This window comes from Pelecanus crispus, chromosome 6 (genome assembly GCF_030463565.1).
Source record: "Pelecanus crispus isolate bPelCri1 chromosome 6, bPelCri1.pri, whole genome shotgun sequence".
Taxonomy (NCBI): domain Eukaryota; kingdom Metazoa; phylum Chordata; class Aves; order Pelecaniformes; family Pelecanidae; genus Pelecanus; species Pelecanus crispus.
In genome coordinates this window covers 9,969,066-10,031,873 of record NC_134648.1, presented here as the reverse complement: position 1 = coordinate 10,031,873, position 62,808 = coordinate 9,969,066, and the positions used below count along the sequence as shown (strand labels likewise).

The 62,808-nt window shown below is 38.9% G+C and overlaps 1 protein-coding gene across 1 annotated transcript; it reads left to right on the top strand.

Moving 5' to 3' along the window:
* The first annotated feature begins 10,104 nt into the window (after window positions 1–10,104).
* Window positions 10,105–62,408, top strand: CSTF3 (cleavage stimulation factor subunit 3). The gene is made up of 21 exons (XM_075713126.1): window positions 10,105–10,235; window positions 19,886–19,987; window positions 20,117–20,212; window positions 45,323–45,355; window positions 45,743–45,840; window positions 47,155–47,221; window positions 47,316–47,350; window positions 47,457–47,583; window positions 50,244–50,321; window positions 50,525–50,687; window positions 51,214–51,323; window positions 51,918–52,034; window positions 53,211–53,285; window positions 54,603–54,746; window positions 54,839–54,941; window positions 56,801–56,870; window positions 58,169–58,364; window positions 59,932–60,085; window positions 60,469–60,563; window positions 60,686–60,746; window positions 61,756–62,408. Exons 1-21 carry the CDS (start codon window positions 10,206–10,208, stop codon window positions 61,956–61,958), a joined length of 2,157 nt encoding a protein of 718 aa, XP_075569241.1. The 5' UTR covers window positions 10,105–10,205; the 3' UTR covers window positions 61,959–62,408.
* Window positions 62,409–62,808: the final 400 nt, after the last annotated feature.

Genomic DNA, 62,808 nt, shown 5'->3' with positions numbered 1-62,808 from the left:
TAAACATATGAATTCTCAAAGCAAGCCTGAAAAGCAGAGTAGCAGAAGGAAGGAATAGGATTTATTATGAAAACCAGCAGATAATTGTAACAAAAGCGTTATTACAAAAATGAGTCATACAGCAAAGAAGAAACAAAAAACAAAGTGGGAGGACAAAGGTACCACTGAAGAAAGCACATTGAGCTAGGTAACATACACAATGCATTAAGTCTTTTAAGTACTCTAATGCAACCAGCCAAACCTGCTGTCTTTCAGCTTTTCTAAACACAATTACATCCTTTGATGAGCAAATAACTTACGAGACACTATTACATGCCATCCTTCAGTCTATCGCATATGCACACTGTCATCGGTTAGCTTATCATACTCCCTAAACGTTTGTCTTCAGTATGTGAACCAAGAAGTAAGTTAGCACATGCTTTTCAACGAGACTTGAATATCCCTCCATAATACCATGCCATTGTTGATAGTTTCCATGCTGCTGCCATGCCCTCGATCTCACCAGCACCTAGAGAAATAGAGCTGCCTGGCTCTGCATCCGGAGACATACAGGACCACAGCATACATACGTTCTTTCTTGCCAAAAGAAATTAAGGGATAACTTCTCTGTTCATCTCAGGGATCACAGGGTAAAGGAGGCCCCTGACATTAATTTCTTAGTAGTAAGAAAGTTAATGTAGGTCTAGTCTGTTACATGACACAGAAATGGATTCTGTTCTCCCTAGTTGCTAGGATAGAGACCTGTTGCTCTTTGGGCATGCAGCATTTCTGCAAGGAGACAGCAATGGGAGTTTCAGAAGCTGTTTTAGAGCTGAAGTCCACAAAAGCATTAGCAGCAACTTTGTCAGACTGCATTGGCACAGATCTATGGACTGAACTGGTTCTGTTCTGGCAGCAGTGATTCTTACATAGGCCATATTTCACTCAGGAACATGAGCACATACGGCAGAAAGCACATTTTGATGTTTAACCCGCAGTAGGTCCAGAGCTTTTTATATGCATACGGCTTTGTGAGAGGGTCCCCTGGTACTTTTAGCATCCAAACAATAGCCCAAAGGCATGTTTCTACCACTCTGTGAAAACAATTACTGCTAAATTGTTTCAGATCTGCTGGCAGTATGTTTGTAACTGGGAAAGCTACAGTTGTTGCAATGGGCACTTGGATTTACAAGGTAATTGGCACTGACAATATTCCCAAACCTACTGTCATGTCTGCGTGGATGGCATTCCCAAACTGTGCTGGCATACGTACATCCTTCTGCGCTCATAATTTCTAACAAGCTCAGAAATAAAAAGGAAAGTTGTGGGATTCATTCATTTTCAATCAAATTTGCACTGAAATTCGGTTTTTCATTCAGCGGAATGGATGCATACTTCTGATACACAGCAGCTCTTGTTCTGTTGCTTTAAGGAACAAAACCAGGACAAACTACCCCAAGAAGAGTCACAACAGAAAGACTGAATGATGAGAAATAAAGGCAGATCATTTCTGGTCAAGGAGGAAACAAATACAATAAAAATCCATGGCACACTCATTTTTGTGTTAAATCATTTCAGGATCATTACGTTTTGGGTAATTTTACATATACATACACACATATGCAACTAAAATTATAGCAATGTATGATAAGAACTGCTTCATGGCCTGTCTTGTAGCTCACCATTGAGAGTTTTAACTGCTTTGCTGTATAGCAATAGCAACTCACAAACAGCATGTGATAATGTGTACCATAATCAGGGAGGAATTTTCCCCAGGAATTGTCCCCAGACAGTCTTTGGAAAGTTACTACTTGGAACAAGAGCTAATATATAAGCATGACATTCCCTTTTCTGCCTCATTGCCCTCCATATGCTAATAAAATGAAATGACTGTTCCAGAGTAAACACTCGCCTATGTATTATTATTTAAAAACTGTCAAAAGAACACAAGTAAAAAAAATAACAAATGCGTGAATGTAACATGAACTGAACTGTGATACAAGATTTAAGTACAATCAATATGTAATTAGAGCTGCCTAGAAGAGGCAATACTTTTCAGACTGTTGACCTGAAGGATATTTTTTCTTATATTTAGGCTGAGGCATTTCCTTTAACTGAGATTTCAAAGTGCAGCATTATGCTATTTCAGAAATATAAAACCAAAGCAAATTCTAGTATAGCATGTGGTGGTTGAGCTGAGGTTCAAATGCAGTAGCTTCACTGCTAACGACAAGCTTAGCTACAAAAGAGAATGTAAAAGCACCTCCTCAGCTTTGTGTCCCTATTAATTTATGAAAAAATAGCACACACCAACACTTGGAAGCACTGTTTTTACTAGAGAACACAGCTCCGTTAACATGAAGTCGAACTTCTTATGGAAAAGGACCCTAGCATTGTCAGTTAACATTAAGTGCAAATTTAACCGTCTGCTTATCCAATCTGATCACCATGGCACCCAGATGCTTTGTAGATAAATATGAGAACATAATCCTTAGTTCAAAGAGCATGCAATCTGCCAAGGTAAATTTACACACGGATACACTCAAAGAGAGCTGTTATTTCAAGCGCAAGCGTGCAGATCTAAGTCTGGACTAGGTAACATCACCAGTATAGGAGATTTGCACACAGAGCAGAAGCATTAGTTATTTCTTCAAAATAACCTTTGATAATCATAAACTCTGTCAACAGCTGCATTGAAGACAGAAGTGTAGCTTAAGGCGGGACACACAGGACAGTCAAAATAGGTTTTGAAGGTAAACTGAGGCAATGAATATTTTGTGAATCAAGCTGTACACCATGAATGTGGACAGAGAGGGTGATTGCTATTCCAGCACCAGGAGGGTACTGGCATTTCCAAGATTTGTAAGTCAAGCTTGCCAAAATAAGGAGATTAAAACAATCCTAAACTTTGGTTTCTTTCACATTGCTTCTAGGTTTCAGAGAGCTTGTGATGCACTTGGATCACACAAACACGCTTTGTTTCATAATAGAAGGAAACTAACTTAGAAGAAAGAAAGACTGATTGATTCTTATGTAAACCCTTGTTTCCTGGAGCTGAGTTTTCAAGTAAAAACATCAAATGCTACAGTCGCATAGCAACCTCCCCACCCCCATTACAGGTGGACTGGTTGGCCAGTTCCACCTTTCCTGTTTCTCTAGGCTGCACAAACACAGCACTTGAATAGGTAGGATTTATGTCGGCAGGGTTAGCTTCCTAGTTTGTGGACAACTTGCATTTAAGAAAACAAGAGTTCTACCCAAAACAGCCTGAGGTAGAAACCTGTGATGTTCTGTGGTTATGCATTCCAACATATTATGAAAATGAATAGCATCTAATGTCTTACAAACTTACTTTTACACCCTCATCTTATGATGATTGGATTATTCAGCTAAGTAGAAGGCATTTGAGTGCAAGCAACACAATGCTTAGATAGTCAATTCTTATTTGCTGTTAATCATTAACATTTTTGGAAGCACTCCAGTATTATATCAGATAATCAGAATTAATACTAAATTTTGTATCGCTGATCTGAAGTGAGAAATAACTGCAGACAACACTATGTTTTTAAAAGGCTTTGTCTATGTATTTACAACCAGAGTAAGCATACACTACGAAACAACTGAGGCTGAACACTGGTATGCAAAAGTGTGCAAGACCAATTACAAATAAGCATGTTCTGCCCCACCTCACTTTGTTCTCCTTTTTATTTGTTGGATGATGACTGGTATGCTAAATACTGGCCACTCCCTCTTTGATTTCCGATCATCCTTTGATGCCTCTGTTTTCTTTCCATATGCTTCTACTTTCTGCCCTTATTATTACCTTTGAGTATTAACACCCTTAAAACTGGGATGCACGTGACTTTTTCCTAAAATAAGGTAAAGTTAAAATACTTTAAAAATGATTCATCATTGCAAGCTGTGACTCATAGTAGGATTCATAGAAAGCCACTTCTGATGTTGAATAGTAATGTGGCAGGAAAAAGTCCTGTACTCTAGACATAAAAAGACCCGAGGTTACTGCCATGCCATTTTCCCTGCTGGGCGTCTGCCAGGTACATACGTGCTGCTCGTCCCCTCGCTCCGCTTCCAGCCGAGCCGGAGTGGTGTTTGTCTGCCACCTCCCGGGTGAGTCACGGCGCTGGGGACGCAGAGTGGTCACAAGCCAACAGGGACAAGCCGCAAGAAGAGATCTAGCCACCATAGTGGTCATCAAAGACATTCTAACTACTTAAAAAACACTTAGGTTACAAAGTCAAGCACTCAAAAATTTGAGAACACTGCGATTAGTGAACTGTGCTGCTGTATTTGTATACCTTACTTGTCTTTATCCCTCCAGCTGCCAGGCTTGTTTTGGACTCCACTTTAACCCAGGACACAGACGAACAGCATTATTCCATTGGGGATTTTTTGGTTGGTTTAATTTCTCTTTTGTTTGTGCGGTTGTTTTTTGGGTTTGGGGTTTTTTTAAACTTTGTTCTGCAATTTGAGTTTTTCTAGATTTCTTCTATTTTTCTGCCTGGAAATTTTGTCCAGGCAGAACTGGAGGATGTTAGCCTCTCTCCAATTTTCAGCCACTTGGACACTGTTGCAGCCTGGCAGTAGGCACACAGGAATGCCATAGAAATGGCTGCTGGACACGCGAGACTGACTGTGCACATACTGGAGAACTGATCTGCACACATACTATACACCCAAAGCATTCGGGACATGTTGGACTCACTGTATGTAGACTATAAATGGTACATCCACAAATATCTGTCCACAAATCTGAAGAAAAAAAACAATGTAACCCTGCCTCTGAGGATATCCAGCTGTTGGCTTAAAACAACTTTCAGCACTATTTTCACTGCTTAATGTTTCATCATTAAAATAAGTTTTAAACAGAGACAGAGATCCAGCTTCAGATTTCGTTTCATCATGGTAAATTTTCCAAAGACTCCACAAGGTAATAAAAATAAATGTTGATGAATACTAATACTGATCCACAACAGCAAGCAGTGTTAGAGAACAACTACTTATACTGGGAAAGAATGCTGGAGTGAAAACAGAACAAGATTTAGAAAAAGCTTGTTTGGTCTACATGTGGATTATTTATACTTTTCTTGGAAAGCTGAAAAGCTGCTTTCAAAAAAGAAACAAGGCAATAATGTGTGAAATAGCATTAAATGATAGCCAATTCAAGCAAATTAATTGATGTTGAGGAGGCTAGAATTCAATCCATATTTTTAATATCTTATTACACTATTAAAATACATTACTGCAACTATGCAGTCCGCTACAATTATTTTCTATTCACCCTAGTTATTCACTAATCCATTCACCTTTGTTCTCTGCTTATATACTAAATTTCTAAATTAGTTTCACTCCTTAAATAATTTTAAAACCTGACAAATTTCTCTCTGTTCTTTAAAAAAGAAACTTCCTTTCATTGCATTACACCCACATCATTTACAACTGCATGTCATCGATTCCCTTCTTTTTAATTTCATAACAGACTGTGAACATGAAGCCCGATTCACTGGGTAACAGGGGACACAGAATTTCATCCTTTGCTATTGCTGTCATAACTTACGTTTCTGTTCTGTAATCTAGATACCTTTCATGACACATGACCCTCTCTGCACTTTCCATATTGTAAACCTCTACTGGGATGATAATCACCAGCACATCAGATACTGGCAGGTGGAATAACGCCCACACAGTGTATGCCTACCATGCCTTTCTTGCGCAGATTGCCTACAGCAGTCAAATGGGAAAGATGACAACAGAAGGTATGAATTGGAAACAAGGCAGAACTAGAATGAAATAAGACATCTCCTCCCCAACTACTGATGATAAACGAGACCACTACTGGATCCAGCAACACAGAAGTGGCAACAGATCCAGACCCAGGCTGAATAATTTTGACATATTGAAGTCTTCCGTATTCCAAAGCCCAGCACATGTATCAGTCTGAGTCTCACGTAATGCGCAAGCAGCTCGCTGCTCCAATCTCCTACTTCAGCACCTTTAAATCACATATTTAGAGCAAAGAAAGGCTCTCTGTAGTGCTGTGCTGCACGTGACACGGTGATCAGAGTCAGAAAATGCCCAGAAAGAAACCTATTTCAGAGAATATTACCAGGCAACAGATCTGATGCCACAGCTCCTACCAGTCACATACCCATGCAAATATTTCACACACTGACATTTCTGTCAGCTGGAAGGTCCTTACAGGATACCATTTTCAGCTGAGCACTATTGCCTTCTCCTCCTCGCCACCCAAATCCCCCCAGCTGCTTCCTTCACTCTTCACTACAAACTCCAGCAGTACCAGTGCAGAGCCCAAGAAAACAAACTCAGCAAAGCTTGTTAGCTCGGGTTTCGCTTCCTTCCTCATCTTTGCCATTGATGCAACCAATTAGTGAGACACACCTTGCTCTAAACCAGGGGATGTCAAATGGGGAGCAAAACCAGTTTGGCAGAAAGATGAATTTCATTCTCAATCATGGCCTCTGGGAATATAAATTTAGACTACCTTCTTTTTTTTAGTTCACAGAATTCCCATGGTGTTGTCAATTTAGAAATATAGAAGGAGAGTATGGGCTCTACAGTGGTACTCAAGTACTGCAGAACTCTGAACAGAGGAAACAACAGGGCCCACCGTCACCCTGGCCAACAGCAAGACAGGGTCTCTCAGTTTTCGGGTCAATGTGTCTTTACCCTACATATGCTGAAATCCACCTTAGAGGAGGGGTGACACAGCCCACAGACTCAAATAATATTATGATGGAGTGGGGAGGACAATTCCCATCATCCTCTGCATTCAGGTAGCTTGAGATGCACCGTTAACACATAGAAATTAATAGGGCAGTTCAAATCTAAGAGCTGTAAACATTCTCTCTAGCATTGAGCAGACACAATTATATCTATGAGTGAATCCTTTTGAAAGTTTCTGAACTAGTATTAAAAAATAATCTGCTGTGGCAGCTAAAATCACTTGGAAGACAGGTATGTCAGCTCTATTTGATAACCACTGCCCCAACTCTGTGAAAGCAGTTTCCTTTCAAGTTTGCTCCACTTTATGGTTTGCCAAGATCTTGGCCTGGCAGCCTTGAAGGTTCAACATCTATTTGTTTTAAGATCTCATTTTCTTCCAGTTGTTTTTCTAAGTGACACATAACTTTCATCTGTTTTTTCCAAGCAGAAATATTTCAGTTTGTTCAGGTTTATTTTTCATATATGAAGTATTCATATTTCATATATTTCAATATGAAATAATTTTCATATATTTAATAACATCCAGTTCCAGATTTGTTTGCAATTTCTGCAACACTCACTTACAGAGCAGTATAATCCACAATAGCTTACTTGTTAACTCATAGCTTGACATTGAGTTTCATGTCAATTACTGAACTAAGCATGAATCACTACAGCATAGTACATATTAGCAATGTCCTGTTGCTTTGATATCACAAAGCAGCTGAAAATTAAAGTGCAGCCTTCCCAAGCAGACAGGCCCGTAATCATGTCTTCACTGCTCCAGTTACCTCAGGCTAGAAGCCTTGAGCTACTCCGCTCAAGATGACACAGCTTCAGAAGGAAGGGAAGGAATAGCCACATTCTAAAACAACATTTGAGCTATGCAGAAGGAATTAGCAACTAAGTAGCTGTTGTAAGCTTAGCTGCTGCATCCCCATTATTTGCTCCCATACCATCAACAAGAAAGCTCCAAATCAGCCTGTCAAATGGGTCAGCTAAGATGAACTTACAACACTACTGAACCCAAGCCAGCAGACTTTTGCATGAGGCCCAAATTTGAGTTACAGCGAGGCAAAACTTAAATTAAGCTAACACTGTTGTATCTAAACTCTAAATTTAAGACAAGGAAACATTTTCAAAGTTACTTTGAAACATAACCTGTCATTTACACACAGGTTTTGTAAGTAATACTGCCCCTTGTGAGATTCACACCAAAACACGAACATCTTCATTATCACACAGGTGTGAAAAAGTTGACATTTAACTGCAAAACAAGGCAAGCTATTAGGGCTGAAGTGGTAAGGTGCAACGTATCAATAAGAATTTAAAATATAATTTTCTTTCTGTACATTAGTGTTCCTTTCAATCTTCTCCAAGTAACACATTAGAGTTAAAGCCATGTATTAGAGCTGCAATTCATTCAAGCTATCACAGCAACACTTGACAGAAGGGGAATAGGCCCTAGTTGTATTTACAGCAACTAGGGTTTTGCCTGAGGTCTGTTCTGTGCATGGAATTACAGAAATAAAGAACACCACCAGTGTAAGAGATAGCACATTATTTTATTATGGGGGGTGAGGGGCTATAGGGGGTAAGGAGCAAAAGTCTTAATGACATTATGCATCACTTATTTTGCTCTTCACTAACTCATTCTATTGGACAAGCCAGATGTCGTTGGTGCTGTCATCATTCAAAAACACCTTTATCATTTTATGAAACTGAAGGCAGCAATCCCAAAACCAGAAGCAGCTAAAATTAGACTAGAAATATACTTGAACAAAAAACCAAAGAACTAGAACAACATTTCAACCAGGCCACTAAGACAGCTGACACTGTAGACCTAGAATAACACACGTATTATCTAATTAGAAGTTTCACCAGCATTGTTTTAAGATATTACTTATAAGGAGTTGGTTCCTAGATGGGAAACTGAAAAGATCATTACACTGATGAATTAGAAATGTGGGGTTTTGGAAACAAATTGTATTTATGTATCAAATATTTTCAAAACAGAGTCTGTTGTGACATGGAAGAAATAGCCCATAAGAAACAACAAATTAGCCTCGTATCACTATTCTCTAAGAAATCAGAGAACAGGACAGCTTACCTATCAAGACAGATTGATAGGCACATTCGTATTTCACTTCTGAAGAATAACAGAATCAAAATTCTTCAATACTGAGAAGAAAAATGTTACTCCAGATTGGTCAACTACGTCTTTACTATCTGCTCCCATTTTTTTGGGTCAAGCTTCAGAAGAAAAGGTTACATACTATGTTTTTCTCATGTCCTCTTTCCACACATTACTGTGGTTTAAGAAGGTGACTTTTGGAAGATGAAGCAGAAAGGAACCCAAAGAGTGTTAATATCAAGTTACTTCAAGCATTTCTGCAAAACTATGACTGTATTACACAATTTCAAGAACACTTACACTGCTGTTGTGAAGGCAGCTAAGTCAGCTTTCACCTTGGTATCTGCCAAGCCTCCTTCAATGAATTTGTTTCATATAGCGGACAGTTTCTCTGCAGTGGCCGATTCAAAGCCCTTCTCTCATGGACAGACTGGCGATTACTTTGTAAATAAAGTTAAGTAGCTTTAGGGGGAGCTGTCTCCTGTGTCCTTGAGGTCTTTTGAACTTGCCTCCTTGATTAACAAGAGCTCGTGTGAGGTGGAAGGGATGGGGCTACTGCTAGCAGCCATTGCTGACGTTCCCTCACCGAGGCCAGAGCGCCGGCTTGCTGCAAAGAAGCGACCGTTCAAGAGGCAACGCTTCGTTAACGAAACAGCCCATGACAAGCGCGCAGGGCCAGGACTAGAGGCGACCAAAACCTCCTAGTTTCTGCCCACTGTCCCTCAGTTTCGACAATAAGCGATCCGCCAGGAAATGGGGACAGAGCGACGGGAGAAAACGCCAACACTGCGACCCTTACGAGCGCCATCAGTACGACGACCGCGGCCCCCAGGGCCCTACTTGGCCGCCCTTCAGGCGGGCGGGCCCCGGTGCTTCGCCCTGCCCCTACGCGGCGGGAGACAAGCGGGGCGGCCCGCGGGAGACAGGCCTGCCCCCCAGAAGGCCGGGGAGGAAGGCCGGGCCCCTCCGCGGCTGCCGGGCCGACGCGCCCCCCTCGCCATCGGAGCCTCCCTCAGGCGCCTCCGCGGAGACGCACTCACTGACCACTTCCGCCCCGCCGACCGCGCGCTGCCGTGACGCACTTCCTCCCGCGCACCACCCTCTCGCAGCCTTTCCCAGCGTCCCCCGCGCGGCGCGGCGCGGCGCCGCCGCTCCTCCCCCCGCCCCCGCTGAAAGCCGGGCCGGAGGCGCCGCGCCGCCATTTTGTTGCTAACGCTGCTGGAACTGCGGGCCGCAGCGGTTGGCGCGACCGGTGGAGCTGCCCGCGGCGGCGGCAGCGGCGCCGGGCGCTTTTTAAAGGGGTTTTTAATCTGTTGGGGGCCCTTGTGCCCCAGCTCTATTTTAACACGCCATGTCCGGAGAGGGAGCTGTCGGCGACCAGGTGAGCAGGAGGACGGTGAGGTCGCAGGCCGCTCCCTGAGGGGAATAGTGGGGGCTAGGGCCGCCGTGGCGGTGGGGCGGCCCGGCCCGGGGTGGCCCGGGGGTGGCCGCGCCGCGCAGGCCTCGGCGGGGCGGCGGGGCTGAGCGTATGGCGCAGCGTGTGGGGCCGGCCGCCGCCCCGAGCTGCCGTTGCGCTGGCGGCCGCGCCGCGGGCGGCCCCGGGGGCTGAGGGGAGCACGGCCCGTGCCGCTCCCCTGCGCCCGTAAGGCCCGCCGGTCTCCTCAGCGGCGCGGTCGGCCAGCGGCTCCCCTCCCCCGCCGCACACACCCATTTTGAGGAACTCGACTTTATTCCGTCAGCGAAACGTTGTGCTGGGGGAAGGGGGTGCGCGGAGCCGCTCCCAGCGTCCGCCCTCGGTAAAACCGGTAATGCTCCGAAAACTATGTCTCTTTCAGCCTTCGCGTTTCTGGTAAGCAAACTTTAATTCAGGTCGAGCTGGACCTAGGCACTCCAGTGAGCTTCGTTTTCCCGATCTCATTTATTCGTGGTTATTGAGTACACGCACTCCGGAAGAAAATTGAAACCCGGCTAAGCTGTTCACACTGATATGTTTGCAGTGTTTTGTAAAGTGAGCATTTGCTGAACATCTGCACTTAACATGTAAAGCTGTGTGCCTCTTTAAGCAATACCGTTTTTCTCCAGAATAAGGCATTATTAAAACACCTTTTAGGTTAGAAACAATAAAAATATGCTTACTTAATAAAGAATCTTCTTTGTGGTACAGCATTCTTGCTCTTGGTGGGAGGGAAATAACTACTCTTTCAATTGGTTTTGGCTTTTTTTTTAATATACTAAAATACGTATTTATAATAACTTCTTATTTTCTAGGCAGGTGCCATTGGAGTGTTGTATGTAATGTTTTTAAATCCGGTATTACTGTGAACTATCTCCTGCTTACTGGCAGAATTTCTCTAAACAGGTGTTTTTAATAGTTAGGGCTATGTTTAAAATCAGTATTAATTGGAGGGGTGGGGATGAAAATTCCTGACAGAGGGAGGAATGATTGGTAACACTGTGGCATGCCTTAGTGGCCAATGTAGCCTACAAAAATACTTAAAATTAAGCTGATGGCTTAGTGCTCCCTTAAGAAGCGTTTCTTTGCAGAATGTCAGTCTCTTTACAAAACAGGTTATGTTTCTGTGTGTCTGGGCCTGTACTCTGAAAGGGTGGCGTGTAAACTCTTTGTAAAATCACCAGTTCTGAGGGGGTAGGAAAGACAAGTGCTCAGAATGTAAAATACCCAGGTTCTGTCTCATTAGGGAAATTTCCTGTGAATTTGAGCTTGTATGCTCAAATAGGTTAATAAGTATACTTGTAGTATGTTTAAGCAAGAGATTCTTCAGAATGGTTTACTTCATCACGAGGTAGATGACTACAAAGAAGTAAGAATATGCAATACGATAAAATTTTGATAATCCTGATGTGCAATATGTTTCACATTTAAGTTTACCCACTCCAGTATATTTTTTAAAAATTACATTGATGTTTTAATTGCATAATTAAACTGCTGGTTAAAGTGTGTTTCTGTAGCTTGTAATACATTACTATTTAACTTAAAGAAAAACACTGCTGACTTAAAGTTTTATTTTCTTTTGCAAGGGAGAATTTAATATGGAAAAGGTTGAATTATTGTCTGCATACTGAAGTGAAAGCTATTCTGGAGAGTAACAGCTTTAATATTGTGATACCATATCACAGAGGGTTTTAGCATTCAGAAATTGCAAATCATTATTTGCAGCCTACGTAAAGCATGTAGATTAACACATGGCTTGGATTTTGGTTTTTTGATCCATATTAAGGTTCATCCTTTTTACCCATTGTGATTACTGTTTTCACATTGGGTGCACTTTAAATAAAAATTTAAGAAAAAAAAAAAGCAACTCATAGGTTGGGTTAAATTAGTTGTTTTTCCTACCCCATCCTCATTATGAAGGCCTCTGGATTCTGGTTTTCTAGAAGTCTCTAATTTTGTTATGGTCAGTTACCTCCCTTCCATCAGTTTTCTTCAGTTTCACTAAGTTGTCCTCTACATTTTTTTCCTTACCCTGGCAGACTTTAATGTTAAGATAGGTCATACTTTGCTATCAGTGTCTTTAGCAATACTACCGTGAAGCTTTATGCACCATAGGCTACCACTCATCCGTTGTGTAGGGAGGCAGATGTATGTTAAGTAAGCGTTGATGCCAGTCTAACTGTGGTCTTCCTAAATTCACTGTGTCTCTCTGGAAGGCGGAACAACAAAGCATTGTGATTGGGGCAGTTGTGCCTTGCTCCCTTCCCCACACTGCAGCTGCTATATTGCATCCTAGTGCTATGTGAAGGGCTCTTTGACTTTACATGCACAACGTTCTTATGGTTTTAAATGTTCCTTTCTGTAGGAAGCTGAAGCTAGGCAGAGGTTGGGCTGCATCTGGGTTTCCTGTTTCAGGTTTCATCTGGTGCATTCATGACCAGCTTCTGAGTTTTTGGGTGCCACTTTCATTAAGTCACATAGTTAGATCAGTATGAGGGGGTGACTGTACAGTTAATTTGCATCTGCGTACATAAGATGTACGCACAGTAGTGTATGATGCAGATGTTAAAGATATTTGACAAATCAGAATTGTTAGTCTGACTCACTGACATGCAGAGGTGTCTGCATCTTGCTTTCCAGATCTTAGGGTTTGGAGGGGACTTCCAAAAGCAGCCAGGTGAAAAACAAATTGCCATGCTCCCTCCAGCAAGTACAGAGTAGTGTGGGAAGGAAGAGGAGAGTGGAATGTTGGATAGGGAGGGTGGGAGAGTAGAGGTATTGTAAGGTTAAAGGCCCAGCTGGGGTTTAGGAGGCGTTATTGTACCAGGTGCAATGCAACTGAAATGTGGCTTTACTGCCTTTTAGGCTGAGCTTATCTCCATGCATTGTTAGGCTGCTTTACTGTGTAGGTCAGGAGCCTAACCTATGTTATGTAGGTTGTCTCCTTACATCATTATTGTAGAACAGACTGGGGCAGGGAGGCAAATAAATGTGATGTAGCCTCTACTATTGCAGTATGTTTTAAATTCTTACAATGTGTTAACTATACTGGACCCAAATTAATTTCTGCAGAACCAGTTGAATTGATGGCAGGACATAAAGTCTTAGGTCCCTGCCAGATTCCTGGCAAGGTCTACATGATGCTTAACAAACCAGAATTTCCAAGGTCGGTTTTTAGAATACCACTTAGCCCTGTCTATATCATAGAAATCCACATTTGTAGACTGAAAGGCTGCATCTGCCACTCTTTGCCAGAAAATTCCCTGACAAGCTTTTCCCAGTCTCTTCATTTGTAGAGGTTACAGAGTACACACTTGCACCTATCTATGTCTTTATGTTTTTCTGGATCTTTATGCATCTGGTTTCATTTCAATTGTGTGGAGGTTGTTTCGTGTACTCTCTAAGACGACCTAAATTCCTTGTGCTCTCTGCCTCTTTCTACCATGGCAGAACCCCTATTCTTGTCCATGTATACTTGCCGGGCATCAGCTTTATCTGAAGACTTGATGCAATATTTGCTTTAGCCCTGCATTAGTTGCCTTCTAATCTTTTAAGGCTAGAACATGCATTTCACGCTTCCTGTAACTGTTTCTAAGATACGTACCCCAGTCTGTGATGCATGTTACTTTACATGAATATGAATCTGGTCCAAGACTGAGCTGTGGAAAAAGAGATGTCCATATTGTCTCTGTGACTACAGAAAAGGCCTCTAAAGCATTCCAGTTCGTAGTGGTACTTTTGTTCCTTCCTATTCCTTCCTCTCATTCATGCCTCGTGTCTGTCTGATACAGTAAATCATGTAAGTTTCTGAATTCTGAATGCAATAGTAAATGTTACTGTAGTTAACTTTAGCTTAACTTTTTAAAAATAGATGTCATTGAGCACAGTACTGAAAGCAGAAGTTTATTCTTGCAGGATTGTGTGGGTTTAATATCTCAGGAGGAGCCATTTGGAAGAAACTCCTCTAAGAGCATATTGTTTTACATGATATGTAGTAAAATTGAGTTTACTGTCATTGTTTACATTAACTGTAGGAACAGGTTGTAAACAGAATGAGTACAAGGATTGGTAGAGGAAGACTTTTGAGTTGGTAATGCAGTGTTTTTTCCAATTTTTACACAATTGTAAACAAGCTCTATATTTTAGCTGCATTTCCAGGATCAGTAAGTTCCAAGTACACCAAGAAGAAGTTAAAGCAGAAAATGTGTCTGTCTAAATGCTGACATTTGGGAAGTAGTCTCATGAGGAAAGAATGTTAATCATTACTAATCTAAAACTCTTGATTTGTTCAGAGATATAAACCAGCCCAGATTATGTTGGGCACGGGGAGTACTTACGAAAGTATCCTTTTTAAATTATTTAAGATTAATATGCTGGGTTATGTCTGTTAATAGTGACCCAGTTGTAAAGGATAATTTTTTTTTCACGGTTCTGTTTTCACAGTTGAATTGACTTAGTGGTAGAATAGAAGAAGGCAAGGCATTAAAAACAGATTTAAGAAAGTGCAAGGATTGATAAGGTGTATCTATAGTGTAGTGAAGGAATGTGTTACTGAAGGGGAGGATTTTAAAACTTGTTCTGTGCATGCACAGATATAACTAAACTTTAAGAAAAAAACTTTGGCTAGACAAACCTGTAAATTAACCTAACTGGACAACTAACAATGCTTGTTAAGCTGCATGTTAATATAGTTGAAATGATATTCATTGGGTCTGTTACAGTCCAGGCTATGCTAAACTGTGCAACAGCCAGCCAAAACCTCCAAACGGTAGCTTCTATCTTAATGGACATGGTGAACCAATTTGATTGAACTAGACATTAAAATTCCTGCCTTTTTGTGTACAGAGGCCCATATGTCTTGTTTGTAGAGATTGTCATTTCATAATTAGTGGGAGTTTTTAAAGCATCTTCAACTGGCCACTTCACATGTGGAACAGCTATTTAAACACATTTCCTTTTCACTGCAGAAGATCCTTTTGTGGAAACAGGAGGATGCTTTAAGCAGTTGGATGCCTTAGGTGGTGCAGATAGTTGAAGGAGGTGTTTGACTAAGTATTTTCTTACACACTTTGGAGTCTTGAGGGTTCATTTTCAGAGGCCTGCGGAAACTGTTAACTGTTGCTTTTAGCAGTAAGGTGTAAACCAAGAATTTTTCCTTGAAGGTGATTGATAAATAACTTTTAGTATCTACTAAAAGTCAATTTGTTTCTTCTGTTCTTGTTCCCTCAGACATCCTTTATGAATTCAAATTTGGATTTTGTGCAGTAGATGTATTTTGCAGGAAGGAGCTCCTAGACTTCTTGTTGGATAATTTGGTTTTAGGTCTTTTCAGATTTTGGAAACTGTGGTCATAAAGATCATTTTAAACTCTTAATATCTGTGAAACTAAAAATCCACTGCTATTTATCAGTGTATAAGTAATAAAAGGGAAGTTGTGAAACAGACTAGGCAGTGATAATACAGATGCTTGTGGACATGGAACCTTGAATGCTGGAAAAATTCTGTGCCCTTCAGTGGGTTGTTTGTGGGACAGGAACCCGATTATGTGGGAGGTATACTGAACACAGTTATCAAAAGAAGAGGAAAAAAGTATTTTTCCAGTTTGTATGCAACAATTCTTTGCAGCATTTTTTTTAGGCAGTAAAGAAAAGTTAAAAGCCAGTGTCTATCTGATTAGGTGCAGTTTTATGGTAGTTTAGGCTGATCTAAGTTGGGACTGCTAAAGTCCTGTATGGTTTTGCATCCTTTATTTTGCATCGCATCTGATTGTGAAATCAAGGACTTGAACCATTAGAAAGTTAATCACTTTTCTAATAGGATTATTTTTCTGCTGATTTAACTCCCTGAACTGGCTTGTTACAGGATGAGATTAGTGCAAGTGCCTCTTAACCAGAGGGAGGGACTGGACATGCTTATCTAGGGGCATGATCATGGCAGTGAACAAACACCCAAGAATTAAGTATTCACAGTGTTGGATATTGTCTGTTGTGCAAGCAGTGTGATTAAAAACACATAATCAAAAGCCACATACCCTTGAACTGTGACAACAGCAGATCTAAGCACAGAATGCAGTTAACATGCAGTTTTCAAAACTGGGATCAAATGTCTTTCTGGCTATAGTTGAGCTAGGTTAAAAGTCAAGCTCCTTGTTCCCTTTCACTGCATGCTTGCAGTAGATGTCCTCACAGGTTTGATGTGTAACTGCATCTTTGGTCACACTCCTAGTTCTGGCAAAACAGTCCAGACTAGAAATCCTAAGTATTGTGTTCTCCAATATATTAGGAGTGATTATTTGTGAAGGTGCAAGGTAGTGAGGCCTTGTTTTGGCTCAGACATAACGAGGACACTGATTTGCCTGCAGGGCAATTTGCCTCTCTGAAATCTGGATAGCTTTTATCCATCCTGAAGATGGATAGGGACAGGAGGAGGAGTGCTCGCTGGCCTTAAGTTGGGTGTTTTCTTACATATGACATACGGTACAAGCAATTCCAAGCAATCCAATTTAAAACCCTGATCATACTGTTACTTTCAATTCTGTAGAGCTCCTGTAATTTTTGTCTTATACATGGAGAACTTTATCTGCTGCTGCGAAGTAAATATTTGCTAATTTAGGAAATCAGTCTTTTATTTTTTCCAATAAAAGAATGAGCCTTTTATTATGCTTCTTACACAGGTTAGGAGTCCTGTGTCAAACATACAAAATTAATGTAGAATTGCTATGATTATGCATCTTATCAGCATTTTTTTTACCAGCTTAATTTATTTCAGCCTTTCTAAGTTTATTACCCTATATCTGCATAGGTGAAATCAAATTTTTAGAAGCCTTAACCGTTTCACCACAGTGTCAAATGAGTTTTGTGTGTCACATGGAAAGATTTGAGATAATACAGCTGGAACTACTACTGAAATAGCTGAGGTGTGCTTCAGTGGCCCATCCTACTTTTTCCTGTTTGAAAGTCACTACTTACAGTGCAGGACCCTGTACTTCCACAAATGCTTCCGTTGGTGTTTTTTTTGAGGGGGGAGGGTATTGTAGCTTACATTAGTAGTACTCCTGAAAAGCATTTTATATCTAATTGAATGCAGAATAATATATGCGTGATTGAATATTTGAGGCAAGTAGATTTCACTAAGATGGAATATAATGAGAAGCAGTGCTTACCACTGATGTGGGCAAATTTGAATTAGTGCTTTATTGAATAAACAGCATTTCAACTTTGGGTCATTTGTAGAGATAAAGTACATAAATAGTCTTTAAACTTTGGAAATTTCAGCTTCAGTGCTGTCTTCTGTAAGCTGAAATATGTTTATGATGTCATTTTGGAAGAAATAAAACCACTAGTTCATTTCATACTGTGTTTTGCATCTTAAGCCTGTATCAGTTGAACTATAACATGCAGTATTACAGAGTCAGAATTTTGAGGGACTTAGGGGTGTAAAAAATATTCATATGGAAATTTTTAACTTTACTACTTTTGAGCTGACAACTTTGAGCTAATAATTTTTAATTTTATTTTTTTTGATCAAATTAATTTTATAACTTAGTTTGCTGTGGGACTTGATACTTGCCTTCCAAGCTACAATGCTTTGCACTGAGCAATTAATGTTAAGATTGACTTGAAAACTGAATCAAAAAGAACAGTGGTCTTTAAACATCTGCAAAGCCCCTCCTACTGATGGGGTTTTTTTTCCTTTTTTCTTTTCCCTGTCATGCATGGCTGCTATTACATATCAGTTTAATAGTTCTGCAACATTTTTGATCATTTGTCCATTTTATAAGTAAATTTAATTTAAAATCTTTTAAGGGATATGCCTTGAATTACATCCTGCTAGTAGAACTGACACAAAAACTGGTAGTGCTGAAAAATATTCAAAAATAATGATAGCTTTTTTAAATTACCAAGTTGAATTGCAACGTATAACATAAGCAACTGTTGCATAGTAGTGCATTTGCAGAGGTTAACAAAAGCAAAGGGGCAGGGCACTCCTGAAAATAAAGTTCCTAGTAACTCAGGCTTACTGCATTTGCTACCCCCAGCGGCTGCTTTTCTTTTTATAAGTCACTGTTTTGTATAATACTTCACTGGCAGCTTGTCTTCCTGTAATGCCATTGTAAATGGTCTTCCAGTAAAATCCATTAATAATACCTTGGTTTTGTATTCTTGGAACATCTGCTTTCCTTCAGGAGTGATGTGCAATAGTGATGCTTGTTAATTTTACTAGAAGTCATACCTCTGTATTGTCTAGTTACCTTCCCTTTCCCTTTGTAAGTGTGTGGTGGCACCTTTGATAGGAGTATCAGTTCTCTCTGTCCTGTTTACTGTCTTTTTCATTTTCAGAGCTACGTATTGACCTAGATCCAACATTAAGAATTAAAATTATTTCCTTGAAATAATCTTTTAGCAATTGACAGGTTTTTTTAGAATTTTCTGTACAGTAAATCAGTCACACTGCACTATACAATACAGAATCAGATAGTCTAACAGTAATTATGTAGCTAACTTGTAAAATTTCACAAGAAAGGTATTGTAGTAATAATTCACAGGTTATTATCGTTACATCTCATGAAGGCAAGAATTTACTTGATCGTGTGATTTGGGACTGCTAACATCTGCCTGAAAATGAGTCAAGTTTGGAAAGCTAGTAAATAAGCTGTTTGGAGTACAGGTCAGAACAATATTTCATGCTTAATAAAAAACTTCATATCATTTAGGGTTGTAACAAGCATGTATTTTAAGGCTTGTCTGTATGTGATCATCAGATTGTAATTTTTTTCGTCTACTTTGTGCTAACAGTGTTAAGTCTAGAAAAAAATTTCTGGAGATCATAACGTAAGCTAGTTCCACAAGTCTTTAAAAGAACACTTAAACCTATACTGTAATAGTAACTTTGTTAACAAATTAATATTCAATTTGGTAAAGCTTTTAGTATCCAAAAAAAGCTTTTAAACTCCAATATGAATGTATTAAAAAAAAAAAAGTGGTTTAAGGTAATTAGTGCCAAAGCTACAGGAAGGCAACTGTAAGAATACACTGATTGACAGATCAGAAAGTTAACAGATTGTGCTTGGATAACATGTACATGTTGCTGCTGGAACTGGCATCTCCTAGTTTTCTTGTTAAATCTGTAACTTGTGATACAAAATACTTGCTGTCCTGCATATATAGAATGACTTGTGCAGTAACCTTGGATTTGTTTGGCTGAGGTCTGTAATAGAAAAATTGGTCTGAATTTACTTTTTGCATCTTAAAAGTTTCAGGTCAGTAAAGCTGTTTAAAATTCATAGTGCAATAAAGTTTCTGGCAAACTCAAATCTGTTCTAGTGTTTTAGAAAAATTTAGTCAGTTTAGTCTAGCTTTTTGCCGGATCAGCAAATATGTAGAACTTGTGGTAAGAGTGCATTATCTTACTGGGACAACTTGTTTTCCAGATAAAATTACTGTTTAGTAACTCCAGCATAAATACTGAGATCTGGAATGTTACATTGTCAAAATGTTGTTGTTAGTGTGACTCTAGCTGGGACAGAACTTTTCAAACTCTACTTGTGATCTCTTATGTCTTCTTTTTAATTTTTCTAGGCTGCTGAATATGTCCCAGAAAAAGTGAAGAAAGCTGAAAAGAAACTAGAAGAAAATCCATATGACCTTGACGCTTGGAGCATTCTCATTCGAGAGGCACAGGTTTAGTGACATAGGATTACATTTCCTTATCTATGGTCCACTCACACTATTTGGTTCTGGAGTAAAATCAGCATATTCATTTACATAAATCATAATATTGTAAATGCTGTTTTGATTTTCAATTTTTAGAATCAACCTATAGACAAAGCACGGAAGACCTATGAACGCCTTGTTGCCCAGTTCCCCAGTTCTGGCAGATTCTGGAAACTGTACATTGAAGCAGAGGTTAATATTTTTACGTTTTTTTCTTATATAACATTTAATAGGAGTTTAAGTTTACACTTTCATAAGCATAAATAAGATAGGCACATAATATCTAGGGAAAAGGGGATTTTAAATATGCCTTGCCTTTATTTTGTAAAATAGGTACAAAGGAGTGATTAAAATGAATTCTAAAATATTGGGTCTTTTATGAGTTGATGATTGTTGCATTATGGAATTGCAACAACATTAAAACCGTTTCAATGGTATTGGAGTGCTTTAGCCTTTTATTTACTTGTCGTGTCAATTTATTGCCTCCCGTGTCATTTATTTAGAGGACTTTTTTTTTATTTATACGTACAAACTTATTTGAATGACTTTCTGTGAACGTTTGGATCTTTTAATTTTTTTGCTTTCTTAGGGAATTGACTGTTTCTGTGAACAGTGTTTTCAGGGAGGGTGTGGGATGGAAGCTGATTTCTGGAATCAGAATGCTGGGGAAATGCATTAGCACGACTCATTAGCTTCTAAAAATCCCAAGAAAATAGTGATTGTTTACACAACTGTATAAAACTTCCCACTAAGTGCATTGATCATTTAAACAGTCTTTAATGACATGCCATGAAATGCACTGTATAATCAGATTTTTTTTTTCTGTAGCTGGTATTTAATACTAATACACATGCTTTTTGTGGGCATCTTCTAGCTGCACATTCTTCTTAAGAGACGGATCTACATACTAAACTACAGGGGTGGGGACCTGTGTTCTGTAGATGGGAAATGAGATAGCTAAATTTTTTTCCATTTTATGCGAAAATTGCTAAGCAGCAGTCTGAGTGGTAAAACTGCATTGTATAGTTATCAAATCTTATTTTACGTTAAATTACATATCCAAATGTGTTCTGGCAGTAAATTTTGACGATTATTGAATAAAATTTGGATTATGGGAATCTAACAAATGTTTACATTGCAGTTTATAGTTAGATGTTATAGTGCAAAATAGTGCAACCTAAATTTAATATTACCTAATTAAATAATGTAGAATTTTCATTATGGTTTTTTCCAGTAGTTTGTAGTAGTAGTTGGAATGTTGGTGACTGGACATACCTGGGAGATTGCGAATGCACTAACACATAGAGATGTGTATTTTTTCCTTTTGGGACCCTGCAGCCAAATCCATTAGCCTCTTCTACCCTGCAATGTTTGCTACAGGATCTAGTCTTTAGAATCTAATCTACTTTGATTACATTAAGTTACCTGATTTCTGTGCTTATTTAAAACTTTTCTCTTTCCTGTGCCTCACATTTAAAGTTGAGTAAGACCACCTCAGAAAGCCTGTACTACATTTTAGATCTTTCAATAGAAAGTACCATTTATCAGTGCAAAGCTGCTTGTCTGAGGCTTCTTGTCTTGAACCATGTTCAGAGATGAATTGACAGACATTACCTCCCTTAATGGATACCTTTTAACTAATTTATAATCTAGTAGTATTTAGAAACATTAACAGTGGCAAAGCTTAAAACAGTCTAGGGTATAATTTTTTACGTGCTTCTTCAAGGAAGGAAGATCAGCTTTTACCCAGCAGGTATGGTAACCAGGTAACACAAGGTAAATTTAAGAAGGAAAGAATTGGCATGAAGATCACTAGCTCACGTGTGTGTGTGTGTGTGTGTGTCTGCCTAGAACTACACTTCAAATATAAGAGAAATGGAATATATGATTCTGTTACTCAAAACAATGGAAGAATGTGAACTGTAGAGTTCTGGTAAAGGTTGTACTTGAAAAGGGTTATATTTGAAAGAAGTGTAAGAGGTTACTTTTTAGAAGTTTATCTTTCATCTTAACAGGCAAATTTTTAAAATCCCAGTTATTACTTAAATTTTCAACTTTTCTTCCTGGTTCCAGTAACTTCTCTTGAAACTCACATAGTGACTAATATAACTTAAAAGCAACATGCTTATCTCTGCCTTTTTTTAGTATATGTAACCATTTATAGTCATAAGCTGAAATAACTTTTTATTTCCAAATTCCTCTCTAAAAAATACATATTTGCACAATTGGGCACCGTTGTCAGTGTGTTTTAAGTTGCGTATCATATGTACAGTCCCATCTGAGAATAAATTCAAAATGAAATGTTTTCTCAAATGTTCTTTTAACAGCATGGTTGAATATAAATTAAGACTTCAGTTAATTTTTGAAGGCTACCTGAGATAGTGGAATTGTTTTGAGGCTTATTTTATTGCAGCCTTAAGATGTACAAGGAATATAGGGAAGGTATTTTCCAAAAGCTTTTTCCTTGGAAATCTTAGTAGTTTCCTCCTGCTAGAAAGTTTTTCTTGGACAGTTCAGAAGTATAGATCTTTCCAGCCTTGAGTTGGGAAAGTAAACCTGTGGTAAATCTTTGTTTAGCATTGCTTTTGATTCACTGCCTCCAGTATTTACATCTGAAATTGCTAAATCTTCAAGTCATCTGTAAGCTGCGCTTTTTCCGATGCCAAAACAAGTATACCACTTTCCTCTGTAACATGATAACGTTTCCTCCTTGCATCACAGAAAGAAAAAAAAGGAGAGGAAAGTGGGGGTTGTTTTCTGGCAGGTTGTCTTTCACTAGAGAATTTTGTCCTCTGAACAACATAAATCTGAGCCGAACATCATTACATAGTGGTGGTCTATTATTGGAAGATGAGCTAGGGTGAGGGTTATGATTATGGCCTTACAAAAAAGGAATTAGCCCTTTAACAGCTGTATTATTTATAAAATCATTAGAAATCTTTAAGTTCCCCTTTGCCTAACTTGAGGAGTATGTTCTTTTTAGTCACTTCCGATCTTCAAGTAGAAATCATTGTTTATAATCTACATGAACAAAAACTGTTTCCTTGCATATGCCAGTCCATTTTGTAATGTAAAACTTCTAAGTGCAGGCCTTACTGCTGTGATTACCTCTTGTTTTTATGACAGTGTTTGTTCAGCTCACTGACTCTGTTTTCCTTTTTGTGTATCACTGTTCCCTAGTGGAATATAGTGTAAAGCAGTGCTCAGCACTTAGTATATCATGTAACTTACTGCTATTGATATACAGAGTGTGCTGAAGTAACTGAATATTTCCATTTTATGTGCCAAGCACCAATTTGTACATTCCGATATCTCTATTATGACTGGTTTGGTAGTCAGTAGAACATGGAGATTTACTGGGAAGAGCATGCTTTGACAGTTTGTTAATGGGAACTCTACTATTAAAGTTTGAATTGGTCAAAAAATTTTGATTCTCACACTGGTTCTTATTTCTTCTGACATTCAAAGAAGCAGTTGCAGGACATAGAAATAATAGAATTGGATGAAACAACTCCCAGCTCACAATGCTTTTGGGTCATAGCATTTGAATACTTAAGACGTGAGACTAGAGTTTGTTAGTGAATTTGACAGACTACGTAGTCTACGTTTTATACATATTTTAGCAAGTAAAATAGTTAACTTGCTATTCTGCATCTACTAAAATTTAGGAAGTGATAGAGTAATGCCACTCACTCTTCTTACTCGGACTCTTGTTTTCTCTAGTTGCTTAAAGCATATTTTTCTCTTGATACCTTTCCTGTAAAAATCTACATCCAGAAAACTTGAATCAATTCACATGTCAGTGCCTCTTTCACATTTTTAAAGGAGCATGTAAGTCTCAGTCCCACGTGTGCCATAATGTTAAATTCATAGATCACATGATCTGGATTCTAGCCTGCTCTGCTGATTTGCTGTGTCTTCTTGGGTAAGTTATTTAACCTGTTTTGCCATTATTAAAACAGCTACCTACCTACCTCACAGGGTTGTTGTGAGGCTTACTTTAGTGATTAAAGTGCTTTTGGCATCTGGCTAAAAGGTGCTACAGAAATGTAAAAATAAATTCTGATGTAATACACCCTATGATCCCATAGGCCCAGCTGTCTATTACTATTTCCTTTGTCTCTTCGACTGTTTGAACCATCTTTTAGATACAGAAAGACTTGATAATGCTTTTCATGCACTTGAAAGAACTTTTACTAGTGGTATGTTTCAGTAGTTCTGAAGCAAGCGTTTGAAGTTGTCACCTTTTTCTCTGCTAGTTTCCTTTGAGAAATCACCAGGCTGAAAATCCTCTTAGGCACATTTATTAAACTATGTTCATGTGTTTGCAGCTTTTTTTTTAATGATCTAAAGAATTTTTAGTTTCAGTTGCTCTAAGTGGAAACTTCAATCTGTAATTGTCCTGAATGTTTCAGGCCAGTTCACACCACACCTTCTTACCTTTTTCATTGTTGAGTATATTGCATTATATCCTGGTCACTTTGAACTGTTGTTAGTAGGGGTTGAAAGGGTGCCATAATTAAAGATTTAAAAATCATAAGCACAAGACAGTTGTGACAAGTACCCCAAGTTTAGAAACAATAAATACAAAGCTAGTAACATGCATGTAAAGTGTTTGGCTGTTAATATGTACTTTTCGTCTTGCGAATTTTGCAAGTAAGACTCCTGTGTTACTGCTTGTTCTAAAGAAATGAAACTAGATATATTTGTTCAGAACACTTCTATTTGATATGAACACTTTGAATTTTAGATGTCTCAGTAACAAATCAGATGCTGTATGAGGATTCAGAGGGTGGGACCAAAGCTTAGGGTTGATTGTTTTGCATTTCATCATATGCAATACATCAGTATCTTTAATTCATGTAATTCACACTGGTGTGGATACTAGTCAGAATGTATCATTTAACGTTCTTGTATATGAAAAATGTAAATAAAACCATTTAGAAAAATGATTGTTTTTGTTTAAAATGTTTGTGTTTCTTCAAAGCATTTTCTTCCCCTGTTTTACTTTAATCTGGTTCTGAGTTCAGAAAAAAGTTGTTATACATACCACCAAAATCCTTCTGCTTGGGGAAAAATGGGAACTGACTTCTGTCAGGATGAAGTTGGAGTGATCGGAAGTCAAAGTAGAATAGACTTCTTGGCTGAGGTTCTGCTTAGTGGTACTTTCAACTGAAAATATTGTATATATCACTAGCTGATCTTTGCTAATTTCTTAATGGAAGACATACCCATTACAATCCATGCCCACCCTGCTAGTCTACCACATTTCTCATAGTAAACTTCTGCTTTTGAGAAACTGCTGTACAGGTACACTGTACAAACATCCATGTTGCACAATCTTGACTACCTCAGTCTGAGATTTTTGAATCTTTTTTACAACTGTATTATTTATGATCTTTTCTTACTCATGTGTGGACTTGTTCCATTCCTGTTAATAAATGTTGTTCTGTCTGTGTGATTATTGTAGACTTGCACTAGAAAGTGAATGCAACTTCTTTCCTGTCTTCTCTACTCAATATGTAAATACAGGCATGTACATCTTGCATAGTTGCCATGGTCCTACAAGTTGTATAATATCAGAAAGTTATCCACATAATTGACATTTGTAGTTTCAGAAGATGCGCGCTACAACTAGTGGGTTCCTTTATAATTCTGTTTTCTGTATTTGATCATAAAAATTATCATGGGAAAGTGTTAGGAATTTTAATTTTTGAAGTGGAGGTGATGCCTAATGAAGAGATTACTATGAACTCTCTTCTATAGTGTGTTGCTGTTTTCACATGAATAAACATGAACTATTTCCTGTTCTGTTGTATTCTTTCCGTGTGGGGTGACAGAAACATCCCTGTTAGAAGTGTTAGTTATATAAAAATCTTGTTCACAACACTTTTGAAGTCTCGCTTTCAAATGTAACGAGGACAGTGAAAACTTTTCTCATTGTGTGCTTTCTTTTGTTGAAGTCATTTGCGGATCCTTCTATTGATATTTTGAGGGGGAGATGTGTGTTAGGTCAGGCACAAACTTGAGCTTCTTTCTCATGTCTGAATCTAAAAGAACCAGAAGTAAAAACACAGAGCTTTCTTGTGCACCCTGTATTAGCTACAGATTGGTTATCTTCATCTGCATGGGTGAGGGAACTATTATCATAATTTCTCATTCATTTCTACATCTCTTCCAGCTTCCAGGTGTCAGCTGGTTGAGTTACCTGATGCGCTTTATTCAGATTTGGAGAAGCCTGATGGCTGAGAGAAGACTTTCTGTTAAACCTTATCTGTAGTGCTACTACATAAAATAATGCTTGACTTTATTTGCTGCGGAATCTCTTTGCAGACTATGAAAAGGCTTTGAGTCACTGCTGTGATGAAATACAGTGGCTTCTCTTAGCTAGAAACTTCTGTGAAGGCAAGCCATTCATTCTGGCACTTCTGCGTCCTGTTAGTACAAATGTTCTTTGAGAGTGTGCATTGTTGGGGGTTTTTTTTCCCCTCGTTAGGGTGTGCTTTTTCTCACTGATGGCTTCAATGTGACAGGTGTTCTACATCCGGTAACAATTTTGGACTTCTGCAGTGAAGTGTTGTGTACCTAATACCGTAAGCTTTGACATTTTTCCTTTCTTACATAAAACAATTCAAAAGTGAGAAGAAATTACATGCCTTGGTGCATAACTGTACCATTGTGCAGATGGCATTCACATTTTTTGTGGCAAGTTCTATACATGCAGTTAACTACACATGAGAAGATCCTTATGGTGATTGAAATCTGATCCATGTTGGGGTTCAACTAGTTTGGTCGTGACAAATGTCCATAGCATAGAAGCATGGGAGCATTTCCAGAATTCATTGGAACTGTGGTGTCAGAAATGTTTCAGTTTAAGGATAGGCATTATAAGTAGAAAGACATCCTTTTTAAATTTAGTTTGTGGACAGTTTTCAGTAATACTGCTATAGAGCAGAGTCCTGTTGCATCTTGAGACAAGACTGTTGAACAGAACTCATTTCTAACCTGAAGTATAAATATTTCGTCTGGGTCTGTTCCCTTAGAAGCAGATTGTACTAAGCCATGTGGCAGGGTCCGTGTGCTAATCTTAGTTTTCACAAGCTCCAGTGAGCATACATTGCTGATCTATTAGTAGATCCTGTCACCAAAGGTCTTGTAGACTGACTGCTGGGTTAAAGGCTTTCAGAGCTTTAACGTCTTCGACTTTCTCCAAAAGGAGGAGAGCTAAGATTGTTATACCGAGGAAGCTTGGTAATTTTACTCATACTTTCATGCTCACTCTGTGTTTCAGCAAAACAGTTACGGAGCTTCTGCATATATCTAAATTGTATAGGCTTTATCATTATTAATTCGAACTGTTCCTCTGAATCTGCTAATTGAAAAGTTCAGTACTGGGATAGAGGGTTATCTGTCTTACATCATTTGATTCCTGTAATATGACTATATAGGACTTAGACTTTTGAAGTCTTATACTCTCTCCAGTTCCCCACGGTTTGCATTAGTGCATGAAAAAAAGAGAATAATAAATAACCAGTGTGTGAAACTGGGAAAAGAAATGACTGTACACTCTTTGCAGTGTTAACCCATGACCGCAGCAGAACAAACTCTTACTATAAACAGTCTGATACTTCTGTATTGGTTTCTGTGAGAATGAATATCGAATACATTTTAAAAAATACTTGGCAAGTCATGCATTTGGACCAGAAAGATAACTTGCAAAATGATGCCTAGTTGTTTGATTTAATATTCTCTATGTCCAGACTACAGCAAAGCCATCAACTTCCTTCAGGTATCTCTCCTGGAAGTACAGATTTTCAAACACCTATCTTACTGTTTAAACAAAATTAAAATAAACTCTCTACTTGGAGATTAAAACGGATTAGATTTACAAAAATGAGGCGGTGGGTATGTAGTTATGTATATGCTGTCCTGCAGATAAAACAGACATGGTGAATTTAGCATGTGAGTTAATTTCATTGTGCTCAGTGGAACTACATTTGTACATGAAACTAAGGATGTTTAAAATGTTCATAGTGTGACCAAATAGGAAAAAGGGCAACTCGGTTGCAGCTGGGTCTTTTTATTGTTTTCCTTAGGAGAGGGGAAGATGCCTTGTCAAAGACCAAAAAGTTGCAAGTGTCTTCTCCTCCCCTGCCCCGGCTTCCTACATCTTCTGTTTATTTCTCCAAGCAGGAGAAATAAAATGTGTAACACTGTTGGCAATAGATGGTGGCATTTTATAGGGCATGTATGGGTGCTGGTATGGCTTCCAGTTAAGTTCTCTCTTAATTTAGGAGCTGGTTTAGCATATTTTCAAAATAGTTTCAAATCAGAATTTGAACTATGAAATGACTTGTCCTATTCTAATACTGATACCATTCATCTCAAATCTGCTTTCAGGCTATATGAAGCCGAAGAAATGAATGTTGTATTTGACTTCTGTCAAATTCTGCATCTCTGCAGCTTCTGTTAAGGGCTTGTTCCCTAATAGATAGATGTATATATTACTTAAGCAAGTGATGGATCAGAAGTAAAAAAAAAAAAAGTGTACTTCGTATTTCCAAAGTTAGAAAGGAAGGTAAAGCAACAATCAAATGTGCTATTTAAAATTCACTGACACAATTTTGATTATTTTTGTGTTTATGGTTACATGAAAACATGCTATAGGTTCCATGCCTGTGGATTCCTCAGGAATCTCTCAAACTATGTACATATATACATGTTCATTCATGTGTATATACATGCTTATGTATAAGGTAACACATCATCATTAATGTACTTTTAAAATCATACTAAATAGAAATTTGAGTGTATGAGCATATCAGTGGAAATTGTCTACAGATAATTTACTTAGATTACTTAAAAGTTTGTAGGTACTCATAACTTACGAAAATAATTTCTGCATAATCTTGAAGTGGAATATATTTAGAATAACAATGAGTAGATTTTTTTTATATTATATACAGCTTCAGTCCGAGTGCAAAAACATGACTTGATGCAGTGTGTAAATGATGGGAAAAACAGAGCTAGATTTCCTGCTTTACTTTTGCTGTCTTGAACCCAGTATTGGCCTTCCATTCCTCCCTATCCATCCAAAGATTATTTTTGTATGTTTCCATGGGCAGAATTTTAGAAGTGTATTTGCTGTAAGAATTGTGGACTCTTACCAGGTATTCCTGTGGGCCATATCTTTCGATGTGCCCTTGCATTTCATCTTTCAGATGACAAGCAGGTCCCAGGAGTCCTTATCAAGAAGCTGTCTTTGGATGGTTCAGACATGTTCTTTGAATTTAAGAAGCATGATTCTACTTACCATTTTTGATGGGACAGAAAGCAGGGGGTGTCCCTAATAATGAAATAATATTTGTAAATTTTTTCTGCCTTTCTGTAACTTTCTGGATTTTGTTTGGAAAAAAAACCCAAACCAATCCCATGAGAAGCCTTTTTACATCCTAATTATTGCATAAGAAACCTAGTGTTCTTAACATATCTTAATTATGCAACTGCATGGCTGCTGGCGATATTGTAATGGTATTGCATTTGTAAAGCACATAAACTCATTTAGCAGCCAATGAAATGCAGTATACTGTAGGAACAGATCTGAATTGAGTTTCATATAAACTTTCCCTGAAACTTGGTTTAGTTAATCTCTACAGTTTACTCTTTTGTACTGTATCACAGATACAAGATAAAATTGTAATTACATCATATCATGCAGGAGTTTGAGGTGTAAGAAGCCCTCTCATTGATGTTACTTACTATTGTGGAGAATAGAATGATGGTAATTTAATACATGTAGGCTTTCATCTACTTAAAGGTGTTACGCACTTTTACTAACATATAATTAATATAAGTTGAAGATAAGTGACAGTGAGTAAGTATACAGAAAATTGCTTTTGTAACACGTCTTGCTGGTGGAAGTTTAGCTTGCAGCTTTTCTTCCTTCGGCTGACCTATGTCAGTTGACCCCTCTCCCCAGATTTTCCATAGGCATTGCAGTAATAGTTTTAGTACAAGCAGCATGCTTTGAAAGTCTACCTGCATAACCTGATAGTGCTGACAAGTTCACACATGAAGAAACATTTCCTTCATACTAAATTAGAATGGCAAGCCTTACACCAAGAGCCTTAGTCTGGTGGTTTTAATTTCACTAGGGGAATTTCATCGTTCTAGCACTGACCGACTGTGGCTTTGGCAATTGTAAATTCTGTCTAATTGTAAAATTGTGCTAGAAGTGCCTACTCCATGGTGATGATGACTGATCATTGTATAAAAAGTAACTGAAAGAAAGTGCAGTTCATTTATAATGAAGAATGTAAAGTTTCAAATTGACTGGTCTTAAATAGACTGGGATGAATCTTGAAAAGGACAAATAGGTGCCTCTGACACCCCTACTAGCTACTTAAGATTTTCTTTATAAAAATGCACTCTAAAATAGTCCCCAACACATGACTTTTTGGTTGCAAGTTACCTGAAAAAATGCTGTGGATGCAAGCTAAAATGTTTAATACAGAGCAGCGTCCCCAGCCCTACCCTGCTCCCTAAAAAAGGAGTTGCTGCCCTGGTAAGTATATGTTACTTGCCCATTATTGTTGCCCGCTAGCTAGCATTCCTCACAGAAATGTTACCAATGTATTTATGTCAACTGAAATACTGCACAGTAGTACTTGAGCAGGATGGGCAGTGTAAGTAGTTGTTTAAAAGCTCAGAATATTCTGCACTATTTGCCCTTGATAAAAATCTCAGTGCTGGTAAGCCGGAGCAGGAAACTGGCTGTACAATTTACTGTTACAGGATAAAACTTCTATTTCTCCATATAAGATGTGACTAAACATAATTCAGGCAGGGGTTTTTTTTGTTGTAAATTCAATTTAAGATTGCTATTTTAAAATTACATCACACATGCTTTTTTGTGTGAGTTAAAGATGAGTATTAAAAGGGAAGTACTGTGGAATTTTAATATTAGCTGACAGACTTTAATGCAGCAGAAATATTTTTCTGGCACTAAGCAGATGGAGGTAAGTTTCTCTTTTCATAATGCCACAAAGTTTCTACTGTTCTTGCTACTAGTCTTAGCTGTTAAAAAAATTACTATTGCGTAAGAAATCTCACCTATTTACAAAAAAAAAAAAAAAGCACAAAGTTAGATGTTACATGTTTATTTGTGATTTTATTGATGTTCCTAAAATTCAGTTTTACCTCCAGAAGAGTTTTGTGACTTTTGTTTTCTTTCCCATTTGCAGAAATTCTAAAAATAAGGTCAATCTGTGGGGTTTTTTGAATTTACTAATGAGAAAAATACAGGTGTTTCTAAATAATTAAGTTTGATGATTCTTGTTGATCTTTGGTCTGAATCAAATGAAGACACTGCACTGATGAGGTGTTACCATTAGCCTGCATGACAGACTTAGAGCAGTCTGTCATTTCTGCAAAAACTTCATAGTCAAACATTTTTCATTGCTTTTAGAGTGTATTTTTGTGCCTCCAACACATAGAAATCTTGACGAACTGTTAAGTTGCGCTAACTGCTTGAACTCGGTAGTACTATATGTGTTTTGCCTTTCTCCCAGGGTGGCAGAGTTGCTTAAAAACTGTGTAGACTACGATATTTTTGACCTGTGTGAGCAGAGTTTTCTGCTACAATCTATATTCGCGGTCAGTTCTTCGCTCAAGTGCTGGCTGATTCAGTGAATCACAGAGGTTTAGTAGCGGTGCTTCACTGTGTTGCTAAATCTTCAGACCGGACTCTTAAGCACACTGTGTCACCGTGATGGCATACACCAAAAACAAGTCAAGCAGTGTCGTCTTCCAACGCTAGGCTAAAGTTTGAATGCGGGGAAATTCACACCTTTTCTTGAGAACATCGTCTGCCTTGCTGTGCGCTGCATCTTCTCAATTTACGTAGCTTGCATTATGTTACAGTAGCAGTTCTCTTTTTTATACTTAACCAAATATTTTCTGCCAGTCATAGAAATTATCAGCAAAGCGACTGCGCTAGTTACATGCTGCTTTTACAGATGGTGGTTTGGTATTGTGCGCTTGGTGGTTTTACATCAGACCAAGTACTGCTCTTGGCATCCTAGCTTAAAGCAGCCAAATGTAACAAAAGATAACTTAGTATTTCTGAGATCCCTTGTGTGCTTCTGTGCAAATTAAATGCAAATCAGCGGAGAGCCTACATACTATTTTTTTAATGCAATGCTTGAAACTGGCAGGCATTTTGCAACATTGGTTAATGCAAATGCTATCTGCAAGTATTCTGTATTTTTCTGTCCAGTCTTTGTCTATGTAACAATGCATCTATCCTAGCAGCTAAAGTCCTCATGGTCTCAATCAAATAAATTCCTGCTGTCCATCTACTGAAGAGGCTCTTTTTTACAGAAAGTTTTAGAACACTTTATTTGGGATTTCTGAATCATCAGTTATAGCAGAAGAGCCACAAAATGCTCAGTTTGAGGGGTAGGGGGAAGAAGTATCAAACTGACTGGATCTCTGCTGTCTCAAACAGCAGTTTCCTAGAATATGTCTAATTCTACATGGACACCACTTGCTGGTGTCAGGGTGTAGAAGAAAACACATTTTTCACTGTGAAAAGCAACAAAGAAATGAGATTATTAGTATCAAAACAATGCGGTGCTGAAAAGAAACTAATTCACAGTGCTCTCTAGCAAGGGGGCAGAACTACCAGCTGTATTTGTTGTTCTGTACAGGCATACATAAAAGTAGCCATTCCCTTCTTGTCAGTAAGCAGGGTTTTCTTGTGGGTCAAGGCCAACCTTTCTTTGGCAAGTTGAGGGGTTTACCTGTGCCAGTGTCCTTTCATTACTCCGAAATCAGAGTCTTCAGCTTAAATACTTGACTCTAACATCTGGTATTTCTTCTTTATATACTGAGATAGGGAGAGGTGGGAGGAAAAGGGGATGTCAGTTGTATTCCATCTCTCTCTTGCTAGGCTACATGGGCTGTGAGTTTCTGTACTGCTTTTATGGCGGGCTTTTGCATTTTATCTTTCTCGTAAGATGTGAATGACACAGTATTTACAGTTGTAAATGCACCTACCTAGCTGCATGCGAAACGAGTGTTAGCACATGACATGTTATATTGAAATCTGAAGTCAGAACAGGTGTTCTCTCTGCTGATCCGACACCGATGAATTTCAAATAGGAACAACATAATGAACTTGTAAAGACAATTGTCTTTACAAGTCGTTTGTCTTACAAAAAGTACAGCTGACTTACATGGGGTTTTAATCTTATAATGCTAATCGCATGGAGTGGTTTAAAAAAAAAAAAAAAAAGCCCAAACCCAAACAAACAAAACCCCACAAACCAACCTCACGTAAGGTGTAAGTTATTTGAGTTGACCTATAAAATTAAAGACAGTGTAGAGCTAGTCCCCCTCCCATTTCAGTCAAAATGTCACCTATGTAGCTTTCATTTCTAAAGCATGGGAATGTGTAATCTTTATTTTCCAACCTCAGTGCATCTCTATGTAGCCAATTGTTCAAGTGTAAGGCAGCTTAATAAGTTACCTAAGCACTAATATCAACTCATACAGATTTTAAAGTACCTGTATGTATATTTTTGTCTTTATGCTGTTTTATGAATAGTGGGACTATTCCCATAGGTGGAAGCCCAGCAGGCTTAGCTTTAACCTTTGAAGGCATCAAGCTGAAGTTTGAAAGGGAGGGAGGAGGGGAAGTCACTTTAAAAACTGTATTTGTACAGCGTTTAAGTGAGGAAAGGCATATAGCATTTAAATATTCTAGAAACCTGTTTTTTAAAGTACCTAAGCAGTCTGATTAGCTGGGATAGTAATTGCACTCAAATTCAAGTATTCTGGAAACAGAGATCCAGGAATAGTTGTGCAGAGTCTATGCATTTAAATGTTTTTGGATCAAGTCTTTAACCAAGAAGATTTGCAGTGTTCATGTGGGTTCAGATTAGGCTGTTTGTGATCAGTCCAGACTTGGTAACGAGATACTGAGAAGACCCTGCAGTAAAACATTAAGGAAGCTATTAATTCTTACCACTGAATGCTACTGACAAAAGACAGAAGTCTGGATGTTTCATTCTGTAATCAACTTTTAAAATACAGTGTTTCCTTTTTTAACATCATAGGTGAGACTTTCCAGGAACTATGATTAAGAATAGGCATTCTCACAAAGGAAACAGTAGAAAATTTCCTTGATTTCTGACAGACATATGAAGGATTTTTGATTAGGGCACCTGCCTATATTAGAAAAATATGCTAATTCCCTGAAGTTCAGATGGAATATCTCATTGCTGTAGAACAAAACCGGCTCAGTCATTAGGTTAATCTTACATTTCTGAGGCAGATTATTTTCTCAGTTTAGTAAATGACTGACATGAATGTTTCTTCATGATTTTGGAGGAAATCCATGGCAAATCTGGTATGCACACCCCTTCCTTGTAAGATTACTTTTGTAGCATTGCAGTTCAAGTGCATTTGGTTTGGGTTTAGTAAGGCTTATTTTTTCATGCAGTATATACATCCTGTTAGCCACAAATTAATGCTGCGATGCAGTTGCAGGGAATTACTTGTGCCTCAGCATTATTCCCCACTATTTACTTCTAGATTTCTGATTCTTGTTTTCCTATGATGAGACAACTGTCTTCTGTGGTCAAACATTAGAGCCAGTAGGCATCTTTGGAGGCTTAGGACCAATCTAATGGTTTTGAGAACCATTCTTGGGACCATTTTTGCAACATTTTATTGGCAAATTGCTCGTTACATTCCAGCCATGGAGATGAAACATTAAGAACAATTTGTCCTCTGCTGACAGGCCAAGCTAGTCTTGTGCTAATATTGTAACAGTAAGATTTTGCTGTATGATACAATTACATCTTGTGGTACCATTTTTTACTCTTTGAGTAACTTGTGTTCCTTTTTCCCAGGATAATTGCTTGTTTGGCTGCTTTTATTTTGCAGAGAGTCTTTATTAGACCACATCCACTCTAGAAAATGGAAGGAGTTAATGCATGGTCTCTGAATTTGACCACTCAAAAGGGCAGAAGTTGTTTTTCATCCTAAGATTTCTTCATTTGGACTGTTAGCCCTTTTTTCTAAGTCAGTGTGGAGACTGTTTAAGGGACTTTTGCTGCCTTCTAGATGTGTTGCTTCATTTTTAAATAGGTATTCAAGGATCCTTTTAAAAAGTAGGCTCTAGAAAGAAATTCTGGCTTCTTCAGGTGTATTATTCACATAATCTTGGTGAATGAATGGAGAATTCTTAAAACCTTCCATACAAAAATTACTATTATTTGATAACTTCATCCTACAAAAATAATTTTCCTGAAATACCGTAATTGACAGTGTGAAACAGTTATGGTTATCAAACTTATCCTTTTCTGCACTTTTATGCAAGCATATTTGAAAATAATATATCAAAACTCTAGGCACGCAATGAGTGTAGTGAGAAGTCATCAAACTATAAACCTAATGGGGAACTTCATGCCCCCTAAAATGTCCCATTTCCCCCAGCTATATTATAAGATTACACAGAAAATCATCACTTTCTTATAAATTTTGCTTTCTTACTTTCTCTGAGGTATTTTGAGGATACCAAAATCAAAGGAGGAAAGATTTTTTTTTTGTAATGAGCTGTAAGTTACTGTAATGAACACTGATCTCTGATAAAAGTCAAAAGCAACTACACAATTTTAGATTAAGGGTCTTAAGTTAGATCTTAGGGCATTTTACAGTGTGAGATCTGTGTAACGAAACAATTGGCTTTTATTTTTTCTAGATAGTGATGCCTCACGTACCCCTTGTGATACGCAGTCTGCTGCAGCAGTCTGATCCCTGCCTTGTTTTTGAGGTCTTAGTATTGCAAGGAGCTTTTAGCTTGGGTTACGGGGTTAGTGCCTTGCTAGTGGTGATGGCAGACTGCAATGTATTTATGCTCCTCAGTATGGCAACCTTGTCTAAGATACTGGCACCTATTATCTTACTAAATTAGCTGAAAAAAAGCATTAGAGGAGCGCATATGTCCAATTCCATTGCCCCTGCTGAGGGACTGTTCGCTTATGATACACGGTTGAGGTAGACAGCTGGTGTAATTTATCTGAGTTTACAGATTGGGGATCTGTAGCCCAGTGAGATGGGCCAGATACCTTGCTTTTATGCTTCCCTCTTAATTTTACTTTTTCACTTCAATGATCTGGCCAATAAATAAGACAGCAAGTCTTTAATTTATCTCATTGCACTTTGTCGTGTTAACAGATTATCTTGCAATCCATGGGTGCTATATGTGCTTTTGAGTCCTATAAATTCATTATTCTGAGAGTTAAACCAATATAAAATTAATTCTAGGCAAAAAATCACTGCTGCTTTGTGAAATGGCATACTTCCTAATAACTGCAAAGGATATCAGTAGATCTGTTAATCTTAGTCATCTGAAAACACTTTTTAAAACTTTCCACTGCTTCTGTAAAATACAAAAGACATTGAGAAACAGGAATGAGAAGCAGAAGTGAACTAAAGTACGTAGGAAGAACCACAATGCATAGGTCAGGAAGGAAGCAAGGTAGTTTGCAGGAGTGTGAACGTGGGATGGTGTTTTCTGCAGCGGCTTAAAGTGAGTGTGAAATTGAAATTACAAGCCACGGGGCGTGTTCAAAATTGACTTTTGATTAAAATGAGATTTGCAGACAAATTGAGAATCTAGGTATGAAGTTGAATCTGGCTAGAAAGGAGAGGAAGACAGAAGGATGCTTAGCATTTGTAAATTACTGCATACAGGTAATATTACATTAAATTTGATAATAGGCAAATTGCCTAAATAAAAAAGGTAATTATTTTCCTGATTTGAAGAAGATACTAAAGAATGTGTACCAGAGATAAAGATGTGTAGTACAGTAAAGTGCAATAAACACCAAAGCAGCAAAGAACACTGGATTGTCTCCCATTATTTGGAAAAATGTTTGGAGTAGGTAGCTCGTAATTCCCAGTTATAAGCATAAAGCTAGATCCTGTTACAGAAAACGTGCTTGTACATGGCAAGACCTAAACACCTATGACAAGTTCTTGTTTTCTCAAATAGTGCTGAGCAAGGAGTATGAAAGACATCTTCCTGATGTTAGGTGGGAGGTCTCGGTGCTTTTAGTCAGACATGCATGTTGGTAGGCTGCTGGAGTTTTACAGGCACATTTTAGAACGTGGGCTGTGAAGTGGATGGTACAGTTCAGGTGAAATCAGTGGGCAAGGACCCGTATCTCAGAATGACCGTGTGAAACTGTTAGATGCAAAAAGTGAGCAAAAGATAATATGGGAGCAAAATTGACTGAACAGGAAGGAATGGATCAAAATTTGTATAAAAATCTAGTAACTAGTGATAATGTAGTCCTGCCTCTCCCTAATCAGGAAGTACTTGTTGCCATCTACTAAACCTGGTATGACCACAAACAGAAGGTGCTTATTAAAGAGGTGATACGGTCTGTTGTTTTTTCAATTGGCATGTGAGAACTGCTTACATTAAGAAAAGAGCGGATATATGAAAAGTGATTTGTGAGGGAAAGCGTAACTATTGATTATATACCTAATATCAAATGTTGTTGGGGACAGTTGTCTTAAAACGTGTAGAGGAAACAATCATTTGGCACGGAAGAGTTTGAGGAAATAGAACAAGGAAGAAAAGCTAGCAGTACTGCTGCTTTATATGAGCTATATATAGGTGAGCTGTGAGAATAGAGAATTAAATAGATGGGAAGAAAGGGGGAATAAGCTTAAGAACTCGCATCTTCATTTTTATAATCGAGATTGAAAACAAAGGGAAGAAAAAGGTGTATGTGGCATCAGAAATAAATGAGAGAGTGAGTGAATCAGTGATTGCAATTCAGTACTGTTCTCCAACTAGAAAAATCATTTAACAGTTTTGTCACCACACTTTTTTTAAGACTGCCCATAAAGAAATACTTCTCTCTGCACCCTCTGGCTAGTCTCCTGATAATGGTGCCTGAAATTTATGCTTGCTTTTCAAAATATTACAGGAATAAAGTGCCTCACTGCAAGAGCAAGAGGCCAACATTTTCTGTAAGGGAGTAGAGGCAGATGCTAGTCCTAAAGATGTGTCTGAATGGGGAAATTAATTCAAATTGCACTAAGGTGTAAATTAAAGCACAATAGCTATCTTTTACTAACTCTGTCTCTGATCTCTCTTATTTCTTAATGAAGTCCTTGTTCTTCTTCACACTGGAGTAGATATTTAGGAATTAGGTGAGGCAGGTAGTTCTTTAATATTCCAAACTATATTAGTAGCAAAGTTTCTTTACTGCAATGTGTTAATCTTTATTCACTTCTAGATCAATCAATTTACTGTAAATTTGTTCAGCAAGGTTGGCCAGATTCTCAATCCTTGTATTACTGCTCTTCTAGAATGCAGACAGTTTGCTGATATCTAAGGATATTATATTCATGTATTATTCTGGATTAATTTCTTTGCTGATGCATCTGAAAATTAAAGGTATTGGGTTTTTTTAATCTAATAGATTAAACAAAAAGATGCCTTCCACCTGCGGGATTTTTTTAATTGGTAATTACTTGTTTATGTAGGTTTTTTAATTGAGAATGATTTAACTCCGTTTCAGCTGGGGCATATGTTGCTGCGCCTTCAGAGTAGCATTTCACAATTTCTTCGTTTGCACTCTTTTCAGAAAAAAGACTTCTGCTTCTGAGCTGCTCCCTCACCACCTGCTGCAGGCGCAGCTGGGTTCCTCCCTTCCCTGAACTTCCAGATAAATCTAGTTTTATGCTCACAGTTTTGGAAATAGTCTTTTCAAGTCTTCAGTCATCCCTATTTTTTTTCACTAGTAGTCAGATGGTAGAGATGTTCATGTAGGGAGATATGTAGGCTGCTGCCTCTGAGAGGAGAAAGGTTGGTAGAGTGTGTTAGCCTAATGTGCTTTGGTTAATTGTTCCTGAAGGCTATTAAAGGCTGGGGGTCATGAGGCTGTAATGACAATCTTCAAGAAGTTAGAGTGAGGAATAACCTTTTGTATTACTGGCTATTCATGCAGCAGCTTCCTCTAGCTCTGCCACTGTCCTGTCCCGATCTCCCACTGCAGCTTGGCTCCTTATGAAAAATGCTGCCCTTCATTTGCTAATGCTCATTTTTCCTGTAGATCGAACCGCCTTGTGCTGGGCTTTTTTGTCTTTAACAGGAAATGGTGACGTGGCCCAGAATTTTGCTATAGAAAGTTAACATTTTCGTTAGTCGCCCAGTAAGTGCCTGTTGTCATATTTATATATGTAGGACATTAACTGGTAATTGGGTTTGCAGAATTACAGGTGCTGTTCAGTAGCTTAAACAATAGTCTTAGTTACTGAAAAGTTGATTTATTCTTAAATACTGTGAGCAAATTCAAAGTGTATCTAAATATAAATACATGATAGTGTACATGATAGGCCACTAGTTTGTTTATCAGGAAACAACTGTGAAACCTTAAAAGAAGGTTGCACAGGAAGCAGACTGCAAAATGGTGCTTTTTTTGGCTCTACACTGTAGCCATCTGTATGGCAGCTGTGACTGCATCCTGTAAGGGGACTGTTTTTCAAGTGATGATATATCTAGTGGAAACAAAATGATTTTTTAAATTTTGGTGTAATGCCATGGTTGTGGAAGCTGTAGAAACAACACATGTAATAGTAGTTGGTGGCATTTCATTTAGAATAATTTTAAGGAAGTTTTCAAATCCCATTGTATGGCAGCCTTTGAAATTGAGACGCATAAGCATGTGAATGTGAAAAATTACACCATATTGAATGAAAATACTTAGAATGTCATTTTATTACATTTTGAGAAAATTAGTTTTCCCATACTCTGTGTACTGTATCTCTTCCTTGCCATCTTTACTAATAGAAAGATAAAAGCTGTCTTTTCACAAGGAATATTAAAACTCTGAATGAAGACTGCAGAAATACCAAATCATTCATCCTTGTCTGGTACAAATTGTAGTAAAATTATATATTACAGAAATTACATCTGCAATTATATGCTAATGTTTTTAAATAAAGGATTTCATTGGCTAAGCCTTGGAATATCATGCACAAATGAAATTTGTGCTTTGTTCAGCATGCATAAGTTTTACATCCAGTTATCTAGGCAGTTAAAATCCAGCCTCCTTGTGTTAATGACCACATGTGAGTGCAATGTTAGACCTGCATTTCACCTGCACTTCATGTACTTGAGCAGAGCTTGGTTTGCTGTTTGAAAAGGTAATTGCTGTTATTTGACCTGTAGGAAAACGAGTTTGTCATGTTAAGTGCTCACACAATTAGTCACTGACTGGAAGCCTCAGCAAATAGCAAAAGGCTGGATGTGCTTAGACAGAAGAATGAATTAGCATGTTGCACTCTTCATCCTTCCAAAGTTTTACATTTCTTTGAGGCAATCTGAGAAGTTTGAACTGCTATGGTCTGCGCAGTATTTATTCTGCAAATAAAGTGTGAACATCTCTCCAGCCAGCCCTAACCTGTATTTTGAAAACAGGTAGAGAAATGTGAATGTGTTTTTTGCACATACGGTTCTGTACTAGTGGAGACCCAAATTACATCCCACTGGACTTGACAGTGGGTAGTTGATTATTTTACCCTAACAATCAAGATGTAAAAAAAAAAAAAAAAAAAAAAGCAAATGGTCAACACAAATGGATTCGGTGATGATAAATTTTGTGTAGTCTGATTTTGTTTTTAAAATGTTAACTTTTTAATTACCTAATACCTAGTCATCTGTGTGAATGAATGCAGGTCTTTAACAGTGAGCTCCCTTCAGTTAATAAACAAAAGCAGTACTTCCAAATACATACATGTATGCTCTGGTTGTAATTTTGTACCCTGAAACGTATGTTGTATATGTGCTTTTAAAAAAAACATTAAATATGTTGCATACATGGTAGTATTTATAATGAAACCGGATTTTAGGAAATAGTAGTTCTAAAAATACCGGTCACTATGAACTAAATCCTCGGAAAGTTAATGCTGGTGCTGCTGTGGTGTTTTCTTCTCTCTTAGCCTGTCCCTCATCAGCTGGCGCAGTCTGCCAGTGGTGCGTGGCATTTCTCTTCAGGTCCCTCTTCCAAAAAAAGTTCCAAAAACCATTGGAGAGCAGTGCAGGGGTGATGGGGAGTGGAGAGGGCAAGAGGATCTACCTCACCAAGGGGAGAGCTGGAAGCAGTGGGTAAGGGAACATCAGATTTTGTGCTTGAGAAAATAATTTTTTTCCTTGGAAGATAACAGTTGAAAAAGGAGAGGGAGTTGGAATATAAAAATAGATGAGGCCCAGAAGAAGTAAATGAGAGTCATGCCAGAAAAAGCCATGCAGATCCTTAACTACCATGTGCTGACCTTGCTTCCTTAGGAGCTTGGTTGAAACCAAGAAACACTGAAAAGGTTAAAATAAAACAAGCAAACTTCTTAGGTTTGTGTTGTATGTTTCTAGACAACTACAAGTAGTCTTAAGTCCTAAGATTAATAAAACCACTTGCTTTGCATAATCATATGTGTTTTAATAAGCCTATTTAAAAAGGTGAAGTGCAATGTAATTTATGGATTAAATTTTGCCCTTGAATGTTTGCAAAGCTCGTTACTGGGAAGCATGTTGTGTATTCTGGGAAGAAATTTGACCCTGTTATAAATTTGTCATGTACAAAGCCGATACAGTAGTGACTTAAATTTCGTATTGGTGCATCAAATTTGAAGTTACTCTTTTTGCAAAACAGGTGGAATTTGTCATTGTCACAGGCAGAGGAGGGCAAAGTCAGATGTATTTTACTACAGGAGTGTCCAAGTATAGCTGGTCAGACTAGGTGGTCTCTGTAGACTCTTCAGGGATGGAGGGGAGATATACATATATACCAATTTTACCTTAGAACGACAGTATGTCTAAGCTCATTCCGTAGGCGGTGGATTTTGTGGTGGAGACACTCCTATATGTTAGCCTCCATGAGGGTAGTGCCTACCTCTCGAATTGAAGCAGAGTAGGAATACAGGCAGCGTTACAAATTAAAGGGTTATCTATTGTAAAGATCTATAGTTCGCTTCATTATGTTTGTCTCTAAGGACAAAAATACAGTATTAATTGTCAATCCTTTAATGCTTGTCCGTGTCTAATCACTGCGTGTTCCTGTGTCTTTTATAAGAAAAACAAGAAGTGTAACAGAAATGTGTGAGGGTGGGTCCTGGAGGCAGCGTGTGCCCTCTCTGGTGATGGGCTTTCCCCATCCCTGTGGCATCCCTGTGCCAGGGCTGCCAGGATGTTTGCTTGGGAGCAGTGAGCCAAGAAATGCAAACAAATTCCTGGAGGAGAAATAGCTGCTCTTCCCTCTAGCTCTGGGGGGCTTGGTAAAAACTCTCCAGTGAGAGACACCCAGTAAGCATTGGCCAATATTGCTTTTTTTTTCCTTTATTTTTAACAAATGCTGCCAATCTCCAACCTCCTAACTTAATCAGTACCAAGATTTCTGAATTTTCAGATATCAGTATCAAACCACTTGTGTGGATTTAACAAATACATAACGCTGACTTGAAGTCCAGATGTGGACAGCAGCTTTTCATGTATCTGATCATTCATGTAGAAAATGTTTTGTTCTTTGAGCTGTAACACATGCAAATAAAGAATATAGCTTTTTTTTTTTTTTTCCTTAGCAAAATATTTTACTTTTAAAGGTCTTCGGTTATTCGAAGTGCATGTAGTCTAATTGATAAGTACTCTGTGCTCCGTCTTTTTGATGTTGCTTGGTGACAGTGGTGCCATGCACTAATAAAACTGCTCTAGTAAACAATTAAGTGGGATTACTGTGCACTTACTTGATGCCGTACACAATTACTGAGGTCAGTCTGGGTCACTTATGCCGAGTAGTAGTTGTCATTGGGCTTTTGGGTGACGGGGGAGGGAGATGTGCTGAGCAGGCAGACCGCATTCACAGCCCTATCAGTGACGTCTAGGAATTGTCTTTGGTGTAGTAACCCAAGGCAGATGTGCAGAACATTTTTTACATGGCTAAACCTGGAAGACACACCAATTTTTGCCCTGCCTGCTTATAACTTTGAATTCTGAGCTTTTAAAAATTATTTTTGGTCTTGGTCTTGAAGATGATGCCTTTTGTCAGTGGCAAAGCCATGGATTAATTTTACTTAATTTTCACAAAAAAAAAGGATTTATACTATCTCCTGGGGATTCTTCTCATCTTAGTGAAGACTTTACTTGAGTAAGTACAAGGGGAAAAAAGTGTAGTCAGCTGTGCTCTGTGCTAGACATACAAAGGAAGATTCATTTGTTCTTTTCCACTCGGTGACCAAGGATAAAAGGAGTTTGCAGGGGGTGGGAGACATAGACTGGGAGCTCTTGCACTTTAGTGAGAGCTGAATCCTTTTTGTCATATTCTAAGAGGTGTTGAGAAACCTGAAAAGTTACTGTCAAAAAAGGATGAAGTAAAATGGGAGATGTCCTTTTTGGTCTTTACAGTGGAGGAGAAATTTAACATGTAAGACTCCTTAATTTGTGTCCACAAAAGACTTCTGTCTAAACAACCCTACAATTATTACAGTAGGTGCTTTTTAAAGGTTGAAAGATTGCGGTCTTCTCACACAAAGCTGTGAGAAAGCGGCAGTAGGATGCGTCCCCCGTACCTGCGGGTGTGTTGGGTCTGGTGTCGTACGGCAGAGGATGGGCACGCTGCACTCCGTAGCACGGAGACGCCGCCTCCTGATTTGTTCTAGTTAACTGTTACTTCAGAGCAATGTTACTTCTGTAATCAGTCATTTCTCTGGTCAGCTATCTTTTAACTGAATAGTTTGCAGAAAGACTTTGTGAAAATTGTGTGTGCGAGATGTAATCAGGCTTAAATTCCTGCAAACGCTGATTTTTTTAAAATCATCTCGACCAGGGCAGGATACTACTCCAGTTCAAAAGTGGTATGGACACAAGGGTCCAGTCTGCCATGTATGCCATTAAAGTTTTTCTGCAAAACTTGTTTGAATTATCTCATTTTTAATTGATCTTGTTCAGGAGTGAGAGAAATGGGGGATACACTATGGGACCCTGATGTTTAGGAGGCCAGGGTGTTGCAGGAGGTAGAAACTCAGGGAAACAGCAGACGGGAAAGGCAGTGCACAGTGCAGTGCAGGATATATTACTTATTTTAGGCCTCCTGCAGATGAGACTGTGTTTCCTAAAGCTTCCATTAAAAATTCTTCATGCTTTAGAATGAGAATGATATAAAAATGGTATAATTAATATCTGGTGCAAAAGGGTGCTGTTTACTGCCTACCGCCGTGCTCCTTGGGAAAAAGGAAAGGCTTTCAGAGCTGCTCCTGTGGCTCTCATGTTTCATACCAAGAAAAAGCTGTGAATCCCCTAAACAAACGAAGAGCGATGAGATTTAAAAGGGAGTTTTGATGCTTTAAAAAAATGCCATACAACATAATAAATCCTTCTTTTCATTAAAGGCTCTTTATTTCAACACAGATAAACATCTTCTAGAGGCATTGTAGATTTTTCTTTGTTTCTTCAGGGTGTGCGTCTACGGATTACCTAGTACATTAACATAACTGGAGCCAATAAATAAATGAAGGGTGCCAGTCTGCCCTCTGCATCTGTCTCGTGCTTTTCTGTCTCATCTGAAAGGCCACCTGTTACTTCGAGACTAGGTTTTACCCTCTGCTCTTGCAGTGTGCATGCTGTCTGAATGAAACGAGTGCTGAGATGTGAGCGTGGTTTGGTCCCTCCTGGAAGGGAGCACCGGGGCTGGGGGCGCCTGTTGAAAAACAGATTCTCCATGGTTTATTACTCCCTTATTCAGCATCAGCATATTATAGCAAAGTGTACTTTGAGAAATAAATATTCAAATATAATACATTTATTAGCCTGCTAGTTTTGTAAATGGTATTTGACCCTTAATTTACTAAATCCTCATCTAGAGGCTTTGGTATCTAAGACAATGTATGCACTTGAGGCAACAGAATACCTTAAAATAAGAGGCTAAGTCTGGGTGTCCAAACCAGAATACAGGAAAGCAGCTTTACGTACTGAGACCTAAATTTTGGCCCTAGTGGAAGTGAAAAATAAATAAATAAAAAAAAACCCCGCTAATTTTGAAAGAGCTAAGCAAAGTACATGATTTCTGTATGTTTAATTGTATTTTTGCAACATTATGTGGTGTTACAATGTAATTAGTTTAGGCAGCCAAAGTACAAACTGGAATGCTATAGTACTGTATGAAGAATATATTCCTACTATTCTAAAATAGTTTCTTAAGTGATTTGTTTTTTTCTGCTTCCCTATAGATTAAAGCAAAAAATTATGACAAAGTGGAAAAGGTGAGTCCTATCAATATACGTAATATATCTCTATAGCAAGAACAAGTATCTTGTGGTTAGACTAAAGCAGATTGAAAAGAACTATAGTTGTCATTGAATGCGCTATTCAAAAGCACAGATAAAAGTATCACTAAAGTCGATTTGCTGTTGCTACCAAGCTGTAATCAGTGAAGTTCGTGGAGGAATTTCTCTGCTTAATTCTCTCCAGTTCCTTTGCATAGCACGGAGATGCTTTAGTCAAAAGGAAAAGTAGTTTAACTTATTCTTTCTTACAAATCTCAATCATAATTACAAAGATTATTTTAATTCATACTGTATAGCTTTAAAAGTAGAAACCAAATTTCTGTATCTGGAATCCTGATCACGTCTTCTTGATGTATTAAACAGTTATTTCAGCGATGCCTTATGAAGGTTTTACACATTGATTTATGGAAATGTTACCTTTCCTATGTACGAGAAACCAAGGGGAAGCTACCTAGTTACAAGTAAGTTAACAGAGTTGCTCTGAATTATTCTGGTTTTACAGTGAATCTCTTCTTGATTTTTGACTAGGGGGTGGGGAGGAACCTGGGTGGCAAACCTGCCTGGGGATCTTCTGGTAGAGTGTTGGGGAGATAATTTATAATTTGCATTTAGAAAACATTTTCTTTAAAGCTTTTCTAATTGAGCATGCTGGGTAAAATTGCTTCCTCTAGTCTGGATCCATATAACGAGGTGGGACAAGAGTGGGGAGTAGCTGGCGTATCCATGCCGCTTCCCTGCAGATGCGATTGGTGCTTGAACCAGTCCGAAACACACTTCTTCAGTTGGGACCTTTTGCTGTCCTCCCCCTTAGTGCCCCGTTTAGAGTCTCCACAAAATTTGGCATTGATTCCAGCTGAGGTACTGTATTTGACTAGCAATAGTAAATAGTTCAGTAATTGGAGAAAGTTTCGGCATCTATGAACTGTTTCTTTCCCCAGCCCACCATAATTTCTTTGTATTATAACTGGCAAGATAACTAATGCATTTAAAGAAAAAATAGCAGAGTTTTAAAATTTCTTTTTACAAGACTGTTTTGAAACAATTTAAATTTTAAAAGTACCAGCATCCCCCCCCCGCCCCCGTCTTTCTATTTGATTTAACTTTCCTCTATTTTTCCTACTAATATGGACAAAAAGGGGTAGTAAGGTACTGAAAGATATTTGAGTAAAGGAAACTGGGAGGTAAGTGGGAGAGAGAAAAAGCTGTTTTCATTAAAACTTGACCAAGGAAATATTCTGTGAACATTTTAAATTTGGGGAAAAGTACTTTGAATTTGGGGGGATAAGAAATCATGTGAAAGATTTTGGCCAGTTTCCGCACAGGGGAGCTACTCCTAATTGCCCCAGCCTTTTGGTGTTCCTGGAGAATTACAACAAGGTTTGGGGAATTCTGGGGGGAAGAAAAGAAACCACGGGCACATCTGTCAGCTAAGACGATGTGGAGAGCAGTTGTTTTATATCTTCTCAACTTCCAGTGCACACCTTATCCATGGATTTCCACTTATTTAAGGGGGAGGGGTGATGTCTCAGGAAGTGTTAGTGTGCTAGCTTGCCACCAATAGATTTAAATAATTTTCTTAAGAAACCACACCAACAAACCCCTAAATGCAGAATTTAAAGCTATCTGAATGCCAATTTTTACTCTCAGCTGCTGAATGATACTTTTCATACCTCAATGTTTAGAATTTGCTGCACAAAAGAATACTCTTAAATAAAGAATTTTTTTAAATACTAAAGACTTGCTCTATGGTCTTTGTGGTTTGTCTTTTTCCTCAGAGAAAAAATGGCTCAGGCATATGATTTTGCTCTGGATAAGATTGGCATGGAAATCATGTCATACCAGGTATGTTTTTTATCAAAAAACATTTTATTTCTTACTTTATAAGAAGTACAACTAAACATTGGTTTCATTATATGTAATATTTTTTCTCACATAGATCTGGGTGGATTACATCAATTTTTTGAAGGGCGTGTAAGTACCTTAAAAGAATTTTTTTAAGCTCAGTTAATGTAATGTTGATGTTCATGCCAGTTATGATCTATAATAGCTGACGTTAATCTCTCTCCCCACTATTTAGAGAAGCAGTAGGATCTTATGCAGAAAACCAGAGGATAACAGCTGTCCGTAGGGTTTACCAGCGTGGTTGCGTGAATCCAATGATAAACATAGAACAGCTCTGGAGAGATTATAACAAATACGAAGAGGTAATCAAGAACATGAAATTTGTTTGTGACATTAAAAAAAAAATCATATAATTAAGTATAGTGTCCAAACTGTATCCACTAAATAATTACACGTAGAAGAGATGACCGGCAGCATAAACTCGTTTTGCATGTGGAGTGTGTACCAAGACCTGTGTCAAAACTGTACGGGTACCCGAGTGATAATTTTTTTTTTTTTTAAGACATTTCCCAGTTGGCCCAGTAGAATTGCTGATGAATTAGAAATCACTGGTATCAATGACGGAGAATATGTATAATGGAAGCTAGAGCAGATCAGCTGGCAATGAGGGCTTGCTTCCCCAAGGAGGCACTCCCCTCCTTTCAGTTATAGTTGAACAGGGTAAAATGGCATTCAGCTATGATGGTTTGGACTTGTTCACGGAATTGAGCTCTGTGGTCTCAAGTACATATAAAATGTTCCTCACCATCCTTCACCTGAAGCCATTACAGCATCAATTCAGGTGAGTCTGCTACCACACTGTCTTCAGCAAGCGTAATCTCAACTCCTTAACCTTGCACGCTAATTTGTGGCTGCACCTTTATAATGTATTTGTAAACACATTTGGTAATGGCTTGTTAACCTGCCCCTGTCAGCAGAGGTGAGAATGCAGAACTGAGGGTAGATGCCCTCGTGCTCAGCACCATCAAGCAGGGACGCTCACACAGCACTCTCCCTTGTCCTGCATATTGCGCCCGGGGTTGCAGGTGCTGGCATGCTGCAGGTCAGCTGTGCACTGAGCAGGAAAGAAGGGACAACTTCTCTTTCCTTATCGCTAATTATGCAAGTTGTAGGATTGGCGACCTGACGCTAACAGGACCAGTGAGAGTACCTCCTGGCATCCACAGCCATGAGCGTGTACTGTAACAGCTTATCACCCCGCTGGTATTCAGGGATACCACAGATAGCCTGCTGACCGCCAGGGAAGATGCCCAGCGACATGCCTTCTCCTGCGTAGGAAAACCCCCAGTACAACTTCCCTGTAAACCTCCTCTTCCCCTCCCACATAGCAAATGAAGGCTGTCACTGCTAGTTCCTACTACTTCCATTAGTATGTAGGGAGAGCGTCAAAATGACAGCTGAAACCTCTCCTACATGCGTCCTGTATCTTCTAGGTGAGGTAGCTCTGGCTGACACCTGTAACACAAAACAGGACCTTGGGCTGTTCCGAGCTGCTGGAAGCTGAGGGCCGGCACTCTGCTCAGACACAGGTTTCTGCATGTCCTGTTCTGCCTAGGCTGGCCTCGAGGGAAAGGGCTGCTGCGTAGCGGTGTCCTGGCACAGGGGAGGAAATGCTCCTCACCAGAAGGGCTCTTTCAGGGGGAAGTGACTCCCCACGTCAGTAGCCCGGCAACACAGAGATTGCGGGCAGGTCTCGGTATGAAAGGTTACTGGCTATTGCTGCAATTAAAATACTCTTAAGCTTCCCTCTAGCTCAGTTGGTAGCCACCAGCTAGAAGTAACAGCCTGTCAGTCATCAGTATCTTTAATTAAACAAATGGTCAAAAGTGGTAACACCCCTAGTGAGACAGAGAAGTGCCAATCTTTGGCTCACAAAGCTGCACGGCTGCACCTCACGAGGCTGGGAGCGCATCCTGGGAGAGCATTGGTGCACCTCAGCCCAGTCCTGCGTTAAATGGGGCATCGCTGGGTTTGCATGCTAACTGGCCCAGATAGCTATCCTAGCCAGCACTCTGCGAGAGTCCAGACAGTCACTGCCTTGCTTCCGTAATGAGTTGGTACCCAGCTCGGGTGCCTATTTGGAATAGGACTGAAAGCTGTGCTCACCTTCCTCAAAGTCCTGGCAAGCCACGCCAGCAAAATCCACCCTGACGCAGGCATGAACAAAAGGGCGGTTGCTTATCCTGCCATAGGAGCGGTTCTTTTGAGATTTTGTTCATGCCTGGGGCCCCGTGACCCAGCCTGTGTTGCTGATGTTGAGATACGGGTTGTGCCTGGGGGCCCGGCTGCCCCAAATCCCCTGCTGCTCTTCTCAGCAGCACGGCAGGGCCCTCTGCACGTGCGTGTGGTCCTGGAGGGATGTCACTCTGCAGTGACAGGTCTCAGGTCTCTGTCAGCTGACAAAGGTAAGTGTATGGCAGGGGGTGTGTTGAATATAACCTCTTTTAAAAGCTGTCAGTTATTTCAGGAGCAGAGAAGGCAGAGCTTTGAGGTCAGTCTCTGTTACTACTTGTCCAAGAAGTCTGAATTGCTCATACGCTGTCTCAGTCTTCACCTGGTGAACAGCAGGCAGCAGCAAGGCAAGGAACTGTGACTCTGACTGGGCACTGACCAGGATTTAAAAGGGCAAATGTAAATCACAAATACATTCTTTCCACTTTCTCCCCCAGCAGGTTTATGTAAAGTTCATTGTATTTTTGAAAGCTGTAAGTGATTAAAAATACACTGAGGTGCTTCAGGTCAGTTGATTTTTAGTAGTGAGTCTATTCTCTGATACATAAGTTCTTGCACATATGCTTATTAGGAGAAATGCAGTACCTGTCGAGATCAGTATTTTAAAATAACTTTGTCCTTCTTGCTCACTTTTGCATCCCCTTTCAAGCTCTTTTCTGTATGAAATGAGATCGAGTATTTCCAAAGTGAAATTGCACATTCCCAATTCCTTTTTTTCACCCTTCTCCAGGGCATCAATGTTCACTTAGCTAAGAAGATGATTGAAGACAGGAGTAGAGATTATATGAATGCACGACGTGTAGCAAAGGTACAACCTTGTGTTGACTTTTCTTTGTTTTATTTAATTCTACAAACTAGCATTACACTTGGTTCTTATTTTCAAATAAAAGCGTGTGTTAGACTAATAAGGTTGATAATGCTAAAATATTTGTTTCCGTTTCATAAAGCATAACCTAAAATAAATGTTTAATACGCTTAAATCTGCTGTTCAAAACATTGCTTCTGTTTCAGGAATATGAGACAGTGATGAAAGGTCTGGACCGCAATGCTCCCTCTGTCCCCCCACAAAATACCCCACAAGAGGCTCAGCAGGTAGACATGTGGAAGAAGTACATCCAGTGGGAAAAGAGCAATCCTCTGCGTACGGAAGATCAAACTCTCATAACAAAAAGAGGTAATTAGATATTGCGCTAGGACATGTAGAATTGTATTTCTTAGCTCCATTAAGGACATCCAGCTTAAGTAATGATGTGATTTAGTGTTCAGGGATCATGCTGGAGCAGAAGTTGACCAAGTTTCTTGAATTGTGTGGGTGTTTTTTTTAAACTACTTTGTAGTTTTTGCTCAAGACAAGCTGAACATAATACACGGATTTGGGGGGGCAGTGCTGTAGTCGTCTGCACCCTGAACTTTCACTGGAGGTCAGCAAATGGTGGATCACAGCCTGATTTTACGGCTGATGTTCTTGAATGAGTTCTGCTTCTTCCTCTGTGGAGGAGGCAGGTGTTAGCTGCTGGTTATGATTCATAAAGTTCCTGGCAATATGAAAGAACTGCAGTCATGATCATTGTATTCAAAGCCAATCAGTGTTAATATTGTCTGATTTATTTGCTGGTTTTTGTATTTCATACTTCCATTGTGCAAGATGGTGCCATTTCTGCGGTAATAAACAAGGAGTATTCCTTACATTTTCCCCCCAGTTATGTTTGCCTATGAGCAATGCCTTTTGGTTCTGGGACATCACCCAGATATCTGGTATGAAGCTGCACAGTACCTCGAGCAATCTAGTAAACTGCTAGCTGAAAAAGGGGTAAGCAGATTGCCATCGGTTTTCTTTCTTATTTCATTGTTTTGACATGATGTACTGTTAATTTTTCCTCAAATACTTAAGAACCAAGGAGGGGGATGTGAAAATATTTAGCACCATAAGTTGTGGCATGTTCAGAATTTTAAAATTGGGGCTATTTTAAGAAATAAAAGTAGAATCATAGAATCATGGAATCGTTTGGGTTGGAAAAGACCCTTAAGATGATCCAGTCCAACCATTAACCTAACACTACCATGTCCACCACTAAACCAATTAAGAGTAGAGTAGCAATTTCATGTTTCCTGGCTTGGTGGCTGGATTATTTTTTAATGAAAGTGAAAACTAGGAATCATTGAGTATTTGCATTTGAGATAAGAATTATGAAAAACTATTTTAGTGTTGGCCCGGTTTAGGTCTGGGGGGTTGTTTTTGGCCTGATTTTGTGATTCCTTAAGTACTGGCGAGATGATTATCTCTTTAATTGGAGCACTGCATGGAACTTCACTGGGACTTTTTACACACAAAAGATATTCCACAGATTGGCCTTCGTTGTCACAGATGCTGAACAATTATATTATCATACTTATTTTATAACAGGACATGAACAATGCTAAACTTTTCAGTGATGAGGCTGCTAATATTTATGAAAGAGCGATCAGCACTTTATTAAAGAAGAATATGCTTCTTTATTTTGCATATGCAGATTATGAAGAGGTGAGCAAAAATAGTGATGTACTGATGTTAAAACCCAAAGACATCTCTCATCAATGTCATTTATTTGAAACATACTGAATACGCAGAATTCTATAGAATTAATTTACTGATTCTTCTAGCCTTAACCTCATTCAGTGTTTCTGAGACTGAGCTGACAAAATGGAGAGGAAAAGCCCATAGCATGAGTTACAAAATTTTTGAAAATCTACAGTCTTTCCGCTTAAATATTGACTATATTTTTCAAATTACTATGAAGTTGATAGTCTGATAGATTTACATTTACCAGAGCATCAGCTTCTTCACTTTTAAAATGGGGATAATGAACACCTTTCCTATCTAATTCTTGGGGGTTTAATGTTTGTATTTGCATGTCTGTGAGGGAAGATGGGAGGCACCCTATACTGCAGCTTTCTTGAGAAATCTCTTTACCCAGGCTACCACCGTACTGCCCAGCCTCCGTAATGAGTTGTGCCGCGACAGTGGTTGGTTTTGCACATGAACTGTCAGGAATAAGGGACGATTCCCACTGATCAGATGAGGACCATGGAATCCTCTGCCGGATATATTCTGCCCACTTATCATAACATGGAAGAGTCTTTGCAGGAAGATCCTGAGGACAACAGCAAAAAAACCCCTTTGCCCTTAAAAGAAAAAGCATTCCTTGGCTTTCAGTGCAGCCTCTTGTATCCTAAGTGTACTGGTGATTTAAATTCTTTAAGGTTGCACAATACAACTCGGAGGGCTGCAGCTGGCGGGGAACAGAATGGATTATTTGAAATGCATAGGCTGGAGAGTGAAGGTGGTTTTCCTGGCTGTTTGCACGTTACTTTTAGACAGAGATAAAGGAAACAGTTGTCTTATCCCAAACACCTACAATGGCAGTTCTGCTGCAGTATTGCTAAATTAGAAAAAGACTTCAGAGATTCTTGAAAAACATGTCAGAGATTCTTGAAAAGCATGTATGTAAGCGCTAGTGAGAAATTAATGTGGGAAGTAAAGAAATGACTGCACAAGGCAGAAAATGCATCTGAGTAAAGGGACTGACATACATAGTGTTCAGCTGGGGAAAAAAGGAAACAAAAATTTTAGTTTTCTCTTCAGATTGATTTTTGCATTCTCACAGATGATTTGTAATAGTATTACTAAACAGTCTGTATTTCCTTTTTATTTACTTAGAGTCGAATGAAGTATGAGAAAGTACACAGCATATATAACCGACTCCTGGCTATTGAAGACATTGATCCCACTCTGGTAAGATGATCCTTAGTATTGAGTTTTTCCACATTGGCATGGATAGTCACCTGAGTGCACTCAAAGAATGGGGAAGTACTTACAGGGGTTCATTGGGTCACAAGGATGATTGAGCAGGTGGAGTACTGAGATGACAGAATTAGATTAAAATTTCAGCAAGGTTGATAATTATAGCCTTTAATCCACTCAGATACACTAAGTCACGTGCACTTTTCTTCTCTGTTTCTTTTGGAGAATCTCTTTAAACAAGCAATGAAGATAGAAGATTTCATGACGCAGCTCATAAGAATTGGTGTACGTTTTGTTGGCTCAACTAAAATTTCACTTAACTGATTTAAAGCATGTTGCCTTTGCCCGTTGTTCTCCCTACACAGAAATCCACCGTACTGTGTACATGTAGTTTGCAAATAAATTCGTAATGCACCATAGAAGTATCAAAGAGTATTGCTGTACATCTGCTGAAGTTATGTAGTAAACAACATTGTCTGTAGTGCCAGCTGTGCTAGTACTGAACAAATGGTGTGAGAAAGTAACCTGCCCTCAAAAAGTTACTTATTTTATAAATAGACACAACAAAGCATGAGAAGGAAAAAACAAGGTCTAAGTTCTAAAATTAAACCACAGGTCAGTGTCAGAGGAAAGGTGTCAATTTAGTGACACGTTCTATTCATTAAACATAGATCATAACGTTTCCCAAATACACATATTCTGAGAAACCACATACCAGTTCCTCCAATTTGAGGAATGCTGTTATTTGTGATCTAATTCAGAGCGGAAGAAAGTTAAATCCCAAAGAAATGCAAATCACAAATTGGCCACTGAATTAAATAGCACATTCTTTATTTCCTTGATCGGTTATAAATATTTGCAGACAAGATGATTTGTATCTTGGATTGTATAATGTACAGTAAAATGCTTCATCGGGCCTTGTGACTGTTCTGTAGCCTTATGGATGTCCTCACTTTATTGGGAAGTTACCATTTTTACAATAAGCCTCTAGTTCTCTGAAGGCACCAGTTTATGTAACTTACATTCATCTACTTACGATCCCTTCCTTGAAAAATCTGTGTATTAACAATTGTTGTTTCAGGGGATCGGTCTTAGGTATATTCCATTTTTAAAAAAAAAAGTATATACAAAGCTTTGCCTCAGTATTTATAGAAAAACAACATAGAGGTACAACACAGTCTTGTTTCTGTTATGACTTATTAGCTGTATTTTGTGGGTAAAAAATTTCAGATATAGTAAAAAATTTTTATTATATCCTCGTATTCTTTGTTAGCACTGATACTATATAAATACTAATATGCACCTTAGGTTTATATCCAATACATGAAATTTGCAAGGCGAGCAGAAGGCATAAAATCTGGAAGGATGATATTTAAGAAAGCAAGAGAGGATGCCCGGACCCGCCATCACGTCTATGTTACAGCAGCTTTAATGGAGTATTATTGTAGTAAGGTAATCATCTATGCTTAGTTTGATATTCAAGTAAGTGTCAGGAGGGTGCATAGCTCACTGAAGCTAATAACTTTGTTTTTCTGTGTTTGCAGGATAAGTCTGTGGCCTTTAAGATTTTTGAGCTAGGGCTGAAAAAATATGGCGACATTCCAGAATATGTACTGGCATATATCGACTACCTTTCTCACCTTAATGGTAAGCTTTAAGCTTTGAGAGGTCTAACGAAGCATTAAGGTACCTTCTCTATGAGTTTAGGTTCAGGCCAAGCTCTTTGCATTTTAGTTTTAATTCTTCTTGAAGAGCAATGAAACCTCTTCCTAAAACTTGGCAATCAATTTGGAAAAAAAACCCACTGCTGTTTTGTCCTTACTGAAGTTCCAGAAGTGCATTGACATTAGATCTTGATTCTACTGAATAGAGGAGAGTGAACTTTCCAAATTGCGACTCACATTGCAGCAGTTTTACAGCATCTGCTATGACCAGTGGAGAGTACACTGAGAAATCTACATCCTGAGGAAAAAGATCTATAGGAGGTTGAAATCAGCATGAGAAGAGTGATGGGTTAGTTGGTCCCTACTACAATTAATTTAAACTCGTTCTCCCCAAATAGATGAGCTGAGCAAGATATAAAATCCATATTGTGAATAGCGGTCCTGCCTGGAAGCTGCCGGGGAGCTGGTTTGCAATGCAAAGAGCAGGGCACGGGCAAGGCACGCAGCTGTGCCAGCACGGGGGGCACAGGCAGGGGGGCCCGGGCGGGAGGCGGAGGCGGTGGCGGGCGGTCTCGGTCTCTGTGTGGGATTCCCCGATGCGGGAGTTAATAGCGGTGTTACAGGAAGCACGAGCTGCTGTGGGGAGCAGGGCTGACAGAGACCTTTGTGTGCAGCTGCCCTGGTCCGTGTTTCACGGGGAGCTAGAGAAGAGGGAGAAGAGCAGTCCATCCCAGGCTCTTCCTCTGCCCCCTCCCGTCTGCCAGATACCCATTAGATTACAGATTTCTTCAAGTGTTCAACACTCTAGCTCAGTGTTCGTAGCATAACAACACAGAGATATAAGACAATCTGGGGTTTATTATGAATTGCTAGCTCAATTTCGTGAGCCGGCCTCCGCGCCGCTGGCGTAAGCAGTGGCTGCAGGTAGCTGTGCTGCTGGATCTTCTGAACCTCCCAGCGCGTTCTGTAGGCACCAGGCACAGGAATCCCTCCTGTCAGACTACAGTACCCTTTTGTTCTTCTGGCTCTGAAAGTTTGAACAGATTTAGAGCTTTTTTTCTCCTGTGACCTGTAAACAGAGATTTTTTTTTTTTTTTCGAGTCAAAGTATATTTAATTTTGCAAGAAATTATTGTAGGTCTACTTGAATATTTGCAATGCCTTTCCATAGATTGCCATCAGAAAAAATTATCTTAAAACTTGCCAGGGCATTGCTCTGTCTTAGCAACCCAGCAGGCTTTACTGAAAAACAACAAAATTGATCACCTAACTCCTGTAAATGTACGAGATGGTAAAATACACAGCGAGGGAGACAGGGCAGAAGGTAGCAGTTCTAAGAACACCACCAACTGCTCCACTACCCCAGCTGGCAACATACAAAGGCTGACTGCTCACTGGGAACCAGGTCTAATGATTTTGGGAGGACTTCTGAGGAATATACAAGTATATTAATATTGCCCTAATTTAAAAGGGAAGTAATAAATTGAAAGGCCAAATTTAAAGTTGCCGAGATAATTAAAGAAAACAGAAAAAAGCAGAGATCCTGAAGAGATGCCAAGCAATAGCTGTGCTGTTATAAAAGAACCTGTATTAAGATTGGTTTGTTGCTATCAACAAAAACAGACTTTCAAATAACAAATTCACAGTAGAATTTAACATTGGTGAAGTTTTATGTAGGCATTCAGATTTTTTTTTCTACTTACTGAAATTCAAATCCAGGTATCAGAATGTCAGCCTTACATTTAATTCAATGTACACATTTCTTTGAATGGACATGATTTTAAATTGTCTTTAATATATTTTACTCAGTGTGATTTTTTCTTTTTTCTTTCTATTTTTAAAGAGGACAATAATACAAGAGTTTTGTTTGAACGTGTTTTAACTTCAGGGAGCCTTCCACCTGAGAAATCTGGGTACGTCTGCAAAAGCAGTTTCACTACACTAAAAAAGATACATAACCCCTTTCAACTACAAACACCCCAAAGAAATTAGAAAAATGAACAGCAGGACAAAATTAGGTACAGATGTTCCCTCCCCTCTTCATGCTGTCTAAACCAGCAACACCTGTGACAGATTTGTGAAAGCCCCTTCACTTGCAGTGAAATTCATTAATTTATTGACTTCAAAACCTCATTGACGCAGGATTGTTGAGGATAGAGTGCAAAATCCTCCTGCGCAGTAAGGATTCAATGGTTTGAGCAGGCGGCGTGGCTAATGACATGTATCGCTCACCAGATAGATGCTTTAGATAGATGGGGAAAGGGAGCTGAGAACATTTCAGGAGCATTACGTTAGAGAAGGTGAGTCAGGAATTTATGGAGGAGACTGCTGAACAACTCCCAGCCAACTGAAAATAAAATAGGGAAAGAACCAGAAAAGACTAGGATTAACCACTCACCGCCACATTTTCATTACTACTTTATAAATTTATTTCTCTGAAAAAACGCTTACCAAACCCTTTGCAGTCCTAGTGTTCACCATTTTTATTCTGGTAGACATAGGTGTCAAAACTAAGAAATCAAACATTGCACTGCTGTGCACATACATTCTGCACTTTAATTCTGATCTTTCTTGAGAAATATTTTTATGTCCATTTTAAAAGTGAGAAAAAATGAGAATTTAAAAGCTGAATCTTCTTCAAAGGTGAATTCCAAAGCTAAAATGAAAGTTGAATCAAGTCCAGAAATATGGTCAAATGTTGCTTAAGTTATATATGAGATTTTCCACAGAGAAGTAAGCAGTGACTATATATATTTTGGGCTATGTAAAATCCTGAAGTGCTGCCTACTGTGTTACAGGGTATTGCTCTTGCCTGCTAGAATATGCTAGTCTATGCAGATGAACTAAATCATCATCTATGTTGCAAAGTCCTTCACATATCAGGATCAGAGTGAAATTCTGCATAGCGAGTAAAGTCTATTTGTGCATCTTACATTGACTATAAAAACTTACCTCAGGTGCTGGTCATTTACACCAGTAATCCTTTCCTTTCCGTAACAAAGTCCAACGATCCACTAGACTGAAAGCTTTGACAGAAATATATAAGGCACTGGGAAGGTAATGCATGTTATAGATGCATCTAATGTAAATAATAGAAATGGTCAAGTGTTCCCAGCTTACCTCCTTTGAATCTCTCGTGTGTTTTTTAATTGGGTTGTGATCAGTAGCTCTTTCTCCTTCAGCAACTGTCTGTTTATCTGTTCTCTTATAGGGAAATCTGGGCTCGGTTTTTAGCTTTTGAAAGTAACATCGGTGACCTAGCTAGTATACTGAAAGTTGAAAAACGGAGGTTTACGGCATTCAAGGAAGAATACGAGGGTAAAGAAACAGCTTTGCTGGTAGACAGGTATAAGTTCATGGATTTGTACCCCTGCTCTGCTAGCGAACTGAAGGCCCTTGGTTATAAGGTAAATGGATAAGAACACTTAATTTTACTGTTATTCTCTTCAGTCCTAGCAAACTTAAGCAGCTCCTTGTTTAGGACTTGCAGTACGCTTTTTTCCCTTGACAGAAAAGCAGGTAAAACAGGCCTGGTATGCCTCCTCCTTGTCTTGTTGGGCAGCAAAGTGCCAGGCATTGTGGGCCAAGGGCAGAAAGGAGCAAGGAACACGACTAACAGATGCAACTTCATGTATTTATATTTACTTCTCATCTTCCCATGGAAAGGTCGATGCGTTAATGCCACCACGGCTCAGCTACAGGCCTCCACTTCAGACTTAAACCTGAGCTCCTTCAAAAACCAAAATTCTTTTGGAAGTTTGTAGAATCAGGTCATCGGTATGAAACGTTGCTGGCTGCCCTTCCGCTCTGGTTGGCAAAACTCCGCTCGCTTCGTTGAGAACCATGTCAAAACAAACGTACTGCAGTCCCAATGATTGCTGCAAATGGCTGAGGAAAATTATCTATAGAGATCAGTGGCTGCCTGCTGGTTTTCAGTTGTTTATTATGGCTAAAGTGCTTTGGTGCTGCTATTTGGAATTTAAACTCTAGGCCAGACACCTGTATCTGGTGGTCTCCCATCTTGTTTCTGACCCACGTGTATTTTAACTACTATTTTAGTCACATGGAAGGCCATAACACTTTGGAAAACCACTGGAACAGAACAAAATGTTGATTTTTTTTTTTTTTTTTTTTTTTTTTAAGCATGATGTAAAATAGGCTGCCAGAGAAGCCAAAGTAGCTCTGTTGGAGGAACTGCTGTTTTGCATTTGCATGAACAGGAAGAGAGCCTTCAATTCATGTCTCAAAAATAGTGCCTCAGCTTCCATTTATTTCTTACATAGAAAAGTAACTTTTGAAAAACACTGAAGTCATCAAAGTTAGCAAAGCAGCTGAACCGTTGGTCTTCGCACAGTTGTAAAATATTCCGATAGGTGGAAATGAGTCACATTGAGCCACTGAATACTTTTCTTTTAACGCAATCAGGACAAAGTTATCTTGAAGTTACAAGTGTGCTTACAAGAGAGCACATCTTGATAAATGCATGCGAGGTGGTGTGTACCTAAGGTGATTCGGCCCGTGGGCCGATTTCTGTTGTTCGTAACATGCCAAAATATAATCCTATTTGAAGTGATGCTTTGCATGCCTGCTGACTGCCTTATGCTTTACTTCTTTTCCAGCTAAAGCAATCTAGGGAATGAAATGAGGGAGAAATGATAGTTGTGAAGGCCTAGTGGTCTGCACCTGTTCACCTAAATCTTTTTAACCTAAAAAAAGGAGCCACTCAAAAATGACAAATACGGTCCCATTCGGTAACAAAAACAAGTGTTTCCACTCCCAGCTGGGACACTGTAGGACTAAAATGTTTGACGAAAACATGCAAGTTTTGCCCAGATGGTCCTCTAAGAGGACATCTGAAATTATAATGATGACAAAGTGAGAATGAGCGACTGGTCTAGAGAGATGTTTTGTTCTGTAGTTTAAATAAGCAACGTGATCCTGCCAAGTTCAGTGCTCTCTAACTGGCTTTCGCAGGATGTCTCCCGTGCCAAGCTGGCAGCTATAATTCCAGACCCTGTGGTTGCACCTTCCATCGTGCCTGTTCTCAAAGATGAAGTAGACAGAAAACCTGAATATCCAAAACCGGACACTCAACAAATGATTCCATTTCAGCCAAGACACTTAGCACGTAAGTCAGATGTTCAGTCGGAAGTGGTTGTATTTCACCTGACGGCAAGTTATTAACCTGTGTGTTTAGCAAACCTAATCACAGAGCCTGTCCTCATCTGCAGTCATCTAAACATGTACTTAAATTCTAGGCTGTTATTTAATTGCATTGCTAAAGACATATATATTTTACTTAATACTAAGGTCACATGGAAATAAGTACAAGTAGTTTGGGGTCTGGTGAATGGTAATAAGCTGTTATACACACTGCTCATAGCCTTCAGATCACTGACTAAACAATATGTAATTAGTAGAGGCAAAAGTGACAGGGTAGTAATTATTTGCATCAAATAATAACAAGTCTAGCTGTCTTGCACTGGCTTCATACAGTTTTTCTTCCCACAGCTCCAGGTTTACATCCCGTCCCAGGTGGTGTATTTCCTGTTCCACCAGCAGCTGTAGTTCTCATGAAGCTCCTGCCGCCTCCTGTTTGTTTTCAGGTTTGTTTTAATGAATTCTGAACAAAAAGTTGTAGAAGAGATTCTGTTTTGACAGAACCACTCTATTGAAAATGATCTTCTAAATTTTTTTTTTTTTTTTTTTTTTTTTGGTAACAAATCAGGGTCCCTTTGTTCAAGTGGATGAGCTCATGGAGATATTTAGAAGATGCAAACTGCCAGACAGTAAGTTATTTGTTCGCTCTGGAGTCACTGATAGTGCTGCATATGACTGTTTTACATATGGAGATTGCTGTCTAAAATCCAGACCTCGTTTACAGATGTGTAATTATTTAAGAGTATACTGTTGAATTGGCTATGTTTGTAGGTTGGAATCTACATAGAGATGTTTGTACATTTAACTGTGCAGAGATCAACCAAAAGTCAAAAAGCTGAAAATCACCAGCTGCTACTTTAGTGACATTTTCGTGGTCACCATTAAAAGAAAGAAACAAAGATTTTTCAGAATATCCTTTAAAAGAAGCAAGGCATTATTTCTAGCAGCGTTGTAACTGTAACTTTAAGTTACAAATTTGCAGTATGGTGAGTTCAGTTGTATGCATAACTCTGAATGCACATTGTTGCAGTGCTTGAGAACAATTCAAGAGCGGTGTTTTCTGAGCTCCTACAAAGAAGGTAGAGTTGTGAAATGTAAAACCAGGACAGATCCATACTCCAGGCTTCATGTAAACTACGGCAAATGATAATATGCTACTTTTCAACCCCTATGTTTAAGGAGAAGACGATCAGAGAGAAAGCAAGCTAGGATTTAATTTCTTTTAGAGTGAAAATATAACATCGGTTTAAATGGTACATGGTATTTCTGAAGCCTTCTCTGTTGATAGGCAGAAACTGACTTGCTATGCATACTTGCTGATGAATCATGAGCTAGCTATACTGTCTCCCCAATAGGCTTTCCTGTTTTATTAAACTTGCAAATGACCTCAGTACTTCCGTAAAGGGAGGTCTCAAGCTGAAGCAGCAGCATTTACTTTATAATTAGTGTTTGCCGTAGCTCGGAGTTTCGGACAGTCGAGACTTCATTCTTAACAACTGTAGGAGAATACAGTAGGAAAGCGTCTCGTGTTCCAGAAATCTCCACAACGTAGCTATCTTGGTGTCCCTGTTTGCATGCTTATTTCTAATCTGGGAATTTAGTTTTGTAAATTAAATTAACCTTTTTCTCTTTCTAAAGCTGTTGATGAAGCTGTACGAATAATTACTGGAGGCCTACCTGAAATAGCTGTGGAAGGCAATGGACCTGTGGAAAATAACGCTATGCTCAATAAGGCTGTTAAGAGACCACATGAAGATTCTGATGACGATGAGGAGAAAGGATCTGTAGTTCCCCCTGTACACGACATTTACAGAGCACGACAGCAGAAGAGAATCCGGTGAAACAAGTTTGGAGTTCTACTGTGATAGACAAAGACTTGCATTGAATCCGTCAGTCTCTTGAAAGCCAAGCATTTAAAAGGGACAGCTGCAAACAAAAAAAATCTTGACAATGGTTTTGTTACTGTGGTGCCTCTTCTCCCATATGGTTCTTGATTCGAAAACAGCCAGAACAACCTTAGAATGTGCTCTGAACAGAACTAGGTTTGCAAAACCAAAAGTGCAAAATGTCAAAACTGCATTTTGTTCTTCAAGGGTGTTCACATTTACCACTTGAAATCTTATGGGTTTTCAACAGTTTTATTTTAAAAACTGGATGGCTTATACTTGTGAAGCATTTTTAATTCACATTTTCTGGAAAACAGTTGTTCTCAGTTTGTTCATGTAGTGTCCTGCCTTATTGTTCGTTTTTATTTATGGCAGAATGTATGGAATCTGTTTTGTAGTTGAAAATGGAAAAAAAACATTCCTTTAAAATAAAAGGATATCCATAACATCATGCCTCATTCTGATTTTATTCAAACACAACAAGTTACTTCTTAAATATTACTCAGCCACTTCAAAAGCGATGTTAATAAGACCATCACAGGAAATTGATCAGAGCATACATATTAGAATTAGCTTTTTTTCCATTTTTCTAGAGGATACAGTATACTTCTGCTTTTAATTCCATGACTGTTTAAAGAAGACAGCATCGTAAGACAAACTCGGTACATACTTCTAATGTGGATTGTCCAGGAGTACTAGCTAACATGATCTTTTCCTGGATAACTGCATTGGTCTTCCACTTAATGTACAAAGCTAAATGTTACCATATGAGCTACATAGTTTAACCTGATATTTTCAAACAAGC

Bases quoted from the DNA above. Each gene is read 5' to 3' on its own strand.
- CSTF3 (XM_075713126.1), top strand. From the start codon at position 10,206: ATGTCCGGAGAGGGAGCTGTCGGCGACCAG. The intron at 45,841-47,154 runs GTAAGTTAACAG...CTTTTTCCTCAG, and splicing joins GGGAAGCTACCTAGTTACAA to AGAAAAAATGGCTCAGGCAT. The intron at 54,747-54,838 runs GTAATCATCTAT...CTGTGTTTGCAG, and splicing joins TGGAGTATTATTGTAGTAAG to GATAAGTCTGTGGCCTTTAA.